Source organism: Erpetoichthys calabaricus, chromosome 4, assembly GCF_900747795.2.
Source record: "Erpetoichthys calabaricus chromosome 4, fErpCal1.3, whole genome shotgun sequence".
Taxonomy (NCBI): domain Eukaryota; kingdom Metazoa; phylum Chordata; class Cladistia; order Polypteriformes; family Polypteridae; genus Erpetoichthys; species Erpetoichthys calabaricus.
In genome coordinates, this window is record NC_041397.2 from 254799152 (window position 1) to 254871240 (window position 72089).

A 72089-nucleotide genomic window follows, 5' to 3' on the forward strand; every position below is an offset into this window, starting at 1 on the left:
TGGTCGATAGTTTATCCCGGCCAATACCCCTAAGCCACCAGATGGAGCCATCCCTGCAACATGGAGGGGCCCCCAAATTCCAGCAGGGCATCATGGAACTTGGAGTCTTTCATCACAGCCCTGCTGGATACCGTGGGGGCCACCAGGGGATGCTGCAGGGAGGCTCAAGGACTTGTATTTTCCATATAACCCGGAAGTACTTCGCAGTCACAGGGTCAGAAGAAATGACGTACTTCCTGGTTGAAGAAAAGAAGGAGTTTGCGTCTGACCCGGAAGTGCTGGGAACTCACACGGACTGAGGGAAAGAAGCACTTCCGGGTCAAGAGATATAAAAGGACTATGGGAAACCCCAGAAAGTTGAGCCAAGTTGGGAGGAAGGGTGACTGAGCTGCTGTGTGGAGTGGATGAATTGTTATTATTGATTATCGATTGTTTATTGAGTATTGTGAAGTGGAGGGTGCTTTGTGCACATTATTATTATAATAAATATAATCTTTGGACTTTTATCTGTGTCTGACGCATTGTCTGAGGGTTCAAGGGGACGACAGCGCCCCCTATCTGTAACAGTATATGTATGAAGAAGTTATCTTGGCACTGTTCCGTCAGTCTACCTTTTTAGAACAAATTTATGGCATAATGTTGTTCATTGGTGTGGGCTGTCTAGGGTGCCTCCTGCCTTGCTCCTGATGCTGCCAGGACTGGCTCTGGCCCCCAAGGCAGAGTTTGATTTTAGTATTTTTTGGCAATCTATTTATGTATTGAAAAAATATGGGTGTTGGTAGCATTAGAAGCACTTAAAGCCACAAAGAGGTTAGTATTGCAAGTGCCAAAACCCTATTAATATCACTTTATTTTTCTTTGTTTCTTCTATTCAGATTTTTAAGGCTATGGCCTTCCACATCACCAGTTATTTAAAGTTATTGGTAGCTTATTAAAAGTTTGAAAAGCATATTACACTGACCTATTTACAGTTACACAGTAGTCTGGGGTGCCAAATCATAGCAACAGAAAACCTGTTTTTTGAATTTCTAGCCCAGTCACTTGTATATGTAGGCTTTATATGGGTACTTCAGTGTCCTACTATATCCTAAAGATGTGTGTCAAGCTAACTGATGAATGTACATTGAGTTATTCTGTAGGTCCAGTTGGTTTCTTGCACCCAGTTATACCAGGACAAGGCCCAGCATCTTTGATAGTGTATAATAAATGAATGATTACTGCTTAGTTATCTGTTTCTTTTGCTATAGACCAAATTAGGTGCAGTTGTGTCAGCCCCTTGGTTTGTACCAAGTATTCGTCTGTGCTAATTTTTGCTTTGCACCCTCCCCCTCCATAACCTATCTTCTATGGTGGAGGAGCAAAAGCCTTAGATTCGTTTTAGGTTCCCCTGATACGGAAAACATTGATATCTTGATGATGGGTGTGTGTCTGTCTGTGTGTGTGTGTCTGTGTGCCACAGTTTCTTAAGTATGGTCTAGAGATAAAATGGCTGGATTACCAAACTCAAAACTTAAGCCTGTTATGAGACAACAATGTGTTGATTAGTTTTTGAGCCAAATCATGCAAGAGAAAAAGGCGCGGACCCTCAAATACCATAATTCTGCAATTAATTATGAATTCTTCTCATCAGCTGCTATTGTAATGACCTATTTTATGATCAGAAAGATCAGCATCAGAGCGGTAAATACAGTAATTACTGAAATGTTACATAATGGTTTGGGTAACTTGGTTCCGAGGGCGCAAAGCCTACTGATGCTCACATCCAATTTTTTTTACCTCTCTTCAAATGTGTATAAAGTTGTAGTGAATATAAGATACCACATGCATTAAGAAAATGCAAGACTAACAAAAAACGTTTCTAAGTCTGATTCCCTTTGAATGTGAAGTTTATATTAAAACATAATTCATAATTTTATAACACGACTAAAAGAAAATTAAGCTTTCATCAATACATGCCTTTTTTTCTTTTTGCAGTGTACGTTTGTCATGCAAATAGTGTACCATGTGGTTCTGTTTTCTTTTTTTATTTTACTGTGTTCAGAATTTCTTTATAATGTACTTTTTATAATGTACTAATTTACAGTACATTTTACTGTCCTGGTTACAGTGAGAGACCAATAAATGGAAGATTTATTATGAGCCCATTGTTTAAAGTTACTGAAATACATAAAAGGTTAGCAACTGTTTAGCATGACTGTTTCATTTTTGATAACTATTAATTTGAAAATTAATTAATTTGAACATTGTTTTTTGATTTTCACTTTCTGAGTCATATTACAGTGGGTGAACAGTTCAATCAAAAATAAAATCAATGCTACATAACATATAAATTTGTTTCAAATTAAATCCAAGCCAACACCCCATCCAGTTCACATACTGATATGAACTATTTCCTCTTAAATACTGAGCCATCAAAATATTTAAATGCAGGCCCAGTCTGTTTATTTTAAAAGTACATTAATACATTTGTGCTACATTTTGAAAAAGCTTCAGACTATTCTTCACAGAAAAAAAAACTTTTCTAAAATTCTAGTTAAAATAAAATGGCAATCAAGGAGTGTCATGCAAGATATGCTGTAGACTTTTTGTGACGTAATGTCCCAGTTGGTGTTACTGTGAATAATGCTACCAGAGTCTTCCAAAACTATCAAATAAATAAGCAAAAAATTTAGATAGGTCATTCCAAAACATATCATCTATTGAGGCAGATGCCTGATGACATTGTTCATAATTTGATACTTGTCCCAGATATATTTTATATAATTTTATTTCAGGTAGGTGTTGGTGATGTGCAATTTGTAATTGAATTATACCACAATGTGTACATTTTGATGACAAATGCACTGTATCTTGGTGATGACTCAGTTCCATTCCTTAACTGAATTTCTAATCGGACAGTCCCATACTAAAGGTGATTTAAATCATTAAGATATGCACACTTGGAAATAAATTGACACAGTCTGGAAACATATTGTATTCGTCCATCTTTCATATTGAGTGAATAGATTTGTGTGTTTTTTTAAATATAAAGATTGTAATTTGCAAATCCAAAAATGAGTAGAAATTTAATTTTTTTCTAACCCTTCAAGCCTGGGTCATATGGGGTGCAGGAGCCTAGCCCAGCCAGCATAGGGTGCAAGGCAGGAACAAACCCTGGCCAAGGCGCCAGTCCATTGCTGGACGAACACACACCCACACCCCAAACACATTAGGACCAATTTAGAATTGCCAAATCACCTAAATTGATGGTGTTTGGACAGTGTGAGAAAACTGGAACACAGTGTGAGGATACCCACACAGACACAGAGATAATTTAATTTTCATTAATTTAAAGCAAAATTTTGAACTAGGATGCAAGGATTGTCATGTGAGTAGTGTAGTATTTTTAATAAAATGAAAAAGTAGTACATTAAATATTGCAACACCTCTCTAACCACTTCATTCTGAAACATCAGTAGAAGGGATGTAACAAACCACAAAAGGAGCAAGTGTGCCTAAAAGCGACCCCCAACCAGCTCTTGACTAAGTGCTCACTATGAAGCCAAGATTGCATGGTACAGCTACAAGAGTTGATTCAGGACACTGATAGCTCACAGAGAACAAGATTATACAATTAAGGCTACCAGATAGCAGGGAGGTCAATGCTAAGGTGATTTCCTGTGGGAGACTAAGAGCAACATAGATGTAAAGACAGCAATCATTAAAAACCTCCACTGGATGGGGGGGGGGGGGGGGGGGGGTTAGAGAGAGAGCTGACTTCAGGAAACAGAACAAATAGATAAGAAAGGAAAGAACCGTGGAGGGGAATTTGGTTACAGTGTGCCAGAAGCTATAGCCAAAGGGCATTCCCAGAACATGTGAAGGAAGATGCCAGTGACTTTAAGGTGGTGCTTTTTAAATTTTGTGATTTTATCCACTGCCTTCTGTGTTATCTTTTGCATTTTTTGTGCTTTGCAACTCTTCCTGCTATAATTTAATATGGTCTTCAGGTGTTAACTAGGGAGACCTATTTAAACCACCTTGAGACATTAACTCACGCACATGTTGTTTATCTTACATCTTTGATATCCCAATCTATGTTGTTAATTTGTCTGGTTTTGAGTCTCTGTTCTAGTTTTTGGTTATGCTTTTTGACCTCAATTTGGACATTTTTGTAGCATTTCTTGGTTGTTTTGTTTTGCATTCTATTTCTTAATAAAATGTGTTATTCTAGCTGCGTATGACAAATGTTTCCAAATAGTTCAAAATAGTTCAAATGCAGGTATCAGACAGGCATTCCAGCACTGTGACTCGCTGTACAAAAAGTCTCCACGGTCCAAGTGTCTTCGTTTTAAAGATTTTAATGAAATTCAAAGCAAACAGTTGACAGAAAAAAATAGAGAAAAAACTTGACAAAACATGCAAAAAAGAAAGTGTAAAAAGGGAAACATGATATTCTACTTAAATATCTAGGTTACATTTCTTAAGGTTTCTATGCATTGTTCTATGCAATGGGCAGAAAACTATATGCCCTTAATAACTATCCGTCTAAATATTTATGTTTCTTTCTAGCTGTCTAGCTTTAAACTATGGGCTACCAGGGATGTGCAAAGTCATTCCTGGAGGGCCGCAGTGGCTGCAGGCTTTTGTTCCAACCCAATTGCTTAATAAGAAGCACTAATTGCTCTAGAAACACTTCTGCTTCATTTTAGTTATCTCCCTCGTTAAGATTTTGAACCCTTATTGCTTATTTAAGTCTTAAACAGCTGCATTCTTGGTTTTTAATTGCTCCTTATTAGCAATAAGATGCAAATGACAAAAGAAACCAGCAGTTATCCATTTTGCTTGTTACCCTTTACGCCTGTGTGTATTTATCATGCACTATTTGGTTTAATTAAATACTTGGAAGGAAAGAGAAGACAAAAAAGTCAAGGATTGAGAATTACCCATCCGTTTTACACTTCAAAATATTTGGATATCTTTAGAATGGAAAAAAAAATCTAGGATTTGAGAATGACTTGACATAGCAGAGTTAAAGCACTAAAAAGCCATGAAATGTAATTATTGGCAAGGATTGTTTTCTAATTAAACAACTGGGTTGGAATAAAAACCCGCGGCCACTGCGGCCCTCCAGGAATGGCTTTGCACACCCCTGGGCTACACTATTGTCACACAGAGCTAAAATTACAAACATTCCATTTTCTACAATTTATAGAAGATTAAACTGAATCTTCCATTATCTATGTTAAGCTATATTATACTCAAATTCAAGCTAAGCAGACTAAGGAAAATTTACCATTAACATTAACTTAAAGAATACAGCTCTTACAGTTATTGTTATTTGTGCTTCACATAATTCTTTTCAAATTTTGTGCAGGCCATAAGCCTGTTTCTGACTTTTGGGGTTAGGCCTGCTTTATATTTCTAGACCTTACTGGAGTTTTAAGGCCTAGTTTTGACTTTAAAGCCTGTTTTTAAGTTTGTGGGTCCTTGCTTCATAAGAATAAGTAAGATCAACAGGGGTATTACTGAGATAAAGTAGAATATTTTCAGTGTTTAAAACTTTAGGGGGGTATCTTTTTAACACTAGAATCCCCGAAGCCTGTGGAAATATTCGTAATACCGGGCCACCTTAATTTAACTCACACCTCCTCATCACTGAGTTAATTGCACGGTGATAGCACCTTTGTTTTGCAAATGTGTCACACATAAATAAATCTCACAAGTTATAGTCTTGTGTAAAGTTTTGGTATTTGTAAAAGTTTAGTGTTATTTTTTTATTCAGTTTTATTGTCTCAGCCACGTTCCCCTCGATCTGACACTGTTAGTTTCCAAATAAAGATGTTGTATAACAAAACAAGTGTGCTTTTATGTGAGATTTTTTTTTTATTTGGCTTTTTATTCAGTTTTATTCTTGAATAAAAGCACACTTGTTTTGTTGATTTGTTAGAGACTCAAATCAAGTGTATGCTTTTATTATATAATAGTAACAATAAAAGCAGCCTACCACTCAAAGCACTAAATGCAGGAAGTCACCGGCTAGGATGTAACCGGCAAAGTCTTGATTACGATATAGCAGTCCTTACCCTGGCATTAGTGAAGCAGATGTCTGTGAAAGACATAAACACACACATACATGTAAATGTCTTTACTTCATATCAATTAATATTTGGGTTTCAGTTTTCACAAATTGACAGCAACATGTAAACTGAACAATTTCTTTTTTTCGGTTTTACTCTTGAATAAATACACACGTTTTGTTATACCTTTTGTGAAAGTGCTTATTTGATATTTGGACTTCACCCTAAACACATTACACACTTCACATCAATGTTTTGTCATGATTACTGTAACATATGAAAAAAATAATTCTGTTTTAGTTATGTGTTCAACATTTCTTGCCTCTACATCAACACAGATTGCGTTATTTCAAATAACGATATATAATTTTCCTATACAATTCCAGATACCTCACTCCCAGATAAACAGATTTAGCTGTGAGAATTTTATGTCTGACTTCAGCCTCCTCGGTGGGGGATGGGATAGCAGGCTTCCTGCCTATGGCCAACTGACAAAGGCACTATCAGTGCACAATTAACACAATGATGAGGTGCGAGTAAAGTTAAGGTGGCCCGGCATTACAAATATTTTTGTAGGCTTCAGGGATTCTAGTGTTAACCAATATTGGAGTGTTTTTGCCAGAAATGTGTATAGAAACTCATAAGGCTCTAACAAGAGAAAAAAGAGAAACAAAGAACGAGAACAGCCTTGCTTGGCTTCTTGAAATACAAGAAGAAATAATTGCATTAGTGACAAGACAGGGCAGAAGTCCATTCTAGTTAGCACCTTCCACAAAAAAAGACTAATTCATCCTGTCAAATGCTCTTATTGTGTCTAGGGAAAAGACAGCACCAGGAAGAAAGAGGCAGAGAGAATACGCAGGACACGCAACAAGCAGCATACATTGTTGGACACAAACCAGTGTTCTTTCTTGTTTGCAGAAGATAGTATTTTTTAAAGGAATGACCAGGAAACATGACATGCAAGGATCACAAACTGGGAAATAAAGCTATTCTTATCTTTAAACCTAAAGAATCAAGGTCAAAGTCATAGCCAAAGGGCATTGCAAGGAAAGTCTTTTAAGTATATATAAATGTCAAACATGGAGAGAAAACAGCTACCTTGAGTGTCATAATAATGAGACAATACAATGGCGACTTCCATAGCTGGGACAAAATGGCATCAGAAACATCATAAAATTATTTTAACATCATTAATTACACTTCTAACCTCAAAATAAATGTGAGAAATTGATTCATTGCTATCCAAAACTGGGCTAAAATATCTCAAGTACAATTTAAATGCATGTTATTTTTGAATAAAAAACACCAATGTTATGAGATTCGGTCATTTTAAAAGAAGGACTGTGTATACACCATCTCAGCTTTTGCCCTCTTCTGCAATAATCTTTCATCTCATCCGGGGAGTTATTTCCTTTTGAAAGAACCAATCACAGTAAACTTTTCACACCATGTAGCTAGTTTTGTATTTATTTATTTCCATATTTATGTGAGAACTCAAGCAAGCGAATAAAAAAGGTCCTTACCACAAGAAAAAAAGTACCAGGAATATGTGAAAAGTCATTATTTCCATGTCCCTTTTCTTGTCACAAATACGTATTGGAAAGACAGAAGGCATGTTTTCTTATTGCTGCTTAATCATTAGATTTTTAGACTTTTACTTTCAGGTGATGTCCTATTCCCCATTAGCCACTACTGTAAAGCACCAATGAGTACAAGATATTTATTAAGATATTTCTTAAAATTTATAAAAAATGCTTTATTTTAGAGGACAATTTTGTGTGGCAAATGCATATATACCATGTTTGAGAAAAAAAAACTATGACTTCAGAAATACTAATAATCCTACATATTTTTTTTTTGAATACCTGATTGTATGGCAATCATAGTTTCTTTGCCTTTGCATCTTATGTTCCTCAAAGGAAACATTATTTGGGTCTGATTTCACTATTATGCTTGACAAATCTCAACTCAGGAATTCTTTATGCTATGTATAATATAGACATTCAGTAAATTATGCTGTGTAAGCTTTCTGGCATCTCACATATTTTGTTATGTGGAAATAAATATTTAATATGTACTTTGTATGTTCTGCCTAGTTACTATAACCATTAATTTTTCTGTAAGATGGATTTTTGTGTGGCTTGATTGTAGATACTCATGACATTCATCCTCTGTAAAAGGGTAATAGCAACTTGTCTGTTATTTATGCAAGTGGCAAAATGTGTGATGACATCAAGCATGAAGTAGATATACAGTAGCTGTCCATTATCTGAATGGGAAATAAAAAATGCTGTCTACAATTTCTTTTATTTCCACATTTTACAACACTGAGTCTTTAACTTTTAAAAGTTACCAATTTATTTTTTATGCTTCAATATTTAAAATTAAAAAAGCTTTCACTTTTGTATTGTTTTATTGTGATGATTCAATTTGTATGTGTCATCTTCTTAAAGCAGGCAAATTTTTTATCATAGGAACTGCAAAATTATTAAATTGAAGAAAAGCAGAGATGAAAGGTTAAAAAGATTAAGGAATACAATACTAGGTGGTTCTGTATGTTACAAAAGTAATTTCTTCAGATTTTTGTGAGTATAAAAAGAAAAAAATGATTGCATCTGTCAGTTAGGGAGGTAAAAGAGAAATTTCTCTTTATTCTATCAGTAGTAGAAGCTTAATATAATTAAAACCATAATTTCTTTTCACTAGCTATATATTTTTAGATACCCTTATTTTATTGTGTGAAAAATACGACTTTCATTGCAGATTCAAGGTGAAAAAAACTTCTCCTTTTGTTGATTGAGAATACTTACTGAAAAAGGAAACATGCCTTAGGGGATCTGAATATAATAATACATTGATCATACTGTATATAAAGATTATAATGTAAAAACATTTCCCTATGGATCTTATGAGATTCTCATTTTGTTATTTAAAATGTATCTGTATTATATATATTTTATGAAATGCAATATTAATATAATCTTTTTTTAACTAACTGGGACTATCTAGTAGTAGGCAATGAATGACTTAATGTGCATTTGTTACGATGTGTGATAAAGTTACATACAGTTCTAAACAATCTGCATTGAGCCCTGATTGATTTAAACTGTTGCATAGACAGTGGCTAAATATATGAAACCATGGGTAAAGGCTGTGACATGGCTACATATGCATTTACAATGAATGTTAAATAATGTTTCCTAATTTTAGAGTTTTCTTGTTACAATGTCTAACACAGAGTAAATGTCTATGATCTTCAACTAATAATTATGTAAGTCAAAGTAAAATCTTTTAAACTTGAAAGAAATATTTGTGACAAAAATACAGTTTAAATTCTAAAGGTTTTCTTTTCTTTACAAATATTTTAAGTCAGATTTCTGCTGAGATAATCTATGTAATTATTCATTTCACTCTGGCAGAATTCAGTAATTCTGTTCAATGATAGTATTTTCTAACCATTAGTGAATATTTCCCTTTTATTTTGTTGGAGTCATAAATCTGCCACATTGTAAGAACTACCTAATCCTATACTTTTCTTTTTTAAACTTAATTTACTTCCATTCTTGAACTTTAACAAATAATATATTTTTTTAATGATTGATTTTTGGCTATTGTTCTAATGATTGATTTCTGGCCATTGTTGTAACTATATACATTTTTAATAAATACAAAAGTGATTCAAATGTTGGACCATTCAGTAGTATAATGCAGAATTCATAGGCTCCCCCTGCAATAATGGAGGTGTTGACCCCTCTGTGACAAAAAGTATTTGCAATAGAACCCGGATTTTACATTCCCATAGTTAGCACTTTCACACATTTGATGTTTTTTGGATGCTGACATTGATATACTAAAGAGCTTGTCTGATGAAGTGTGAGTTTTTTAAGGCTTTTTCCATACTATAGCTAAAAATGACTCCATTATGATTTTCTCTGTCCTGATTTTTGCCTCACAGTTGTTTTGTTTTTTGTTGTTTTGACTGCTCAGATAAACTTTGCAATTGATCCAAGTAAGTCTATCTTGAATGTGCCCCCTTGCATGCATAAAATTAATAAAGCTATTTTGTTAGACAAATGTGAACTAAAAGATGCTGGGTGCAGCTGTACTTCACATTATTTCAGTGTGGCATGCAAGTGAATTTGTCAGCTTATGAAAAGAAGGCAAGGAAAAGAATCAAAAAATTAAAGATCAGAGTTGATGATTTGAATCCATTGATCCCTGTTAGTATTCTGTGTATAGAAACAAGTGGCCCAATTGACAGGAGACATGAGCGTTTTTGATACAAATTACTTGTTACAAAAGAAGACTAAATACTTTCTGAAAAGTTTTGATTCCATTATGTTTTTTGCTAATCATATTTCTCTAAAAAAATCAGATCTTTGTCACATATGAGTGAAAAAATGAGAATTAAGCTGCAGTGTGAATGTAGCTTAATTTTTGGTTCCAAACATCAAATGCAAGGTTGTACAAGGTGGTTTATAAGAATGGCGCAGTTACACAGTGGCGGACATGAAATGGAATAACAATCTTAAACAACAAAAATGACATTAATAATTCAACAGATTAAATAGACCAAATCAGGACATTTCAAACTGGATGATAAGTATTAATCCTTAAAAAGACTATAAAAAAAACCCTGAACACAATGAAACCAGACCTGTATTAATGAGATCCTAAGAAATAATTGACAACTTCCTGCATTTAACACAGTTTTTCCCATTGGTCCTTAGAAAAACGCTACATGAGTGATGTACTCTATTTAAAACAAGTATGCCTTTTTGATGAAGTCTGAAAATATTTAAACAAATATTCAGGTACTAAATTAAACCTGTGCTGTTCCTGCTCAATCTATTGCAGTTTAGAGAAAAACTGCTGTGGCATTAATATCTCTCTATTATAAAAGAAAATCTTGAGACAAGACTAATGCCAAGAGATTTTTTCAAGTTCCGCGAGACGAGACCGCCCTCCTCTTAACCATTTTCAACCATGCCTATGGTCCTCTCACCTCTCATTCGTGTGAATGCATTTGTCAGACACAGTTCCTGTGCTTTCAGCTCTTATAAATTTTTACGTTTTACTCACTTTAAGTTCCCAATAAAAAAAAAGACTTATTATGTCCAAATCTTATTGAAGAATTTCATCCCGAAGGGTTATCAACAGAAGAAATGAGTACTTGGGCAATCCTAGCACCAAGAAACGATGGAGTCAAACAAATTAACGTGAAAATTGTTGATCAGTCACACGGCAATGACATGTAAAATTTTAACAGGCGACAAGAAAGGTAATGTAGTACATCTTCCGCGGATAACATTAGACACCAAAGGAGATCTTGATATGCCATTCGTATTAAAACATTTACAGTTTCCCATTACAATAGCTTTTGCTATGACAATGAACAAATCACAGGGACAAACTTTAAAAAAATTCGGTTTATTAGAGAGAAAGAAACGATATTCACTCATGGACAGTTATACGTTGCGTTGTCATAATGTAAGTCCAAACACGGAATCAAAATTCAATGCGATACTGATGAAAAGTTAATTGTTTTTACTGAAGTTTTACAGTAAAAGTGTAAGTTTAAAAAGTATTTGCGTGTTACTTTCAAAGCCAAACAGAATGAAAATGTACAATGCAACAAATGCCTCTAACGCAACATGAAACATAATCAATTTATTACGTTTTACTATTTTTTGCTATGGTTAATTACTTGCTGTAATGTAAAATAGCTAGTTATATTATGCATATGTAACAATTCCCATGAAAATAACAATCTGTTGTGGACCAAGCCCCGGACACAGACAGGCAGACATGTTGTTACTCACCATCACACGTTTATTTTACAATTAATATTTACAGTCTTAAAGTGCCACACAACCCCAAACTCCCCCAAAGTCCAGGTCTCACACTCTTGCCTTGTCTCTCTTCAGGCCGCCTCCACTCCTCGCATTCCAGCTTCTTCCTTCTTCCACCCGACTCAAGCACTGAATGAAGGGAGGTGGCCCCTTTTATAATCACCCAGATGTGATCCAGGTGATTTCCGACAACCTTCCACCGACACGCCCCAGTGTGGCGGAAGTGCCGGCTGCATTCCCGGAAGCACTCCGGGTGTCCCTGCTCTTCTTCCCCCCAGCACTTCCTTGTGTGGCGGAAGTGCTGAGGTCCAGGGCTCTCCTGGCATCCAGGCACCCCCTGGTTGTGACCATGGGCCCCTACAGGGATGAGCTTCCATGCTCTGTACCCGTGGCCCCCAAAGAAACCAGGGCGGTCGTCCCCATGTGATCTGAGGAGGGTGTAAGTCCTCTTACGGTCCTCCGGGGCGTCCCGGCCGGGTCGCCCCCCAAGCCACCTGCGACACTGTTTAATTTGTACATCCGCTTCCTCGTATATGAGTGGCAAATCCGCAAATTGGCTAGCACATAGCCCCTGCCCGGGGGTTGGCAAGCGAAGCGAGCAGGGGGCAGAGTCCCCTAGTATAACTAACAATGAAAAATTCTGAGAACCCAATGTTATTATTGACTTATTTCTTTTCAAATACTGCATATCCTTATTTCCAGCGGGGTCTGGGGCTGTCAGGTTGCTCACTACATTGTTATAAATAGGCTCATGGATATCTGTAATGGGTAGAGGTGAACAAAGAGGACAAGCAGAACAAGCTTTTTTTCTTGTTTGCTCGATTTGCCTGACATACAAGGTGTGTACAAGGTACAAAGTATGGATTTCACCAATTCTTTCTTCCTCTGATGCTTTAAGCATAGATCTGACGTTTGGTAGTTTGGCGGTGGCCTGTTGTGCCAATTCCTGGATTTGGACAGTGCTTAGTTATTTTCTTTTTTATTCGGATGGCTGCCTTTGTTGTCTAGATAACTTATACAGATTTTCTTGCCTTCACTTGCCTGTTGTCAGAAATTTCACATGATGCACCACACCAGTTTTTCACTGTTCTGTTTAGTCTAAAATGCACCACAGATTTTTTTTTCTTTTTGCAAGAATTTAATCATTTTTTTGTGGCTGACTTTGTAGAAAACTGGTATAGAGTCCCCTGCCTCCCTGTGGGACTATTGCATTTCTAAAGTCTGTTTAGTTTTCCTTCATGAATTAAAACTTTCCTTTTTGTTTTCAGTGATCTTTTACCCATTTTAATGTATTTGTCTTCTTTCATTACTGCCTTGCTTTGAATTTGGTTATAGCTCTGTTGGGCTTGAAAGCAAAGTTAAACAGGAGTACTCCTTATCATAGGAAATATGAAGAAGCAATTTACAATCTCAATAAAAAATAAAAAAAATTTTGTTTTCCAAAAAAAGTCATTATTTTAATCAATATATGACATATGACTGAGTGCCAGGACTTGTATTGATGTACTCTGGCACACATTATTTAATCATTCCTGTTCTTTTAATAAAATGCTGCAGGGGGTTAACATTTTGAACACAAAATTAGTTAAGTCAGATCTCAATGAGCCTGTCAAGATGTGACATACAAGAGAACTCATACCTCAGTATACAGTCACTGTACTCGCGGCCAGCTTGCTGGCGAGCTTTGCTGCTGAGTCTCAGTTCCTACTATAGTGCTGCCATCTAGTGGACAGAGAGAGACAGAGAGGTTGGGAGCATGCACTGATTCAGCATGTTGCTGCACCCATTACACATGAGGAACCACCTCACGATCCCAAATTAGGGCCTAAGCACAGCTGTGCAATGGGTGAAACCTCAGCACCACACTAGTTAAGATGGATTGGAACAGTGTGAGGTTTTTTTTACAGTGGCTGGAGTGCCAATCCTGCCACCAACACCTAAGTTTTCCCTGCAGGTTGGAGAACGTGCTTGCAGGGCTGGATGCAGGATAACATCATACCCAGGGCAGAGAAATTGCAGGTTAAGGGCCTTGCTCAGGAGCCCTAACAGAGTATGATCCCTGCTGGCATTTGGAATTCGAACTGGCAACCTTCTGATTGCTGGCACAGATCCTTAGCCACAGAGCAACCAACCTCTCCATGCTATGTAGTGGATAGCAATAGAATTTTTTTTTTGGTGGCAACACCTTGCGGAAAATAGTGATATAAAATAGACAGTCTGTAGTTAAAGTATGTCATCGCAAAAAGGTAAAAAGCTGCTAAAGTTATGCAAAACCCAGATTTGTTGCAAGATGAATATTTTGATGATCATGACACTGATTGAGATAGTGACAGTCAGTTGAATAATGTGGAACCTGTTGACTCTGTTATTGATGTGGATAGTTGCCCCAAAGGAGTTTCTTCATCATAAGGCATACAACTTGTCACGAGTGTCAAGACAGCCCATTCATGGACATTCTGCCACCCAATGTGCACGAACAGTCACCAGCTACCAAATGTGTTGTGTGCAAGAAACATGTTATATTTGCAGCACATGTTCTTCTAATCCTGCACTCTTCCAGATGCCATGCTTCTAGACCTCTCATTCAAATGGAGAATTTTAATCATGTTACTGGCTAAAATAAAGTAATTAACAGTTTGTTTACATTATTGTTGATAAAGAATTGTTGCTTTCTAATACATTTCTTTACCTTTTTTTACAAATTTTCATGGCGTTCATTATATATCCTATACTTCAGTGCCCTGGTAATAAATGGTCCAGCAGTCGGTGTGTTAATGTTATACTGCATAAAGCCAAAAAAGGCTCTGATGATAGGTTCATTAATTACCTGGTAGTTCACACTTAATTTTTCTCAAGAGAGGCTATACAATATAAGTTCTATCTTATATTTTGACATTTACAGAACATACCATCTTAAGAAGCACTGATAAAAAGAAAGAAATGCAAACAATAATAAATCCATTCATCCATTTTCCAAAACCGCTTATGCAGAGCAGGATCATAGCAGCTTATCCCAGAAAGCATCAGCACCAACCCATCAAAGGGTAAACACACACACTCATCAGGGGCCAGTTTACCTTCACCTGTCCACATAACTGGGAGGAAACCCACATGGACAAGGGAAGAATATGCAAACTCCATGAAGGGAGCACCCAGAGCTTGAACACTTAACTTTATTGCAAGGGGTAGCATTACCACTGCACCACTCTGCCATCTAATAAATATAAGCTTAATTTAATAAAAGATTATACAAAATAGGACACGTTATAAGAAACCAACATAAGCAATGTTGAACTGGGACTTGACTGACTGTGTCTTTATGTAGCATAATTAGAATAATGTGTAATGACTACAATTAAAAACTTATAAAAGTCAAAAAGTAGTCACTTCAAAAGGATTTGGTAGCTATTCTAACATAAAAATTTGCATTGTTTTAATCAGACAATTATGTACAATACTTTTGATTGCATTATAGAGCTATTTTGAATTTGATAATCTTTAAAAAATGATGAAAATTATTTTTCATTTAAGAGTTTATACATTCACAATGTTTTTTCTGAAAGGAATATATTCTACTTATGTTTGTATAAATGTGTTTGTTTTAAATGTTTGTGCAGGTTTATATGCTGTATTTTTGTACATACAGTATTAACCTATAAGTGTATCTTCCATTTGCACATACAAGTACATTGTGTGTGTGTCTGTCTGTCTCTAATATTGATCTGCATTACAGATTTCAATCCAGCCTTTGAACATCTTTTTCCAAAAAATGTCAGAAGGACACTGCAGAAAGGCAAAGCACATAGAAAGAATATGAAAGTCCAGGTTTTGCACATGTTTGACAGAGAACTATTAAATTTTCACTTATATATATTGTGACAGTAGTGGGCGCTGTCGCACCTCCAAACCCGCAGACAATACGCCAAAACACCAGGTAAAAGTACCAATATTAAATGTATTATAATAATAATGTGCACAAAGCACCTCCACCTCCATTACACAATAGTAAATCAATAATAAACAATAATTCTCAATATTCAAATCCTCCACTCCACCCAGCAGCTCTGTCGCACTTCCTCCCAACTCCAGCTCCATCTGCTGGGTTTCCCACAGTCCTTTTTACAGTCCTTGACCCGGAAGTGCTTCTGTCCTTCAGTCCATGTGATTCCATAGCACTTCCGGATCAGATCACAAATTATATTTTTTTTCAGCCCGGAAGTCCTTCAGTTCTTCCGTCCCCGTGGCGAGGTAGTACTTCCGGGCTATAATAGAAACACTTGTGCCTCCCTGCAGCGTCCCCTGGAGGCCCCCATGGTATCCAGCAGGGCTGTGCAGCCGAACTCCATAGTCCATAATGCCCTTTTGGGAATTTGGGGCACCTCCATGTTGCAGGGAGGACTCCCTCTAGCAGCCTGGGAGTGTTGGCCGGGATAAACTGCCAGTCATCTCTCACAATATATATATATATATATATATATATATATATATATATATATATATATATATATATATATATATATAATACACTATTATTGCTGCATTCCACAGCTTCTGTCTGTAATATTTTGATATTATACCAGTAGGCAGCACCTCAGTTTTTCTTCAAAAATAGTTTTTCTTGTTAGATATTTCTGTGAAATTTGCCCCAGCCCATCATTTCACATGTCACCCATCCTAACCTTTGATATGCTGCTTGATAACATCTGTTATAAGGCAGTCCATTCTTAAAAGAAATAGGGGGATAAAAATACAGCAAAGTCTGTTTTTCTATATTTTTCTTTCTGTGTGTAGAAGTTTTGATGTTTTTGTCCATCCATCCATCCATTTTCCAACCCGCTGAATCCGAACACAGGGTCACGGGGGTCTGCTGGAGCCAATCCCAGCCAACACAGGGCACAAGGCAGGAACCAATGCCGGGCAGGGTGCCAACCCACCGCAGGACACACATAAACACACCAAGCACACACTAGGGCCAATTTAGAATTGCCAATCCACCTAACCTGCATGTCTTTGGATTGTGGGAGGATGATGTTTTTGTCTCTTATAATTTTTGCCTTTTTCTAATGTTCCTTACCATTGCACTTGTCTCTCTTCCTGCCAAAATTAATTAACCTGTCCATTAAATATGCTCTGCTTTGAAAAATTTCTAAGGTGTTTGATTGTTGGAGTGGTAACACACTTTATAGGCTCAGCTAGCCAGCAGAGTTATGTTCTTTCTTTCTTTCTTTCTTTCTTTCTTTCTTTCTTTCTTTCTTTCTTTCTTTCTTTCTTTCTTTCTTTCTTTCTATCAATTCCATACACAAGATAATGAAATCATTTCTCTTTCCTGGATATGCTTAGTTCTTGTTATATTAGCAACCAAGATTGGGCAATCTTTTAACAGATGTGTAGACAGCCTACACAAATTACACATAGTCTGCTGAATATGTTCTCTTATTAAGAGATTGAATCACAGTTTCTTTAACTATGTACTTTGCACTAAGCTGTTAAATGGCTTTCTTAACTGCACCTTAGGCTGCCCTACATAAAATAAATGTTTCTTGCCAATCCATTTTATATAACTGAAGGTAAATGTCTGATGTTCCCAGTAAAATGTCTCCCTAACTGCGCATTTAGTTAATTTCATTTCAGTTTATTTTATGTACCTTTGTTCTTTGAAGAGATCTTACAGAGGTACAAATGTACCACTACCAAACAAAATAATGCAAGAATTACATTTTGTAAGTATGCCCACATTTAAATGGACAGTAAAAGACAAATCGATAAACTTTAAATAACATTGCATGAATTAAAGTAAAGAAATAAACACATTAAGCAAATGTAAAGAGACTTTGCTCTTAAAAAAGGAAATGGAAACAAAAATCTTTGGTCTCCAGAAAAAATAAACCATGGAATGATCCATGCTCATTTGGAAAAAATAAAATTATAGAAGACATCTAAGACAGACATATATAGGCTAGCTTTTCGAGCCATTTAGAATAGTTTTCCTACTCTGAGACACTTGATGAATATGGAACATAATTTCAGTCATAGACAGCTTGGGTCAAAAACAGAAGTTTTTGTGTCGCCATCTGAATGGTGCTGCATGCTGTAGATATAAACAGGGACAGTTCTACTGTACTCCTCCTCCCAGAACTAGAATCTAAATTCAATTGTGCCACAACCAAAATCCTTGAATAGCCACTTGAGTTGTCCCATAGCCTGCAAATATTGACTGAAAGTTGGCTACTGCATCAAAGACATTTCTGCTTTATTGGTTTCATAAGACTGTGTTGGTAACTGTGTAGCTTTGTAAACCACTATATACGTTGGGAACCTGAACAGTGTGCAAACATAGGACTCATTCAGATACAGACCATGGCAGAGGTACACCCCATGCCACCAAAACGGATACAAAATCCTAAAATAGAAAGCACTGATCCACACAATTCACAGTCACAGCATAACTAATGCATAACAAAAAACTGATTTAACTGCTGCCCACCACACAGGCACTTTCGGGAATAGTTACGCTGGTTCCTCAAGAGCCAAAACTTCAGTGGCATTCATTGGTCACAAGACACTGTCCACCATGCAGGGAGTATTAAATCAGTACACACTGCAAGTGAAGCAGCCCTTGGGCAAAACAGACACAGCATAAAGTGCTCTGTTTTAGTGCCTCTCTAGATTTAGCTCCATTTTCCTGGGCTAAAGGCACAACCTCTTCAGTGTTGTCCTTATTCATTCTTTTCTACACCTCCTCCTCCCAAATGCATTCCTACCTCCTCTGACAAGTCTGTTAGTTCTGACTTGGAGAAACAAATTAGGAGCCATTAACATAAATTCACACATGTGAATATTCTGTCTTATACAAAAGAAGAACCATATCTGAATGTCAGGGGCAACCAGTGGTTAATATATTTGTTTAGTGATGTATTGTATGCATACTTTTATGCATATTTATATGTTATTTATGTACTTTATATTATTAAATTGACTTATTGTCTTATTATTTTATCCTCATTGTAGATTTTCCAACCCTTTCTAAAGACAGCTAATTTTTCTACAAGTAAGTTATTTGTGATATAGTCAGCAACTAAATAAGCAATAATATATGTAAACAAGGACTTAAATAATAGGTACCAAGGTATTCCAAATTAGCTAATGACACAATTAGAAATGCGTTACAATAAAATAAAGCTTTTGGTATTTCACTTAAAGTAATGTTTCTTAGAAAATATAGCAAGAATATTGCTAAACAATTACTATTAGCCACTTACAGTTCCAAATAGCAATTGATATCTGCAGGAAATTCTTGAACATCATCAATAATGTAAATTTTTCTGATGAGATATTTATCAAAATGACACCTTTTATTGGCTAACTAGAAAGATTACAATATGCAAGCCTTCAAAGAAACTCAGGCCCCTTCTTCAGGCAAGAAGCTTAAGGCAACTCAGGTTCCTTCTTCAAGCAAGATTACTCTAGCCTGAAGAAGGGGCCTGAGTTGCCTCAAAAGCTTGCATATTGTTATCTTTCTAGTTAGCCAATAAAAGGTGTCACTTTTGCTTAACTTTTCACTACATCCATAATGGCTAACACGGTACAACATCTAGTACTACCAAAATGGCATAAAGTTAGAAATCAAATCTGCACCAAAGCTAACCTACTCCAGTTAATAATAACACAACAAAGACTTACCCCACTCCAAATCTAGCACTATAAATTCATGAACTACTAAACTATGTTTTAGAGGAAAAGACCTGAATAGCCTGACAAGTAGGGGCACAGCCAGCCCCTTCAAAGATTAAGGAGTAGCCTACTCTAAATAGATAGGTGGATTTTTGTTAATAATGTCTTACTATGGTCATGAAAAACAACTAGTAACATTTAGCTTAACAGATACAATCTAACTGACATTGGATTGCAATTACAAAGATAAAAAATAAGGTTGAAGTTAAATTTAGCAACAACAAAAAATAACATATTTCAAGAATAATAAGACTTTATACAGATCAGTATGTAACAAAGGTAAGACTCGCTTTGATAGAACAGAAATGCATAAGTTTGATACACTGTGTACAGGAGCTGGACAAACCATTGTAGTCTCTTCAGACTTCAATATGTTTTAAATTCCCTACAATATCATGGCAGCTTCTTAACACAATTGTAAAATTAACACTGTTCATTTAGTTATATTTAAGGAAGCTTGATAAAATCCTTTTGCTGAACACAGTTACAGTTTTCCCAAAAAACAATAAAGACTTCTTTGAGAATTTATCTGATACACCAATTTCACTTCTGAATAATAATGTTAAAATTTTGAAGTCTACCTGATAGACATCTTTATCAAACTTTCAACTATTGTTTTCCATAACATGTACCCCTGCAGTATTGGAGTTTCCAGAGGTCCTGATGTCTTCTTGCAGAGAAATTAGTCAAGAATATTTAAAACAAAAGACCATGAAACAAAAGGACACAGTTGTAGTTCTGTTTACTGCTTATAGGCAAATGTTAGCTCCACACCACAAATTTTTGAAAGTTCTCATAATTATAAAATAAAGCATACAAGAATACTGGTCACTTTATACTACAGGAGATGAGAGCAAATTGAAATCTGTTACCTATGATATTGTTTTGTTTAACATTGAATATTTATACCTTTTTCCTAAACTTTAAACTTTTTCTTCCCCACCGCTACCACAGCTGTTCTTCCATAAAATGTAAAAGCAAAAAGATTTATTTGAAAGGGGATTTGAGATGAAATGGGGCAAGTTCATCATCTTAAGATCTAGAGTTAAAGTACCAGAACACTAACTAAACATAAGAAGAATGCACATAGAATTTCAGTAAACAGAAAAGCTAAGAGAAAGAACTAAGAAGTCATTTTTGAAATCTGGAAATACATGACACTGACCTTTACACTGTCTCGCATCTCCAGCTATCCTAACCTCAGAAATATGGTAGCATCTGCTAACAAAATACTTACAGAATGGTGACACCCATTAAAATTCAAAATGGTATTGCAGAAAGATATAAATGTTTTTTAACAGTGCCGCTGCTGTGGAAAACATTCTGCGTTATTCCTATTCCAAAGAAGGCAGGTGCCTCATCACCTAATGACTACAGTCCAGTGGCACTTACACCTCACATCATGAAGACCTTCGAGAGACTAGTCCTGCACTATATGAGTTCTCTTGTGGTAGACCACCTGGACCCACTGCAGTTTGCCTATTGGACAAAGACTGGTGTGTAGGATGCAATTGTAATAGATAGATAGATAGATCGATAGATAGATAGATAGATAGATAGATAGATAGATAGATAGATAGATAGATAGATAGATAGATAGATAGATAGATAGATAGATAGATCTTTATTGTCATTGTCACTTTTACAAAGGAACAACGAAATTGAAGGTGCAGTCGACTCAGTGTGAGGCATATGAGTTAAAAAGACAAGAAGAGTGAAAATAATAACAAACCGAATAGTAATAAAAGTACTTTACAAAATATATAAATTGCACTTGTTGACTTAAGGTCTATATTGCACATTGGGAGAATGATATGGAGCAGTTTTATTCTGCGTTCAGGGCCATGATTGCTTTTGGATAAAAGCTGTTTTTAAGGCGGTTTGTCCTGGTTTTCATTGCTCTGTATCTCTTGCCCGATGGCAAAAGCTGGAAGAGGCAATGACCGGGATGTGATGAATCCTGTGAAATGTCTATTGCTTTTTTACGGCATCGGGAGGTGTAGATTTGTTCCAGAGTGGGGAGGGTACAACCAATTGTTCTCTCCGCTGTCCTGACGACCCTGTGGAGCGCTTTCCTTTCTGAGGAAGTGCAGCTGCCGTACCACACACACAGTCCGTACATTAGCACACTCTCGATGGAACAGTGATAAAAGGCAAGAAACAGATTTTTGGGGAGATGGTTCTTTCTGAGGATTCTCAGAAAATACAGTCTCTGCTGCGCCTTCTTCAGCAGGTCCTTGGTGTTGGCACTCCAGGTCAGGTTATCCTCCAGCTCAATGCCCAGAAACCCGAACACCGGGACCCTCTCCACACAGGCCCCACCGATGATGAGTGGCTGGATGTCAGTTTTGTTTTTCTAAAGTCAATAACAAGCTCCTTCGTTTTTGTATTTTTGAGGAGCAGGTTATTGACTGTGCACCACTCTGACAGCCACTCCACCTCGTCCCTGTATGCCAGCTCACCCTCCTTGCCCGAGATGAGTCGGACCACCTTTGTGTCATCCGCGAACTTTATAATCTTGTTGCTATGGTGAGTGGGGACACAGTCATATGTGTAGAGGGTGTAGAGGAGCGGGCTGAGCACACAACCCTGCGGCGTCCCGGTGTTGAGTCTGAGAGCAGTGGATGTGTGGAGACCCAGCCTGACCCTCTGGGAGCGACCAGACAGGAAGTCCAGTATCCAACTGCAGGTGAGTGATGGAAGTCCCAGATCTGCCAGTTTGGACACCAGTCGTTGTGGGAGGATGGTGTTAAACGCGGAGCTAAAGTCTACAAAGAGACAGTCTGGCGTAACTCCCCTATTATCTCTCTGCTCCACAAAGCTTATTCTCACCTGGACAAAGCTGGCAGCAGTGTGGGGATTGTGTTTTTGATTTCTCCTGCACCTTTAATACTACCCAGCTATCCCTGTTAAGGAGTAAACTCACAGATATGAAGGTGGATGTCAGTCAGTCATTGTCCCACCTGCTATATCCTGACACAGGGTCACAGGGGGTCTGCGGGAGCCAATCCCAACCAGCACAGGGCGCAAGGCAAGAACAGACCTCGGGCAGGGCACTAGCCCACCGCAGGTTACAGCCACACACCAAGCAGACACTAGGGACAATTTAGGATCACCAATGCACCTAACCTGCATGTCTTTGGACTGTGGGAGGAAACCAGAGCACCCAGAGGAAACCCACGCAGACATGAGAACATGCAAACTCCACGCAGAGAATCGAATCCAGGTCTCCTTACTGCAAGGAAGCAGCGCTACCACTGTGCCACTGTGGAAGGTGGATGTTTGCTGGATAATGGACTATCTGTTGGGAAAACTGCAGTTTGTGAGATTCAATGATTCAAATGAAACTGCATTTATTAAGTGTTTCGATAACAGGGATGAGTCAGAGTAAAAGAGTCAGTTGGAGAACTTTGCTTCTTGGTGCAGAGAGAATTGTCTGCATCTTAACATGAGCAAAACCAAGAAACTGGTTATTGACTTTTGCTGCACCAAAAAGCCTCTATGTCCAGTCACTATTTGGGTAATGGATGTTGAGTTGGTGCACTCCTACAAGTTCTTGGGGCTCCAAATCAATAACTGGTTGGTCTGGTCTCGTAAAACTTAGGAACTATTTAGGAAAGGGCAGAGCAGGCTCTTTTTTCAATGGAGACCGTGTTCCTTTATTTTTAGTAGTAACATCCTACACATCTTCTAAAACTTTTTGATAGCCAGTGCAATTTTCAATGCTGTGGTGTGCTGGGCTACTAACATCATTTCAAGAGTGGCCCACCAAATCAACAAGCTAATTAAAAGGGCAGGCTCAGTTATGGGACACTCTTCAGACCTCCTGAAATGTCGTAGCAAAGGAGAGAATTAAAACTGAGTGCCATTTTGAACAACACTATACATCTTCTCTCTGACAATCTAAAACTGAGGACTTACAACCAACAAATTATTGAGGAGAAGTGTGCCAAGAACAATTACTGGGGCTTCTTCATATCAACAGCAATATGTCTGCATAATGTCTATGTGATTGTCAGAAGATTTCCTTCTTTTTAAATTTTCTTTCTCTTTAGTCATCGTTGTGTGTATTCAGACAATAGTCTATCTATCTATCTATCTATCTATCTATCTATCTATCTATCTATCTATCTATCTATCTATCTAAGTACTTTTGTAAAAAGCCAAATTTCCCTCTGGGGACAAATAAAGATCTATGTATCAATAAATCGCTAATTTTCTTATATTGGAGTGATTTATTTTTTCATTTACTTTTTCAGCTCCCCATTTCCAGTTCTTGAAGATATTGTCTCTTTTTTTCATCTCATCTGTGTGTCCTGCTTCAGTTGTTTGCTAAACTACTTGGATACTTAGGTGAGGGCAGTGGGAGACTTCCTGGGAGATATTAGGATTATGCAATTGAAGGAATGCATTTGTTTTTTACGCTTTGAATACATTTTTTCTGAGATGTTCTTTGGCATTTTTGGAAGTTTGGAATATCAGAGATTGTATTTGCATAATTATTTTTTGCAACATTTTTTGCAACTGGAATTATGTAAATAAAATTATCATTGTGGATAAAATGAAAAAAAAGCTTCATGTGTGATTTTGGTGTTCCCTTTGGTTTAAGAATATTATCAATCCTCACTTTGACTACAAATTGGGATTAGCATTTTGGGTTTGGCAACATATACTGTATTTATAGACTTTCCAGTTTTCATGTCACCTTTAACTCTGACTGCCCAGATCAGCAGTGCTGGCACTGCACCATTGATAATGCACTGCGTGTCACTCACATTCTCTTTCTTTTTCTCATTTGCTTGCTCTGTCACACAGCTTGTAGCCTGACACCATGGTCCAAAGAGAAAGCTGCCCAATGGGAATTGTCCTGGTAGTCCAATCCCATCTTAAATGATAAAAATAAATTCTTTAAAATAAAAAAGGAAGTATGCAATACTCACACTTCACTGTTTTGCAGCAATAACACCTAATCCTTTCCTTTAAGTTTCATTCTTTGTTCAAAAAATATCATTAGTTTGTCAAACAAAACATCAAAATAATTACTTCTAATTGCTCCTTATAAAAGTGAAAGTGCAGTTTAAAATGAATGATAAGGACTATACGCACTCAGTCTAACTAGAGTAAAAAATATATTTTCAAAATAGCTTATTGACTTGGCACAAGGGACACATCTATGCAGCCATTGGCAAATATATGAAGATAATAGAGTGAAGAGCTGTTAAAAGCACTGAGTGAACAAATAACTTGTATTTTAAACTATGCTCCCAACCTCCTCTTCCTTAGACTGTTGTATTAATCTAATGAAGAAAGTTATCCAACTTCAAGTAAAACATTGTTTTAATGGCTTTAAACTGGCATTGACAGTAGTCCTTAATTTCCCATCCTTTCATATTTTTTGCTTCCTTATATTACTGTACAATACCTATGTTCTGAATTTTTTTTTGTTTGACTACTATGATCGAGCAAATACATGCTTTATAAATAATGGTGAAGATATTTCAGTTGATAATTTTACAGTGATTTCTGTGAAATATATGTACATTAAATATTGATGAAACTTCCAACACTTGCTTTTTCCATTTCAGCAATATGGGCAACTGGAGACCTAATGTCAACAGATGCCAAGCATTGGACGATACACACCCACGCTTACTTAAATAAAACATGACTACACATACTTGATATTCTAACATGCATATTGCTAGGATGTTAGAGACATCACAAATGTCACAATTCCTGTGTAAAATACAAATCTATCTTATCACTGAGCTTACATATTCCAGTGCAATGTTGCAGGCACAGGATGCCACATTGGAACAAACACTGCAAAGCATAATAGTCCATAGCAGGGCACACATAGAGACACAGTCAGGCCACTTTAGGGACACCAGATATTCTAGCAAGAAATCCAAATACATCTTTCTCAAACACTTTAAATAAAACATCCAATTAGTGTGCTGATCTCCTTTAAAATGTTTACCAGCCAAAATTTGAGGGTAACACCACTTGGAATATAACATTTCTCTTTTAAGGTATCAGTAATGATTACTATGATTCTGAATATTTTGAAACAGTAGAATTAATATGAAAATTACAAATTTTATATCCGAATTCTGTAGGCAGGAAATTAATCATTATTTGATATATTTCTTTTATATTACCATCTAGGTGTAACCATCGTAAGGCTGGCTGAATAATACAGTAAACATTAAAACTTTCTTCTCCCAAGCTTTTAGTAATTAATTTAACAAAAAATATATGTTTTAAATATGACATTGTTAAATACATCACTTGGGCAAGGACTATTGCGGCACTAACTACTTTGTCTGGGGCTTAGGGCAGATTATTAGTATGTGTCTACTGTGCCCTGGAGCTTTACATTGTTATTTTTCACCCACGCCCCTTTACGCAAATAAGATAAAAACTATGTTAATCGAGTTGCTAACATGCAAAAACCCACATATCTAAAATACAATATCCGAACAAACTATAAAGACATACAAATGTTCCACCACCTGCTGTTATTTGCATTACTAGTTTGTAAATATAGAAACAGCGAAGAATTCAAACATGGCTCATTTTCCCAACAGACTGCAAATATCAGGTCATAAATATGTGAGAAAAATGGAAAGGTGTCAGAGGAAAATATTTTCTAGTAGTAAACAAGTTTTTTAAAGAACTATGCCATAAATGCAAGATTGTACTTTTAAGACAGAAATGACGAGGCACAGAAAACGAAACTGTAGAAGGATTTTAGGAAGACACTTAGGTTTAACTCATTCAGTTTAGTATTTTAGCTTAAAACAGAGGATGGCTTTGCAACCCTGATCCTGAAGGGGTGCACTGACTGTAGAATTTTCTTTCCATTCACAAATAAATCAACTACTTTGAATAAAATTTGAGATCCATTTTGGCACTCCTGGACCAGTTTCATGGCTGGCGATGAACCTGCAATTAAAATCAAGGATTACAGAAGAATGCTTTTATCAGACAGATAACATCCAAATTAAAAAAAAAGTAAAAATTCTAGGGTCAGTCTGATATGAGTCCCAAGAAGCACATTTAAAAATCTCAAATCAGCTAAAAATTGCAAATGTGCTTGTTTGAAAATTACAAACTTTATAAATACCACAAACAATTAAAGTAACCATTTTGGTTTTAGATGTGCCACAAATGGAAATGCTCCCAATATGAGGGTCAGTCTAATAAATTCTGCATGTTATGAAGATGCGTATTTATTTTTGAACTGTTTACGTTTTTGTAAAACCTCAGTTTGAAAAACATGTCTTAACTAACAGGTCCAGGGTGTGAGACAAACTGATAAGTATCATAAAAAGCCTTGCAGAAGTATTACTAAACAGGTTGGACATTATGAGCTTCAGAGCTTTTGAGGGTAGTTATAAAGTCTTAAGGAATTTACTTTTAATATTTATTAATCTTCAAATACTTTTCTGAATAATATGCCATAAACAAAACTCAGAAGTGAGGTGAAAGAGGCTTGATCTCACCAATATGAAAGCACCCATTTATTTTCAGGCACGGTTTGTCTTGGAGAGAGAAAGTACTGCACCAGTGCATTAGAGCACATTGGCTCACGTATTGGATGGTCGTTACTCTTGGCAGGTCAGGTTATATTTTTGTATGACATATAGATTGGGCTGCGGTGGGTTGGCACCCTGCCCAGGATTGGTTCCTGCCTTGTGCCCTGTGTTGGCTGGGATTGGCTCCAGCAGACCCCCGTGACCCTGTGTTCGGTTTCAGCGGGTTGGAAAATGGATGGATATAGATTGGGTGCCAGGAAAATGACAAACTCCTATGCTAGAATTTCAAATGTAATCTCCTGGTTAACATGAAATTCCACAGTGGGAATCCATAAAAATATAAAACAATACAGTGTCTTATTTTTACCTGTTCTTTTCTGATGACTCTGTATGAGTGTTGAGATCAAAAGCCATTCCTAACTCAAGTCACGAGTGGGCCATTCTGTTGCAGGAAGTGTGGCCTGTGTAGAGCTGTTACGGCAAAAAAGCCATAACATGTATAAGTACTGAGTGCTGATCTTAAATTAATTAATTATTACCCTGAACAAAAAACAAAATATATTTTTACTCTGAAATATGAGTTCCTCAATTGTATCCTTAAGTAAACCCCACACACAGATGTGAAATACAGGTGTAAGTGCAAAATAATGTCTTCATAACAGATCAGCTTGCTTGTCTAGAGCAGCTATTTAGTTTAAAAAGTTTTAAAAATAATAAAAACAAATTTATAACTGTTATTTCCATTTACTAATCCATTAATGTTTCTGTTACTTACAATCTTTTAAAGCAGAAAATTAAACCACACAGAAATCTTTTCAATAATGGCAGGAAAATGCTTTGAGTAGTTACACTTTTTTTTGTAACTTAACATTTACAAAGTTGCTTATTTCACTTCCGGGTTGTGGGAGTTCATTGCTTGTCTTGGCAGCACTGAGCAGAACAAAGAAAACAGATGTGGACCAGATGTCAGTCCATTTCATGCACTCAGCCCCACTCACTAACAAACACTTATAAACTAGAATCATAAGTTAGCTTAACACATGCATCTTTGGGTATTTTCAGAGATAATCAGAGTACCCGATGGAAAACCCTTGCAGATACAAGAAGAACCTGCAAACTTCACATGCACAATGACTAGCCAGGATGCTGGCTTCGTGAGGCAGCATTGCTAACTACTGTTCCACCATGCTGCCCACTTCTATAGTTGAACGATCAAAAAGTTAGTTACCTCCTTAAATTATAAAATATATATAAAAAAATCATCAAATTCATTTAACAATAGTAACAATATTTCCCCAAACCTACAATATCTTAGGATTTTGAAAGTGCTATCAACTATTCCTACAGGTTTTATTATCAATGGTGCAAAAAAAATTTCACATTAACTGACCATAGAAACATGCAAAAAGGTAAAAACTTCCCTTAAATGATGTGCTTTACTTGTCTCATGTGAAAAAAGTGTAGTATTTACAGAATATTTTTTTCCAATGGAAATTATACACACAATTAGAATATGATATAAATTAATTCGCTTAGTATACCTTTTGTCTATAAATTTTACATAAGGTTTTATTTTTTACCCTAAAGCGCTCTGTGTATAATATAATATCAGTAAAATTAGCACCAAAGAAAACATGTATTTTATAGAAAGAAGTGAAGCTGGTTAATGGTATATGATTAACATTACTTGTATTAAATGCTGTTGACTGTGCGTCCAATAAGAGTGAAGTACTTTTCACTGCATGGCTTGTATTAGTAAAAATAAAAATGGCAAATTGTTATGAGCTCTGACACTTTTATGAGGATTTATGCTGCCATTAATATCTATTCATGCAATGCTGGCAGATAAATAAAACTGTCAAACAAATCAAATCTCTCCTGTTAAAGCAAATGTCTCAAGTTACATAAATGTCAACTTCTTTGGAGAGCTCCCCTGAAAACTTTTCAACCTACAGTGTGTGGGTTAGATTTGTCATTAAATACATACATTGCTGAATTATAAATGACACACTCACATACATAATGGGAGATCAGAACGGGATTTATTCTTACAGTTACAGCATTTCATGAAGTCTTTATTTTTGAAGCAATTATGACTCAGCATTATGCCATGGTTTAATAATAAGGAATACATTTCAGCTTGTCTGTTCACGGAGTGAACTCTAGTTAATTTTCCATCTGGTCTCATTAGCTCTTCAGGGGCTTGGCATGGTATTTACTATGAAACATGCAGTATACCGTGTTATTCGTTATACACTAGTACTAATTAAGGCTTGCATTGTTTTTCCCTTGGAATGGTAACAGTTAATGTGATTGTATATATAGGAACAGAGACATTTATAGAATACTAATGACTTATTTATGAGCTGGAATGATAATTTTACGCTCTCAGCTAAATAATTGTGTAGGAGCAAGTCAGATACGTGGCATAGTCTTGAACAATTTAGGATAGATACAGACAAATGATAGTTCTGATTCCTTAAGGGAGATTAGCATTGCACAATGCAGGATATATTAATGGAAAATTCAAAGGAAATCAAAAGATGTTATTATTCTTCCATATAATAAATACTGTATTATAATATAATAGGACATATCTTATTGTATAAGAAAGGAACTAAGTTGTCGTATGAAAAGGTAAGTTTCAGTATTGTGTAATTTTTTTTTTATAAAATGATAACAATTCTTTAAAAATACAAAATTCTAATCAGTGGCCCAAAGTTCAATGGCATTTTTTTAAATGAATGTTGTCTCTAAATAGCCAAGAAATCTTAAACTCTGAGTCCCAAATACTCCAGGAACAATGACACCAACACAATCCAGTTTTCAAAAGAAAAACTTTTATTTACAAAGTATCTTGTAACAGGTTCTTTCCAGCCAAAACAATACAAATCAACAGAATTTCCTTTCTTCTTTCACCCTCCCCCTAACCCCCACATGCAAGCCTTCTCCACCTCCTCCTGACTCTAGCTCCTGAAGTGAGGTGGGATGGCTCCTTTTATGTTGTACTCGGGAGTACTTGGCATTGCATGGTGAAAGAACTTCCAGGTCATACAGAAGCTAAACAAAACTGGGCGGTCCTCTCCCGGTAGTACCTTCTGGTGGTACCCAAGGACATAAAAGGGCTTCCCTTCGGAACTACATGGAGCGTGCACTGATCAAGGGAGAGGTATAGAGGGTTGTTGGGGCCACCTTGGAGATCTACATGCATGCTGAAGCATCCAGGCTCATCAAAAGTGGAACATCCATTGTGAGAAGTGCTGATACGTACCTCTACGCATACATTAACTGCCAGTTAATATACATGTATTCAGTGCTTGAAATGCATACTGGCCCACTTCAAGCACTGCTTACCTGTATGTTTATTTAAAAATTAGGCATTTTAAAGACAGTCTTTAAAATTGTAATTGATTTAATAATGTCATCCTTCATAAGGCTATGGTCTCAAGTTTGAAAACCATTAACTTAGATAAGAAAGGGTGTCAATTAACATAATTAAGGAAAAATAATATATTATACCTTGGAAAATTTATTGCAGGTAACACTATGGGAGTCCAAACTGGGACCAAGTCAGAGGAGTGCTGCCACCTCTCGTACTGAGGAATGGATTGCTCTTGACAGAGTGTCACATCAAGTCCCTCCATTATCTTTTCACCCTAACTGGAATAAAAACCAAAAACTATCCCCACTGGGTTGAGTCTCCATCCATGTTGTCCTCCCATTATGGCCTCCCAGCACCAAGAGGATCTTTAATTTCTTTTCTCCATCTTATAGTGCCCTCTAAGCACCACAGCCACAATAAACAGGCAAGAAACGCAATAATAAACACAATTCTCTCTCTCTCTCTCTATCTATCTCCTCCACACCTCCCAGCAAGCTTTGTCCACCATTCACCCGACTTTGACCTGACCCAGAAGTGCTTCTGCTCTTCCATCCACGTGACCTGTCAGTACTTCTGGGTCAGATGAAGAATTCAAGTTTTTATTCACCCCGAAAATACTTTGGGGCTTCCGTCCTCGTGATCTACCAGTACCTCGTCTCCCACCATCTTCCCACAGCATCACCTGGTGGCACCCACGGTACCCAGCAGGGCTGTGATGCCGAACTCCATATCCCAGGATACCCTGCAGGGAATCTGCCATCTAGCGTCTTGGGGGAGGCAGTGTCCCAAGGTAGCTGCCTTTCCCTATCCTTCATATAAATCCTTGACACAAGACACATTTCTTCCATGTGCAGGTATTGTGTAAGAATTATCAGACCTACATGAATGATGTGTGTCAGCCCTGTATTTTTAGCTGTACTTGTAAGTTTGTAGTCTGATGCAATCTATTTTACAATAAATAGTGGTAGTTAATGCTTTAAGTTTTGCTTCATTTATTGACATAAGTTGAGATGTACATTCTTTGAGTCAGCTGCAGATTTTGCTGCCTGACAGTACAGTTTTTAACAGTGGAATCATGCATGTTTTGCTCTTAAGTGAGGATGTTGTACTTCTGTGATATTTAAACTTGCCCACACTAAGTTTACAACAGTGGCGGGCCGTCAGGGCCTGCAAGGCCTTCTCTGCTGGCCTAAAAAAATATCTGAATCACAAACTGATGTTAATTATATTTTGTCCATGAATACTTATTAAATAATTCCAAATAGTCTGTCCACTTCCTTTCATAGCTTTTCCGATGGTTGTGCTGCGCCTGCTTCCAGACATGTATTTTTGTATTAAAGCATTTAACCAATCACATTTCAGCCATCATTTGTTGCCAGGCAGGGTCAAAGTCAAAGAAGTATTCACAATCCGTTCTGCAGGCCCTCTAACACAAAATAAATGTCGATTAAACTGTTGCTTCAACCAATCAGATTTTGAGTTGGTTTCACTAGGGCCCTCTAGCAGGCGTATGGCAACGTCACCGTATTCAGACCCGTTGATTGGATAGGATGGTGTAATAGAAAAATCTGAATGAGGGCAGCTGTACACATTGGTATGTTTGGCGGTGACCATTCCCGTGTCCACTGCTTCTGTCGAGCGGACATTTTCAGCCCTAAAGCGAATTAAAACTTATGCCAGAAATACGACAGGGCAGGTTCAACTTTCAGCATTAGCTCTGATGGCGATAGAAAGGGACTTCATGATGGAACTGAAGCGCATGGATAATCTGTACGACAGAGTAATTGAACTGCTTTTGAGGAAAGAGAGGAGGATGGATTTTGTTTACAAATAATCCAAATTTTTGGTGAGTAAAATGTTGCGATTTTCCTAAATAATATTGCAAGTTTATGAGTTATTATTGATGTTTTTTATGTGTGTCGCGGGCTGTAGCTGCAGTAGAAAGGAACTTGTTCACCCCTGGTTTGTCTATTCAATAAAGGCATTTCTTGTGGCTACAGGAGTTATCTATCTGCGATGCAATGGCTCTTTATACTGTATTTCTGCATATTAAGATGGTTTTTATAACTGTAGCTGTGTTTTCCCAAAGTTTCCAAAATTCTGCAGCTCTAACTCAAAAAATGGGATTCAACAAAGGCCCGACACGCAGAAATGATTCCACAGACAAAATATCTTCGTTTTTAAGAGTTTAGTTAAGTTTCAAAGTAAAACAGTTCACACAAAAAGGAAAATTAAAATAGCAAAAAAAGGGAAAAATTATAATAAGAAAAATTTAGTTCCAAGCTTAATCTTGTTACATCTTAAATCGTTACTAGTCACTTATAATTTCTGAACCATTTCAAAACGTTTCTGAACCATTTCAAAGTGTTTCTGAACCATTTCAAAGCGGTCAGAAAACTGTATGCTTATCCCATTTCTAACTTGAAAATGGGTCTTTCAAGGCCCTGTTTACTGGGACCTGTTCTAAACACAACAGAGCCTAATATCACACTGTTTCTCAGTTATAGCAAGAAGGTTCTATCTTTTACTAACTTATAGGGGGAAAAGACTATACCATTGTCTATGACTATGGAAGAAATTATATTCTATTCAAATAAAGCAAACATTAATATGAGTTTAACTCAAAACTTTAACTTTCTAAGATTGGCTCTTACAATAACCATAAATTAGTTTTTGAGGGGCGGGTTGATTCAGACGGAGCACTACTGAAGGCCTAGGTGTGAAATGCACGGTCCGCCACTGGTTTACAAGTATTGACATCTGGGACAGCTTTAAATCAAAAAGAAACATCATGATACAGTAGAACCTCGGGTCACAATGGTAATTCGTTCCAAAACCCTGGTCGCAACCCGATTTGGTCGTGACCCAAAGTAATTTCCCCCATAGGATTGTATGTAAATACAATTAATCTGTTCCGGGCCGTACGAACTGTATGTAAATATATTTTTTTAAAGATTTTTAAGCACACAAATAGTTAATTATACCACAGAATGCACAGTGTAATAGTAAACTAAATGTAAAAACATTGAATAACACTGAGAAAACCTTTAACAGAGAAAATTAACATTGCAAGAGTTCACGCTACAGCCTTACGAACCGCTCTCTGTAAACACTTTTTTAATGAGTTTTAAGCATAGGGAAAAACATGAACATTTGAAAAATCCGTAATTTATACAAAAACTAATCAGAAACAACCAAGAAAAGAAACATTGCAGGAGTTCACGCTATAGCCTTACGAACCGATCTCTGTAAACACTTTTTTAATGAGTTTTAAGCACAAGGAAAAAATGAACAAATGAAAAATCCTTAATTTATACAAAAACTAACCATAAACAATGAAGAAAACTAACCTTGCATGAGTCGAGTTCTGGCATGAATGAAGTGAAGAGGAAGTGGGTGGAGAGGAGATTACAGTTTTGAGGTAAAGTCTGTGACAATGCGGGTTCGCTGCATGCTCCCATCTCGCTTCCGGGAGCCCTTAAACCCGTCACTGTCGGTAATGTTACCGATGAGCACGGCAGTGAGGCACTACAATGGAGCAAGGAGATGGTGTAAAAAGTGGCAAGTTCTTTTATTAAAATCAACAAAACAACAATCAAAAACAAAGTACAAATTAAATAAAGTGCAGTGCTTTCAGAATCCTTCAATAAATAAATAATCCCATAAAAACAGAAGTAAAGTGGAGGTTAAAATCCAATAGAAAAAAAGTCTTCATTAAATACAACGAGGTTAAAACAATGCTAGAAGCAGTCTCTTTAAAAACAAGCCCGGTGCATTCTTTAACTGGTGACCCCCCTGCTTCTTCCTATCCAGGCTTTGCAACAGGGGAGCCGCTCTACCTGCAGCTGTCCTTCCTTCTGGCCAAACACCCTTGCTTGGGCTCACTGTCCAGCTGCCTGCCTGCGAGGATGCGCTCGCTCACACCGGTTCTTTCCACACTGCTTCCTGCTTACTTCCACACTCCGCAACCTCCGTCTTTATTTTCTTTTTCCTCCCTTTAGCCGCCTTGCGCTTCTATTTATGAAGAGGATGTGGCAGCTGTAGCAACCAGATCGTCTGGATGACTTTGATTTATGTGGGGACGGCGCAAAGACGATTCTTCATGTCATCAGTTCGCACAGTTCTCAATGGTCCGGGATTTTTCTGGTGATTTTCTATGTCATAAACTTAATAAGTTATAGCATAATGAAAATTGCATACTTAGATCTGGACCACCCTATACTGTACAGGGAGAGACTGAATACGTGCGTAAATCACCGGCGTATACAAACCGGAAGAGAAACTGGCTTGTTCATCACCGACTGTGTGGTAGTGAATAGATGCAAAAGTTTGGCAAACTTTTTGGTCGTAACCCGATTTGTACGTGTTCCGAGACGTTCGTGACCCGAGGTTCCACTGTATTTTTCTTTCTCAGCCTCTGTTAACAGAATATACTTAGATCAAGGGTTCCCAAATATGAAGTCAAAGGCCCCCAATATATTGTACCATCTGGTCGCACAGTGTAAATTAGTAGGACTATGGATCAAAGCAAATTCTTAACTACAACAGGCACATATATGATAAAATGTTACATGATATCTCCCTAGGCAAGGGGTTTTCACCCATTTTTCTTAGCGTACCACTTTCAGGATTGATTTTTTTTTTTTGGTTTAATGTAACCCCATTTTCTTTCAGGCTTACTAAACCCCTAATAATAACAACTAGAAGTGAGATTTTTTAACTCCCATTGCATATAGGGATGTTAACAAGTGATTATAGAGAGTTATTTTTGTGCATAGTGTCAGCCTCCCTGGAGCCATGGTCCCCTGTGTAAAAACCATTGGCTTAGAGAGGAAGAGTGGTCAATTTACCTGATTAAGGAAAAAAAAAACATGTTATACCTAGTAAAATGGTATATATTGTACACATCAGGGCTATTTTGCATTAATGTATTAACTTTTATAGCCCAAATATGTGTGTATATACTGTACTGGATACCTATTCTGCCCCCTTTTTCTAATGGCATAAAATTCTTCTTATGAGAAGAAAATCTTTTTAGATGATTAGCAGAAATCTCATTTATGGAAGATATAACTCTTTCAGTATGTATACCCTTTACTCCAAGACTTATAATTGTTACCTTGATAATCATTTGTGAACATTTTCTTGTAAGATGTCATGAGTTCACAATGAATTTAAATGCTTTTTCATCTAGTATTCTTTGTAAGTAAAACTATACATTTTCATTAAAATTTCACTTTTTGCATATAGAAACTGTAAGCAAGTTTGAGAAAGGCCACATGAACTATTTAAGAGAAATACGTTCGTTCAGGGACATTCATTTACCAAAGACAGTTCAAGTTTCCACTTAGCAGATGCCTTTATTCATTATCATTGACCTTAACAGCTCTTTCACAGCTTGGCAGAAGGATGAAATGGAGGCTGTGGTAGGAATATTGCAAATTTTAATTGACAGTGTTCACATCTTGAGCTTGTAAGCTGTTTCAAATACTTACAGATCTTTCCTGCTCCCACACTGAAGCAAAAAACCCATCAGTTTAGTGTCAGAATGAGAAGTTAAGATATTTTATAGAGCAAGGTATATCTATCTTTTCACAGTATCATGCAGATTTCTCTTTGCTTTTGGACATCATTAGAAAGGACTAAGATCATCATACATTGCTGATGTACTGTACCCATTATTCCGGTGTATTGTATATGTCTAGTCTTTAGAGATATATTGTTAGACACAGAACATTTCTGATGTGTACTTTCAATGTATCATTTGATGCTTTACTTGAAAGCTGACAAAACTATATACTGTACATTCATTCTTGCCATTCCATTTTCCCTTGCAGAATTGCTAGTACAAAATACAATAGATCCAAATTAAGAATAAATGTAAGTGGTGCCCGAAAGGACAAATGCATGTGGAACTTGTAAAATTGTAAACTATAAAATTGATACCATTAAGCTCTTTATTTTGTAATACTTTTATCTCATATATCCCCCCTCACTGTCAAGCATGTGTGCCCTTCAGTAGCAGCACAAATGGTGCCCTTTGTGTATATACCGTGGACTTTAAGGAGTATGCACTCCTTGTTGTACAGAGTATACACGCTTTTACTTTTATAAATGGTGCCCAGTGGGTAACAATGCCCACTCAGTATCATCAGAGTTCCATGACAACCCATTTATCTCGGTGTCCGGACTGCATGTCCCTTAACTTTCACCAATGACCACCTTTGTTGCCTAATGGACGTGATTTTTTATAAATTTCAGGAGAACCATATGAGATAAATCTTTAATAGAAGTGAGTTGCCCTGCTTAAAGACTGGTTTTCCAAAAGAAAAGTACTTGAATAATTGAATAATACTTTTAAAATGTAGTGCAATTCAGAAGTCAGAGAGGACTTGGGAATGTACTATGTAAACGAGAGGCATGTTAATTAACAAGAATGCTCTTAAACAGGTGTATTAGACTGTGTGCAGTATGTGTGTATTTGAAAAGAAAGAAAGAGAGCATGAGTGTCAGAAGCATTGCACTAATTAAAAGTTCCCATGTATCATTCGAGTGGCTTTGCTTTATGAGAATTAACATCGATTCTCAGGAAGACTACATTTCTATGGAAGCTCTACAGTGTATGAAAAACTGAGACAGGGAGAGAAAGCCTGTGTTAACATAAGTGAAATGATTTTATGAGCAGAAATGTAAGTCAGAAGGCAGGAAGTGGGAGGTGATGGACAGGGAAAGTTTAAGAGAATATCTGAGCTAAAAAAGAGATACTGCAGAATATTTATATACATTCTTTTCAAGTAGCCATATTTATATATGTCATTTTAGAATGTTTTATGTGTATGTAATATTTTAGGTATGGTTTTTTTCATATTTTAATTCACAAAGTCTCCACAAATAGTACAATACAACATATATATCTTATGACTCAGGCGCCGCCGAGAGTGGCAGCCTTTTCAGCAGCTGTATCTATCTATCTATCTATCTATCTATCTATCTATCTATCTATCTATCTATCTATCTATCTATCTATCTATCTAATTCAGCATTAAACATATACTCTCAGCATTGGAAAATTAGCTCGAAAGCAAAAAGTGTTGATTTTGTTGGCCACTTTTATTTGGTAAGCCATAAACATATGAAAATATTTATAACCAAAAGTTTTTATTCCTACAATGAACACTGAACTATTAATTTTAACATCATTCAGGGTTCAATTGCACCTTCTACAACTGTGCTCATTTTCAGTATATTGAACTATTATGTTCCATAGCACTATTCCACAGAATGTTCAATAGCTCTCTTCTGTTAGCCAAGTGCTTTCTATATCTAATGACACTAATGAAATGATTACTCCTTATGTTACCATACTCCCAGTTAAAAAGATTACACATATCATTAAAAAAAACACTTTAACATTTTCTTAGCAGTTCATCAAGCAATTACACATATTTTCCAAATCATGCACAGTAGCATTGTCTTATATTTTTAAATGGATCTTCTCTTTTTCTAATAACGTTAAACTTTGCTGCACATTTACAAAAATTTAACCTCATACTATGACACCTCTTTAATCCATGCAAGGCTTTCAGTGGAAAAAATAATACTGTACTATTACTATCACTATTGCTATTATTAGTAGTAGAAGTAGTATTGGTATTTACATTATTTTATTACTCAGAAGCATTAGTATTAACTTGAGTATTACTTACAGTGTTGTCATTTACTCAAATATTCACTGTTTATATTGGTGATTACTATTTTATTCACTGTTTTATTAAGTGTTTTAAAATAGATTAATCTACACTTCTCTATCATTTCTAATAATAATAATAATAATAATGCATTTTATTTATAGGGGCACTTTACATTAGCAGTAAATCTCAAAGTGCAACATAAAAAGATTAAACAAAGGCAAGACAAGATAAAAACAGAGATAAAACAACAATAATTATAGCATTCTTGTTAATAAGCTTTCCTAAATAGAAAAATCTTTAGCTGTTTTTTTAAAACAGCCCACAATCTGCTGTGTTCTCAGGCTCTCTGGTAGGGCATTCCAGAGCCGTGGAGCAGCGGCTGCAAAGGCTTGGTCTCCCATTGTATGAAGTTTGGTCAAAGGGGGGCGAAGGCGGTAGGTATTTGTAAAATGGAGGTTTCTTGTAGTGGATTGTAATATAAGAAGTTCTTTAAGATATTGTGGAGCATTTCCATGGATACACTGGTGAGTAAACAAACAGAGTTTGTATTCGATACAGAGATGGGTAGGGAGCCAATGAAGTGACCGATACAACATTTCTGTAGTTTTCTGTAGCATTTGATTACTTTTGCTGTGGGATATACAGTACAAGTCATGTCAATGGACTGAGACCATGAAAAGTTTGATCTTAGCCTTGCTTGAGCAAACAAGATGGAAACAGATTTTTTCCTCAATTGGGAAGGCAAGATTGCATTGAGTGGGACAAGAGAGAGAACGAATGGGAAGCTGTATACATGACCATCTGTGTTCTTATTGCAGGTGTCATAGTGCAGTTAGCAGAACATTACAATCAATGGTGGAGTTAGACATTCCCAAATTTAAAATCTGTAAAATCTCACTGAAAGTTAAATTATCAAAAAATATATTATTTTTTGTCCTCACATAGGAAGCTGAACTCTAGGAAACAAAAACAACAGAATATTGGCTGTTTATTAAAGTTAATTAGTTGGAATGTCAAAGGTCTCAACCCAGAGCTCAAAGGAAAATGTCCTGACTTGGCAGGAAAATAGATAACTAATCTGTTTAGTTTAACCAGGAGATGTGGGCAAAAGGCAAAACAAACAAAAATAAAATAAAGCAAAGTGACTGAAACCCAGACAAGAGGCAAAAATCACAGTCGAAATTCAAGCCAGAAGTCAAAAACCAGGCAAGACACAAAAATAATTCACAAACAGAATCCAATAAAGGTTTAGAAGGATTTATCTGCAGATTGGTTAAAGGTCAGTGGAAAAGCTGAACTTTTAGTCCTGTCTGCTGATGAAATCAAGGTCACGAGGAAAAAAATTTGTAACCAGTTCTAGCAGTAATTCCTAATATAAACCTCACATAAGCTAATGGAAAGAGATCTGCATTATCCAAAATAATAATCTTATACTTGTAATAATCTTATACTTCATGAAAGATCATAACTTCTTAAACCCATGGCGCTTTCTCTATCCTTACTTGAGGCAATATCCTGTCTTTTCTATAGAACATCATAGTTACTTGTTATTTGTCTGTTTCTTTATTGACAACAACCTTTTGCCCTTCTTAAATGTTGTAAATATAATGCAATCACTATCTCTGCTTCCATTATTTTAGAATTTAAATCACTAATAATAATAATAATAATAATTCATTACATTTATATAGCGCTTTTCTCAGTATTCAAAGCGCTATCCACACAGGGAGGAACCGGGAAGCGAACCCACAATCTTCCACAGTCTCCTTACTGCAAAGCAGCAGCACTACCACTGCACCACTAGATTCGACTGATACAACAATTCTAGGGGATGATGTGTTTATTAAATTTCTTACCTCTCAAATGATCTTTTTATAAAAACCAATGAAAATTAAGATATATCTGCAAAAGTAGAGGCCTTCGGGAGGTGTTGAAATCATGTCTGATGGGCCAAATTATATTAGCCATGTCAAGTAAAAATTCCTGAAAACCAGACAGACATCAGAATTAACTACTGTGATTTCCAAAGTTGAAAAGTAATATTCATGCTCACCTAATGACACATTATATAAAAAGGGGCTGTCACTACAGAGTACAGGAAAACTAGACCATATTCAACATGAACCACACTTTTAGAAAAACCATAATATAGACCCCCTTTTTCCATACCTAATAATGAAAAATTCGGCATCTTTAGACCGGGAATGACCTAACCCTGGTCAAGGCACAGTGTGAGAGCCAACCTTGAGCAAATAATCAGCCAATGTGAAAAGCCTTCCATTGGTTTTCTGCAATGTAAAATCTTTGATTTGCAATGGTTTCCTTTTCATTATATCTATTCTGATGAAGTTGGCTATTATGAGTGGCCAAAGTGCAAGATCAAAAAATCATTCATATCACAGTTATCTCTGCTTCATGGCACTGAATTCTCTGCTTTTACCACTTTGGGTTCAGTTGCTTTTGCAAGACTGTTGCCGTAATCACCATGTTTGGTGGATATACTGCATAAGCAGGTGCTACCATGGGAATTATTGTCTGCTCACTGATTTTGGCACTTGATGGTATGTGCTACTGCAACATGGGGAAACCTTGTGTTCCTAACTGTAATTTCGTTTTTTGTTCTTCTCATTACCCAAAACTTTTGCATCATCTTCACCAAATGTGACACACTAGCAAGCATACAATAACTACAAACTAAGGTTGTCTGTTATTCAGTCTTACAAGGGCACAGGTCGCACAATGATGTAATCACAAGCAGTTACCTAGTTTGGATTGATTGTGCCAACTGAAAAGTCATTGGCACATCAGTGGTTTTCAATAGATCACTGCATTTTATGTTATAAATATATTAATATGCCTATTGGATAAAATGCACCCCAATATACAATGTTAAGGTTATTTATTCTATAGCTGACCCAAGCCTCTTTCCCTCCCTCACTCACTCTCAGAAAAAAAAAAAACTTTGGCTGCTGCTGAGCACTCTAAGATCATAATTATCATAATAATGCTAGTGTCTGACTTTCTGAAGAAAAAGTAGAAGTCTTAAAAATGTCCTTTTCATTATAAACACTTGGATGGCTAACATGTTGAAAGTAAAGGTTTTTGTTAAATGGAAAATTTCAGGCGATGATCGGCATTTTTTGTGGGAAAACAATTATATGGTCGGGGGACACATGGTGGTTCAAGAACCAAAGAAGACAACCTAAACGAAGAGACCAAAACAGGAGTGCAAAAACTGAAATCCAAGTCAAAAACTAAGATTTTTAGGCCATAAAACACTACATTGTGTTCTTTTTTTTAAATCACATTTACATGATGCTTTTTTTTACTTCAGAACTGATCTGACACTAGCTTACTAAAAGGTGACAGGGAGGCAGGAAAAGATGACTCAGTATGACTTTAGAATCTGATGGGTGTCATATGATAAAGGACTTTGTAACCACAAACATTTAGAACATTTAGCCATTTAAAAAATACAGAACACAAATGGTGACATTACCGTAACAACAACAAATTATCAATAAGAAATACACATAAAAATTCCAAAAATTAAACAAATTAACTCCTTAACATAGGTTCATGACACTTTCATAGAGAAAAGGACTGTGACTTTAGAACCTGATGGGTGTGTTTTTATTTGCTTGTCTAGCTGTTGACCATCAATCTAATTGGAGGCTGCTTGGCTTCTGTTTTCTCTGCACAGCTAGCCAAGAGCAGCCATGCCTCCTGTTAACACTTTCGATTAGGCGCATTGTTATAAAATGTTATAAAATGTCTTTCTGTATATCTGTCTATCCATTTGTTTGTCCACATGAAAAAACTCGGCTCCCAATGGGCAAATCTTTTGGAAATCTGGCACATTTGTTCATGAAATTTATCAGAAAAGTTCCATTTTTGAATAGAGCAGTTGTACAAATTTTAGAAATTTTCAGTTTCCTATTATAAAGGATTGATGAATTTACAAACTCATCTACCTTAAAACAGAGAAGATTCTGTGCAACTTCAATTATGGATTAGTCTACTGTTTCAAATCGAATTTTCATGAGAGAGATCACTTCAACTTGTATAGTTTGTATTTTTCCTATTTTACTCATTCAACAGCATCTCCTGAAGTTCTTCAAAAGGTGGAACAGGAATGTGTACAAAGCACCGATGCAAAAACTCACAGATTAAAGGAAGTTGACTATCAGTAAAAAAAGTGACTTTACTAGAAATGAACATAAGAGGAAATGAATTGTGTACAGTAAGTGTCATTCTATAAGCATTGAGTGAAGAAATATATAGTCAATATTTATGTTACAATAAAACCAACCAACCTCACAGCTGCATTATTGTGCATGTTATAATAACTCAATGTTTCTCTGATACTATAATTTCTTTGCAAAGTTCTACACCTGCTATGCATCATGGTTTGCTACAGCCAACTATTTTACCTTGCTATTTCAAGAAACATTTTACCTCTGCATTTGGTACTTGTTTCAAAGACGTTATATGCAGGAAATGTGCACTCCACAACCAACAACCGACAATATGACATCAATCAATGCCATTTTTACATCATTTCAGTAGAAATGGGTCTGTCTGCTGTCTGAGAAAGCTATTGAGTCACCACAAGCCTTGTTTGGTCTACATTTTAATGACATGACAAGTATGTGTTTAATGTCATCTATTAACACTTTTAAATATATTGTATTATTGCTGCTACAAAACTATTTAATGAACAAAAATGTGAAAACTCTTTGATGAACTAAAAAATTAAAAATGTTTTAGGTTTTAAATCAGTTAACTGATCCATTGAAATGCATCTGAATGTTATGCGATGCATACATTTTCTACCTTGTTTTTTGTTCATTTGTTCTTTGCAACCGTGTTTAGGGAGCTGCACAACAAAGAACTTTGCATGAACTACTGGTTTTAGTTTTGTTTTTATTTACACTCCTTTTATTGTGTTTAACCAAAGAATTATTTGCTTAATTTCTGATCAAAGCTTCCTTTCACACTCAGATACTCAATCTCACATGCAAAAATAATGTCAAAGATCCATAGGGCACAGAAGAGAATTTTTTCTTTTTCTTTCTTCAGTTGAATTGTAGCAGGTAAATATTCTCAGGTTTACTCAGCCACCACTTCAGTTCTCTGAAGTGTCTTACGATATCTCAGCACATGCCAGTAAACATCCATCCATCCATCCATCCATTGTCTCCCGCTTATCCGAGGTCGGGTCGCGGGGGCAGCAGCTTGAGCAGAGATGCCCAGACTTCCCTCTCCCCGGCCACTTCTTCTAGCTCTTCCAGGAGAATCCCAAGTGTTCATAACATATGGCCTCAGCTTAGAACACAACACTGCTTTGGTCAAGTGTCCTCTGGTACAAAAAATACATGAATGAACGTAGGATAGTCCATGAATAAAAAGAATAATTAATAATTTACAACTTGAATTAAAGTTATTCTTACTATCTATCTATTCATCTTCCAAACCTGCTTTATACTGAGGAGGATCAAGGGGAAGATGGAACCTATCCCAGCAAGTATACAGTGCAGAGTGGCTCCCATTAAGATTAAACTGTTATTAGAATTTGCTTTCTAAAACCTGGAAGCAACTGTACAATGAAGAGAAAGAGAAAGCTGCATCGGGAAATACTTTTCTTCATAACTGTGTGGACCTCCTTGAGGCCTGGTGCCTGCTGATTATGACAGGAAGATGATAAAAAGTGGGTACTTTGCCCTGAGTTCTGGTCCAAAAAAAATTCAAAAGACTTCAAGGAGAAGAGAGATGAAAACCAGATAGACGATGACTTGAGGTGATGGCTAACATAAGTCACAAAGAATCTGACAGTAGGAGGAGGCAGAAGACACCTGCAGCAGAGCTTGAAAGTCTAATAAAAATGTTGAGAGACGTCAGAAATGTATGTGGTGCCTCCATGGTTCTGGAGCAGTTTTGCTGTATTACAGTAATACAGTGTATCACATGCAATTAGGTATCAGAGAGAAATGATTTAAAGAGACTATTTATTCTCACAGTTTACTTTCTTTCTTGCTCCTTTACTGAAAGGTTACTTGGTGATTACAACACCATTTTTAAAATCAAGGGAATCTAATATTTTTTACCAGATGAGAAGATATAGCTAATAGACTACTTAAAATTAAATTATAAGGATATACAGAAGAACACTGACTCACCTCATGTTCATTTTTTAATATAGAGTAATATTGAGCAGGCTTCAATTTAACACCTAACTACAACTGTTAATAAACTTACATAATAGTACAGTATGATGTAAATAAGATAATTGTTTTAGGTATAATTAAACTAATATACACTTCACAGGTGTAATACATATCAGTTGTAGGTCAAACAAAAAATGCACTGAAGATAAACATTGAATTATCATCCAAGACAAAAGTTTTATATTAAGAATTAATATAACAACAAAGTATTGTTCATTGCATTCATTGTAATTTGGTTTTGCATACAGTTAATAATAATTTATTTTGTATGTTATTTTGAAACTTTAAATCCCAAAATTCTCTAATATGAGATTTTGTTGGTTCTTATTTGAAGGAAAATAAGAAATATTGCTCCCAAAGGGTTATATTAAAATGAAACCATTATCAGCTGCCCATCATCAACCAATGTTCCATGGCCCCTGCCATGTGGCTGCAGGCACTCTCATCAGAACGTCCTGCCTGCACATTCGCACTGCCAGTTCCAAGAGGTACTGGCAGCCACATACTCGGGCTTAAAGGATTTTATAGTGTTTGCAGGTAATTCAACTCCTGCCATGACCCTCTTTCCATGCTGCGCCCCATAATAAATTTTGCCAGGCTTTTGCACATGAAGAAAAACATTGTAGAAGACACAAAAATGAATATGAATTACATAAAAAAGAAAAACAAGGTAATTCTTAGTAATTTACTGAGGGATGTCCTTCATGTGCAAAACAATAGTCTGGGCTGTCATGTTCTTGTTGTGACTTTTTAAAAAATGTTTTCTAAAAATGATATCATTACTGTGGTGATTTGCACAAATGATGAGTTATTTATTAAATTGTACAGTGTTCGAAAACATAGTTTTTTTCCCAGTGGTCAAATCTGTCAAAAAAGGAGTAGTTTATTTTTAAATTCTTCTGTTTTTCCATAAGATCTCCTCGATTAAAGTAATGGCCTGTGTCTATTGTGACAATTCCATTCATAATTTTAAAACTTCTATCAAGTCACCTCAACTCACCTCAATCTTAAACTGAAAATGTTAAAACTGCTTTAATTTCATAACTGATAAATTGCAGTCATAGAATTAACCTAGTAGTTCTTCTCTGGACTTTTTTTTTTGTACCCCGAAGGTAAAAACTATATACCATACTCCAGGTGAGCCAACGTATTATAAAGCCTAATTCAAACCTCCTTTGACTTCTTGTAATTCAACTGAGCGTCTTCTTATAATTCCAAGAGCTAAACTTAAAAGAAGTGGTGAGGCAGCCTTCTGCCTGTTATGCATCTAAAATCTGGAATAGTTTACCGACAGAAATTTGCCAGACTAATACAATGGAGCACTTTAAAAAACTGCTAAAAAACCATTATTTTAACATGGCTTTCTCATAGCTACATTTTAGTGTAACCCTCATATTTTGTGTATGCATTTAATTATCATTTTTATCATGGCTCTGCAATCCATACTAAACCCTACTTTCTCTGCTGTTCTTTTTCTGGTTTTCTGTGGCGGTCATCTGTGCCACCACCACCACCTGATCAAGGCACCCTGATGATTTTGTTTTTTTTTTCTGGAGTTTTTTGTTTGTTTTCGGGCATCGGACCTTATTTTATTCTTTGTTATTTTGTATTGCCTAATCTTATTTTTATTTTTATATTTTTTTATACATTTTTCTTTTTTCATCTTGTAAAGCACTTTGAGCTATATAATTTCTATGAAAATGTGCTATATAAATAAATGTTGTTCCCACACTGTGCTATATAATCTAACATGTTAGCCTTCTTAATGTCTTTTGAACACTGTCTGGAAGTTGATAGTGATGAATCCACTTAGATGCCTAAGTACTTCCCATAATGAGAACTATCAAGTTTCAGACCTCACACTGTGTACTCAAATGTAACATTTCTTCTTCCTACATGCAACACCTTACATTTATTTACATTAAGTTTTATTGGCCACAAATGTGTCCAAGGCTATATTCTGATTCTGCTGATGCTAGATATTCTGCCATTTCACTTAGCTTTGCATTATATGCATATTTAATCAGCTTGTTGCTTATATTCCTTTCCAGATATTTATATATATTAAAAATAAAAGTAGCCTTACCACTAATCCCTGAAGGACACAACTTAATATTAACTAATTCTAATAAGGCTCCTCACACCATAATCCTTTGCTTTATGTGTTTTAGCAAGTTCTGCGCTCATCTACGCACTATACTCTAAGCTCCCTCTTATTTTAGTGCTATTGCGTTCATGTGAGACCTTTTCAAATGCCTTTTATAGTTTTAGTTTTTCTAATTAGGATAAATGCACCACTTTCCTTTTGTTACTTCCTCGTAGGATTTCAGCAAATTAGTAAAACATGACTTTCCCCAAATGAACCCATGCTGACTGTTCAGTAAAACTCATGTTATGGCATGTGTTGCCCAGTATTTTCCTTAATAATTCTGTCCATTAACCTACCTTTGATGCATTTTAATCTTACCAGCCTATAGTTACTTCAATCTGTCCAATCACATTTTTATATAATGGCATAATATTTGCCATTTTCCAGTCCTTAGGAATTTCACCAGTGTGCAACGACTTTTTAAAAATATGTGCCAAGGTTTTATATATGTACTCAGTAATCTTGTTAAGCATTCAATTCATCTTATTTAATCTAAGCAGTACTTCTAACTCTACAATTTCCAAATAACTAAATATCTTCTTAGTAAAACTTGTTACTCATGGGAGGTTACTCACTTCTTCAACGTATGAAAACATAAGAAAAATGCAAGAGTATTCACTATTTTACTGTCAGTATATTTTCAATCACCCTTACTATTCCCGATACATTTCACTTCCTCCTTGACTTTTCTTTTAGTATTAAAACATTGAAAGAATCTCTGTGTCACTTTTTGCCTTTTCTGCAACATTTGTTACAAGCAGGTTTACTTCTTGCAAATCTGTTCCATCCTTGTTGAAATAAGTAATGAGGGAACCTTGAGATTTTTTTTTCTTGGATGTTATTAAATTGCTTGTTGTTGTTCATTGTTTCCCCCTTGGAAGCCCACTGCATCAGTAACTTTGTTTTCTCTGTTTTACATGAAAACATGAAATTAGAACATTTTCTCAGTCATTGCTACAAATAAAATGGGATATGTAACAGTCAAATAATCATAATGTTTGGGTGAAGTAATCCTTTAATGTATAAAATCAGTCAAATTTAATATAAAATATTTATGGCCCAGGCTAAACTTGTGAGTCATCATTTAACCCCTTAGTGCTTTAGGTACAAAACAGTACTCCTGCATGAGTAAGTATAGATACTGTATGTGTGGGAATTATGTACAGTGATGGATTGGTGCCCAGTCCAGGGATGGCTCCTGTCTTTCTCCCAATACTGCCTGCATTAGTTCTCGTCCTGATGACCCTGACCTTGAATACTTGGTTTTGATAATGAATATATTAAAAACAAAGAGTAATTCATTTTACAAAAAAAGTAATGTGACACAAACTAGTGTTTTCTTAATAATTAATGTAACATAACCACATCTCTTAATCTTCAGAAGAATATCACTAAATGTATAGGTTGATAGTTATACTAGACACAAAATCTGTACAGTAGGTATAGGTGAATAAAAGATGTTAAAAAAATTAAGATTTAAGAATACATAATGTAGTACAGTACTATAAATTAATAAATTAAAAATAAATTAAATATGTTATGCAAAATTCAGCTCAGTTAAATTTTGTTATATTGCAGATCTTGATTTAAAATTTATAAGTAAAGTTAAAATAAATCACAAAACAACATATAATAATAAACAAAAGGAATATGCTAAAATGATAATTTAATTGGTGAATTTAAATTGACATAATATGAGTATATGTGAGTGTGCCCTGTGATAGATGACATGGATTACTTCCCTGTCCATCAAATGTAAAAAAGATATGATTATTAATGAAGGTCCATCCATTCTAAAGTTCTACAGCACAATTAGGAGGAATACTTTATTCAAAATGGTATTGCACTAAGTATCAACATAGAATACAAAGTAGAGAATGACAACAGGAAAAAAATTAGAAGTGGAAAAAGTAAAGTAAAAAAGAACAATAGAAATAGCCTCATAGCTGGCTGTAACTTGAGTATGCAATGCTGATATACCCTCTCTGATATTTTTGATAGATTATTGTAGAATTTGCAGACTCTAAAGCTAAAGTCTCTTTAAAGCAGCCCTGCTTCTTGTGACCGCAGTGCTATGGAATGCTGGCACTAGGAAAATCTTGATAGGTAAGCCATTCATATTTTAGAAGGAAATGATTTACAGGTTTTGGTGTTGAAACAAAAATTTGTTTTGAATTAAACTAGCATATGCAAAATGTAACTCCACTACTATGGCAGCCATTTATAAATGTATATTCCTTATTTTTCCACCTGCCTGCTATGGAATATTTTTACCAAAATGAAAATTTTCTGGAAATTCAGTTAGATGAACTTTTTTTTTCCAAGTGCCCCATGATGTTTTGTGAGGTTAGTCTGATATCATAGAGCTGTAGCAGCCATGCACAGAACTTTCATGCATGCTTACCGTAAGACTGCTGACTGATCTGCCTCATACATGTATGATGTCACAACTATATCCAGACAGTTTTGCACCTGTGTATGTTTTTAAAAAAATTGTATTATTTTCATTTGAGGAGAACATTACCTGATTATAATGAGAATATTATGAGTACTGCCACTGAATATATAACACTGATCCCTGTGAGCCTTCTCAGGCTCTTGAACAGCACCAAATGCTAATTTGCATGCATAATTAGCCATGTGCTCCCCTCACTAATCCAAACAAACCTTAAAGGACCCCCCACTCCAAGTCACAATCTGACATTGTGAAATGATGATATTACCAAAAGATTTATTACTATTTACAAGGAGTTTTTATCTTCTTGATGGAAGAAAAACATGCAAAAGTATCTGCACAGATAAATGAAAAAAAAAAAACATTCCATCTGTGTCCAGAGGCTGACTTTATACAATGGAATGAGCCAGTCCTACACTGCCACTTAATGACAGGACCAATGTGCGCCCCAAGATTTGAAATTCATCAGTGCAATATATTTAATTTGTATTTTATTGCTAGTTTGTGGTCATTTCTTGTATTTTGCCTGTGCTTATTGTTTCATCTTTGTCTTTTATTGTATGAGGAATGGTGGTGCAGTCATTAACACCGATGCATTATAGCTCAGCTAACATTGCAGGCCACAATAATCAGTCCAATATAGCTGATTAACATTTCCCTAGTCCTCTGGGAAACTTAAAAGAACATTGCACCATTACAATCCACTCAAAGCTAGTTCATTCCTCCATCCCCATGGACTTCAATGCATTTTGCAAATTCAGCGAAGCTCCTGAACATTTCTGTGATTTTGTCAAACTTATGGCGAAGCTAATTATAATGTGTATTGAGCAATAAGCATGTTAACTGAATAAAAATAAATTGTATAAGAAGAAAAGGTAAATTGCACTTTAAATGCCTAGACCTAGTTACACTTTCGCATTTGTACAATCAATGAGAAACACCTCGTAAAACAACAAATACACACCCAGCACAAGATGCTAGTCTTGCACTCTTACCTTCATAATTGTAATGGTTCTGGTATATCCAATCTCTCCTTCTCACCATCACATTCTATGTTTATGTCTCTGTTTCCCACTCCATGATCCACCAACAACAACTTCTGAATGGGGCTGCTATTTATCTACTCTCTGAAAGATTCATCTGTCTACTTGAATGTTCTCGAGGATTGCTGAATGAAGGAGAGGCCTAATCCTGTCTAATGGTTCACTTTCCCTAAGGCCTTTAGCCCCGTCTATCTGAAGATCAGTCTGACACCCCCAATATGATGATTTTAGGATGAATTAATGATATACTGGGAATACTCACTTGGGTAAATTCTTTTCAAAATGTTCATATTAAATGTTCATGTTAAAGAGGTTTTCAGTAGTTTAACACAGATTGAGCACTGTCTGCAATGTTTAGAAGGTCACTTGAAATTTCCAAACACAAGCATTCAACATTAATATGTGTCTAAATCATTTCATCATAGGCAGACACGTTGCTAAGTCAGTCTTAAATTACTAATGACTTCTTCATTTGTGTTAACATTTTGAAAAGTACCAAACCATCTAAACATTTCCAGCATATAGTCAATGTGTCCCAAAACAGCATCATACGCTAAATTATATTTTTCTATTTTATCTGCTAAACTAACTATACCAACTCTAAACTACTAGTTTGAGTACAAGGAGAACTAAAGATCCTTGGTAATCAATTGCATATAATCTGGAAAAACTAATCAACAACACAATATTTTCCAATTGGAACAGGTTCAGCTTATTGGTCTTTGTCTTGCTTGACAAGTGATGAAACCATAAAGAAAAGAAGTATTTGAAAGAAATGGTAGCATTTGGAAAGGCGCTACAAGGCAAAGTCCAATTATTAAAATACAAACAATCTTTAAAAATAAGGCCATTTTGAAATAAAACCTGTAACAAATAAATGAAAGGCTTCAAACTGCTTTACTGAACCAATACAAAATAATGAAATTTTATTTCTTAATAATTAGATGACCTTTAAATTGTAATTTTTTTCACAATTTAATGATAGATTTAGGTATGGTGTCTCATGCTTTTTTAGGTGATTATTTATTTCATAGTTGCCCATTTATTTATTTAATCTTGGAATAAATTATATTCAACAGGCTGCATGTTGACATGTAGAGGTATTTTTGTTTAAATCTAAAGATAAATCAATTCTTCATTAAAACAAGAAAAATATAGAAGAACCAAGTTGACAGCAGTATACATCTGAATATAAGCTACATTTCTTTAATGTGTAATATGATAGAAAAATTCTTGTTTTAGTACCATATTAAACACTTTATGATACATTTACCTATATCAACATGTTATGAATACATTTAACTCTGTGAATATACAGTAGCTAACCAGCAAGAAAAAATACAGGAGTCTCATTATGAGTTATTTATTTTCTGAAACCCTTCATTTACAAAACACAGTTGGTGAGGCTGGAGTCTCAGCTGGTTTAGGTACAAAGCGGGGAAAGCCATGCATGGATGATGTCCCAGTCCATTGCAAAGCACATTTATTTACAAAAAGCCAATGAGGAGTCACTGGTCAACTTCGACTGCGTTGCTTTGAAAAATGGGATGACGTGGACAACATGCAAACATGGACAAAAATGTTTACTAAATAATTAATAATTTAAGACTAGAACTCATGAGATGACCACACCTCCTTTTATTTATGTTATGAAGTGTATTATTCAGTGAAAAGCAGGAGAATTAATATCAGTGTTCTAACCACATCCTAGTGACCTACTTATGTGTACCAAATATGTGCTTCAAAGAAAGCATCACACCACAAAAAAGTTGCCAGATTATATGGCTGTATAGTAAATGATTAACAATTCTGTGAAACAATACACATACAATCCAATAACATGGCAAATAAAAGCCTATGCATTTGGTAGAAAAAATGTGTGTGGCAAAACCAGACAACCTCTTGTTGAGAAAATGCTAAGAAAGCCTAACTTGTAACTTGTTCTGTAAGATTATAATTATTATTACTACTCTGCTTAGACACGTAACTGAGCAGATTACTACCTGATTGTCTAACATGTTACATTCTAATATAATAACATGTTATCAGCATATAATTTATAACTGCTCCGTGTTGTTTTCAATAAACTCCTTGATTACCATCTGTGAACCTAAACAGTGGTTAGGCTGCCCTTGTTGTGATGTAATTTATTGAACTGGCATGAAGCAAATATAAGATGAACTGATCAGTTACAATGTAAATGTCAAAAATATATTTTACTTTTTCATCTTCTTTGATGACTGGAGAACAAAACCCAAATAAATATTTTAAATACTAAAGAGACATTCATTAATATTGCACATGCAATGTATTTTTATTACATTAAAATGCACACTGTTTACTTATCTTACAAACTGGTTAGTTGATTGCCTTGGGCCACACAGCACCCAAGGTGTACAATTATCTTAGCATAAGTGCACACCTTGTCATTATTTATGGCTTAATTAGTAATGTGTTTAATTAAGCCTACATTAATTAAAGAGGGTGATCACACATTATTTCATGTATATTGGTACTATTACATTTCTAATGCTTCTTGTAGATACGGTAAGTGCTTTTATTGAGGAGAAAAACGCTCTACATGTCATTTATAATATATTGCACCTTCAGTGAAGGATCTTACTGATCAGTTGAATAAAACAATGGAAATTAATTTAAAATTCTACGTTACTTTGTATTGAACTACAAGAAATAAAGAATTATCTCATATGACATGGTCAGTTTACTCTTTCTTCTTTTATTTTTATGCTGCTATAAAACTGATAGAAATGCATTTGTTGATTGAAATTAATGTGCCTATCAACAGTTTCAATCACTGCATATTTCACATTTTACTCATTTCGCAATCTATCTATCTTTACCGTCAAATATGCTATTTCTTATAAATTATGTGAAGTAAAGGTATAAACATTCTTTGTAAAGAGTCTTGTCTACATCCTTACTGAAGCAAAGAAGTAAGAAAATATTTTCTTATACAGCACTGTAAGCTATACAGCTCTGGTTTTACAAATGAGGCACTATTTAAAGCATTACAAAGTATGAAAAATAAGCAAACTTTTGAACTATAGCATTCCAAATAATTCCACTATAAATCAAGCTGAATGGTTAAACATTATATTCAAAAATATTATCACTACATCAGTTAATTAAAGTGCCATAACTAATAAATGCAATCTGTTTACAAAGTTGAATTCTTAGATATTTAGGTGTAATGAGGATATTATTTAAACATGTTTGGAGCATGACCTAAAAAATTTCACATTAAAGAATGTTAAAAGGATATGTGCTTATGGCAATAAGCAGAAAACAGTAGATGGTGAGAATGACCTAATAATTCAGTTCAAATAAATCTATTTAAATATCTAATCTAAATTGTGTATATTGCTTTTTGTAAATCAGTCTGAACAATCCTTCCTTTGTACACGTAAAAGCAGAAATTGCTTTGAGATCTTCATGGTGTTGAAGAAAGTGAGACAAATTGGTACAGAAAAATTTTCCTGCATAACCAACTAATAATACTTTGTGTATGAGAATAGAAATACACCGTATCAGTGTTATTTTAATAAATGCTCAAACTCACAATAATGAACTAGGAATTAAAGAACAGCGTTCATCATTAAAATTTCTTTCAGAGCGAATATGATGTGTTCGTCAAATATTTTCCAGACAGCTTAGGTGAATATTATCCCAGCTCCCCATGATGCTTTCTGAGACCAGAGTAACATAAGAGAGCTGTAGCAGCCATACACAGAGTTTTTATGCATGCCTACTGTAAGATCGTTGCCAAGCTGCTTCATGCATGTGTGTTGTCATGATCTGCCGGGTTTCGATCCCACCTGCGTTTAAAAAAAAATAACCTGCAGTATTTTTTTTTGAGGGTGTGGACACCAGGGGGCGCACAGCTCCCCAAACACCTGACAAAACAGACAGAGACACAAAACACAGACTTTATTTCAGTGGGGTAGCACTTTTGCTTCCCACCTTATACAGCACAGTACAAGGCACCAAGCACAATAAAAAAGCACACAGCACTTCTCCGTTTCTCCTTCTCCTTCCACCTCCACTCCTTCTGGCAAGCTTTGCTCACTTCCTCCCTACTCTGGCTCACAGAGTAGTGGCCACTGGCTCCTTTTATAAGGCACCCAGAAGTGCTCTAGGTGCTTGATGACCTTCTTCTAGCAGCACTTCCAGGTGTGGCATAAGTGCTGCAATAAAGGGCTCAGCAGTAGCTGCAGAAACCCCTGGCTGCGCCCACAGGACCAAACAGGACTGTGCCAAACTCCAACTCCCATGGAGTCCAGTGGGAGTCCAAGGTACTGCTGCAACCCAGGGGAGCTGTCACCTAGTGCTCCAGGGGAGATAATTCTCTGGATATGTTCTTTCCCCAATTCATTCCAGTGTAGAAGCGTCCCGGCTGGGCAAGGGCCCCGGCCATATGCCATAAGTGGTATATGAGTTGACCAAAATGAGTACAGCTATATTGATATATAACACTGACCCCTGTGCACTGGCTGTGCAATGCTACCACTTCGTAGCATACCCAATGTGTGCCCCAAGATTGCAATGCTGTCAGCACAATGATCTATATTTATTTGCATATAGCTAGTTTGTGACCATTTGTTGTGTTTTGTTTGTGGTACTTGTTCCATCTGTGTCTTTTGTTGTTTGAGGCATGATGACACAGTAGTTAGCACTGGCTACTCACAGCTCAGGTCACATTTTTGGCCACAATAATTGATCCAGCATAGTTGGCAGACGCATCCCTAACCCTCAGGAATACCTGCAAGACCATTGCACCATTATAATCCACTGAAGATTAGTCCACTTCCTTCTTCCCCATTGATTTGAATGCATATAGCAGAATTCAGAATTCAATACATATTTATGAGATTGCACTGAAATCACAGAGAAACAAACTCTGCAGGGTTCAATCATCACTATTAAACAATGTATAAAATAGGAACTTGGACTTCAAATATTTAATACAAATACAAGTTGGAACTACAAATTTTATTTCTCAGTTATCTATATTACTAAACAAAGGTTGTATGTATTCATGGATGCAGGACGCCGGACGCCGGACGCCAGATGCATCGAAGCGCACGCGCACTGCGACTCAGCGACTCAGTGCCCCAGAGTCAAACCCAGTGGCTTCCCAGACTCAGTAGGTAGCGCCCAAACAACACAACACAACCTGTAAACTAAACTTCAGGTCACAAGACAACCGCCGCCCAAACACGCACACCACCGTATATAAAACCTTCGTTTAGTAATGTTTATGAAGGTTGTATATATGCACGGATGCCAGAAGCAACCCGTGCCAAAAGCGCACGTGCACTCGCACAGCACCCAAGAGTCAAACCCAGTGGCTTCCCAAAGTCAGTAAGTGGCGCCCAAACAACACAACACAACCTGTAAACTAAACTTGAGGTAAAGCGTGCATGCCAACAAGTTGCCATGGTGACATATTTAAACATAGACATAGAATAACTAGACGCCTAATTCAGTGTTAAAAGTAAGTTCAATTATGATTCCTAACAGCAAACGACTTCTAGCTAACAACACACCCATAGAAAAACAAAAACGAGACTGCATGGATAAAAACAATGAACGAAGGCACCTACAACGTGCTTCTGAAACACCAGAACCAAAGGAGTCACGGCTCCAAAAAGAAACAGCTTAAGTACAAATAAATTTATTTAATTAAATGACAACTTTCCCAGGACGCTCCCACCCTCCATGATTTTTCATCCCTACAAAGATTGGAGGGAACAGAAAGTAATTGCCATTCTTAGATTTGCGATTCTTTAGAGAATCGGGGGTTTACTGGTAATGTCATAAAATGAACATTCATTAAACAGACAGCAATCAGGATACATGAACTATTACCTTGTTTTAAAACAAATTCTCTGTGAACTAAGATTGATTACAGTCCTATCAAACACACCATAATGCCCTACAGACTGCTGCATACTAAATCTTTTCTCACACAAACTGCTGTATTAAAATATCTCTTAAATGACTGCAATGTTTAGATTTAAACTGTATATCTTTATTGATTTGAACTTTGTACCTTTAGGTCATTCTTTTAAAATAAAAAAAAAACAGAATGTTAGACATATTTTTGGAATTTATTAGCCTGGAGTAATTAGGACCAGAAAAGACATCAGCATGGGAAGGAAAACATTGATGTAATTCAAACATGACAGTAATTTTAAGATTATTGATTATTCATGTAATTATTGTTAAATCTAGGAGAAGAAAGGTCTTTTTAAGTGGGATGCATGCTGTGCATAAAAAGGGGAACAAAGAAGAGCAAAAGTAAGAAGAGTACCCAGACAAAAAGTCTGCATTCGCAAAGATACACGACTCTGCAGACTGAAGAAAAATCTGAAGCAGCTATGCTCCCAAACTTTAAAAGATTCAACTTCACCATTATCTGTATCCTTTCAAAAAGTATCCTTAAAATAATCTTTTTAAATATATTTTGCTACTACTGGTTTTACTAATTTTGCTTTAGAGTAATATTGATTTTATATGGTTTGATTGGGTCAAGGTACAGTAATCCCTCGCTATATCGCACTTCGACTTTCACGGCTTCACTCTATCGCGGATTTTATATGTAGGCATATTTAAATATATATCATGGATTTTTTTGCTGGTTCGCGGATTTCTGCGGACAATGGGTCTTTTAATTTCTGGTACATGCTTCCTCAGTTGGTTTGCCTAGTTGATTTCATACAAGGGACGCTATTGGCAGATGGCTGAGAAGCTACCCAACCAGAGCGCATATTACGTATTAAATAAAACTCCTCAACTATATTGTGAGCACGGGGGCTGTTCGCATCCCTAGAGGATACGGCCGCTCCTCAAAAAATGCTGAAAGATTACCTTCACATTGCTCTCTTCCTTGCTGGGCTTACAGATGGCCGCTTTATCAAGTGATATGCTTTCCGCACGGTGCTTCGCATACTTAAAAGCTCGAAGGGCTCCTATTGATTTTTGATTGTTTGTTTTTCTCTCTCTCTCTCTCTCTGACATTCTCTGCTCCTGACGGAGGGGGTGTGAGCAGAGGGGCTGTTCGCACACTGGCCTAGAGGATACAGACACTCCTCTAAAAAATGCTGAAAGACTACCTTTACATTGTACATCCTTGCAGCTGCTTTGTCCGGTGGTGCTTCACATACTTAAAAGCCAAACAGCCCTATTGATTTTTGTTTGCTTTTTTCTCTCTCTCTCTCTGACATTCTCTGCTCCTGATGCGCACTCCTTTGAAGAGGAAGATATGTTTGCATTCTTTTAATTGTGAGACGGAACTGTCATCTCTGTCTTGTCATGGAGCACAGTTTAAACTTTTGAAAAAGAGACAAATGTTTATTTGCAGTCTTTGAATAAAGTTCCTGTCTCTCTACAACCTCCTGTGTTTCTGTGCAAATCTGTGACCCAAGCATGACAATATAAAAATAACCATATAAACATATGGTTTCTACTTCGCGGATTTTCACCTTCCGCGGGGGGTTCTGGAACACAGCCCCCGCGATCGAGGAGGGATTATAGCATTAAGATACCCTGATGTGGGTGCTTTCCATACTCCCACAGGGGTTAGTGGCTGAGAAAAGCCATTTTCAAAAAGAAAATAGTGTGGTGAGCGGGTATCTGCTTTGGTGATTGGCACAGATGTATTTAAGGCTTAAGAGAACTGTTTGGTCTGCTTATGTTTGCATGTAGTTAAGACTGTACATGTAAAGCAGCTATATTAAAGTACAAGTACATTTTGATGATAATACTCTATTCAGTGGCAATGAATATATAAATGTTTGAGGGATATGAAGTCAAGTTAATCAAACTCTGTCTTTTTGAAGTTTAGCAAAATAACAAATAAGTTATCAGACTCAAACTATTTCATTTTGGAGATTCAAAGAAGTCATTCAATTAAAATTATGTCCCTGATTTTTGTTGTGATCAGAGACACTTTATTTTTTTTGTATTTTATATGTTATACTCCATATACAACAATAAACCATGGCAACTCGTTTTTTTTTATTATTATCCTGTTGCTGTTATCAAAACTTTTATATGCAATCTCAGTATACCATGAAGTGGCAAGCCAAACAGAACACATCCAAATATATAGGAAATCATTTGTATTCAGTGAGAAATTAAATAGGCCCTCACTTTTCCTTGCTCATGCAGAGAGCCAATGAATTCAAATAGCAATGCATGTGAGCTTTTCACATTTCAAAGAGACTTGGCATAGTGTAATTATCGCAGTCTTATCACCACAGTCTTTACCTATCTGTCTTTCTATAAATATATCTGCGCCAACAGGAAACAATCAGGGGTAAAGAAGTGATCGCATTGGCAAAGTAATTAGCAAAAGGAAAAGGCAAAAGGCAATTGATTGCCACTGTACTGTATTCATTGGTATTGTAATGTTGCTGGATTAAGCTTTCTCTTTTTAAGACAGTTGTAATGGCAATAAATCAATAGGAAAAAAAATAAACCCATGTATTAATAGATCATTCTCCCTTTATCATTTGAAAAGATGCCATGGTGACAGCCTGTCTAGGCAGGCATTGAAAACTAGACTCTTGGATCAATAAATAAATTACAGTGATTAATCCATACATGCATTTGCAAGAATCCCTTTTGTGCCCTCATCCTTTTGTTTCACTTGCTAATGCGATCTCTTGTACTGTAAGTGACTGCAGTTCCACACTAATTATATTAAGCCTTTTAAACAATTACAGTGTATTGTAGCTCCTACTCTATTATTTCTGGCATTCTCTTGACTGTAAAACAGCAAATTGTTTGATGACATTTTTTATCACCTTCTAAGGATGTCAGCATATCACAATAAAAGGAAAGCACCAGGAAAACTGTTCTTTTTATTACAGGTGGTTTGCAGACACACACACAGTACAGCAAGTCCACTGCAGGTGTGATCAACATGGTGGCAGACTCTTGGAAATATATAAGATAGCAACAAGAAGAGCCTGAAATCATTTGTAGTATGCAGTTATATACAGCTGATGGTACTATATTTAAAGATCAGTGCTTTTATTAGTGTATAGATCTTTCTCTCTTTTATGTAACAAGAAATCAATTTTTATTTTATGAAAGTCAGTTAGTAGCACAGACCATTAAGAGGCTCTTTACAGGAACCAACAACATTACAACACATTATTAACTCAAGAGCAGGGTAAACAGTGCAAGAGTACAGCAAGTACAAAATCAATGAAGTACTGGTCGAAAATAGGTGGAACTTCTAGATCATCTCCAGTTTTTTTCTAAGACCACTAAGCAAAGGCATGCATACACATTATTTTTTAGGGTTTTATTTAAATTACCTTTGATTCCTATCATCTTAGACGCTCACCGAGTTCCTAGAGGATTCAAAGAACCAACTTCCCAATACCCATATCCTAACTATTCAACACCCTACGAATCCAAAAGCAGTTAAGTGTAAAACAAATGGGGTGCAGACAACATGGGCTGCTGCTTTACCTCATAGTGTAACTCAGACTGTCCTTGTACCCCAGATTAGAAAGGAGGACCTCGAGAAGATGGCCGATTCTCCTGTCAGTCCAGTAAGAAAGCTCTTTGAACCAAGTGCCATGATTAGTCCAGCCAAGAGGATTCGAAGGGTCGAATCAAACCTCATAGAGCCAAGAAAGGGACCAGAATTTCCCTCCTGCTTCGTTGCTTGCAGGCTATGAAGGCCATTACATGAGACGTGGGTGGAGACATTGCCCGTATGCCACACATAACGCGGCCAGAAGGTAATGTCAGAATGATGTATCCTCCTGTTGTTTTTCTATTTCAGACTAGAGTCATGGACTGAACAGTATATCCCTCATGGGACATATCGCCCCACCCTACAGGAAACAGCTGAGGGAGGGGCTATATGAGGGACATCCATAACATGGAAGGACAGGGGAGAATATATATAGTTTATTGTCTTCCTCCTTGCACCAGGTGGCAGCATCACTGGGTCTCAGTGTCAATAATTGTAGTCAGGTAGTGCAACCCTGCTGGGGTCTGTGGGTTCCATTAGGGGTGCTGCAGGGAATTACACTCCCTATTCTTTGCTACTTCCATATGACATGGAAATGCTTCCACTGGGTGAAACTCTAGCAAATACTCCCGGGTCCTCAATAAAAGAGACCACACTGTCTTTCCCAGGCGAGACAGAGATGGAAACGGAGACAGGCAACACTCATCTTGGAGGAATAGCAGTGTTGGAGAACAGTGAGAAGAATAGAGAGCAGAGACGGCATGTATAATTATTACAATGACGTATTTTTGTATACATCTTCATTGTTTTGTACCCTGGACTTTATTGTGTATTGTGTGTGGGGTTTGGGGCACTGTGCCCCCCATAGCTTTCACACTGGGAGCAACTTTGATTTTATGTTATTCCAAACATGGGTGGCATCTATAGGTGCTTTCTATCAAAACCATTAACCCTTCTCTTTTGCTCTTCTACTCCTGAACCTGTTGAATAATTTCAATTTCTTTATTCTTACCTGTAAACTATGTTACATGTCTTACATTTTGGAAATGCTCTTCTCATTCCTCAGTGTGTTTTTACAGAAATTCCACCCAGTCTCCTAAAGCACTTCCCTTTGGGGTGTATGTAATTGTCCCTTTTATTTTCACTAACCTTTAAGAAAATCTCATCAGCTCCTTCTCCTGTTATATGGAACTTTGTTGCCCGTTTTACAACTTTTTGTACTTTGTATTAGTTTCATTCTCTTTGCACATTGTAGCTCATCCAGTTCTTCAAATTGCCCCTTAGTTTTTTCTTTTATTTGTAGTCCAGATTGGAGGATTTTCCTTCCATAACTCCAGTTTACAAACAGACAAACAAATTACCATACTTGCTAAACAAGAACAACACATGCTCAGGCAACTAATGTTGCTGTTATCTGTTGGAGTACGGCTTTTACTGCACATTTAATGGCTGTTCACTTTTTCATGCTATAGACACCGCTGGCACATTCATGAGTTTGAACTGGACCTTATCATTTGGGCCATCAGTCCCATGAGTTGAACAAAAAGCAACGTAAACAGTTGAGCTAAAAATGTTATACGGTATATCTTAGGTGGCAAGTGTTGCTGTTATTTGTGAGGTCACTGAACATTGTTACAGTATATTGTACAGCACACAAACTGTACTCTTTAAATATATACATTAACAAAGAATATGTAGCACTGTATCTGGAATTTATTGAAGGGTGGAAAAATAGTTTGTGTGGTTAAGAGAATAAAGTAACACTACACAAAATTAAGTCAAGTTCAATCCCATTCAGAGTTAAGCATAAAAATGTTAAATTATCATTCTTGTAAAAGACAGCACTAGGGAATGATTAGATAATTATAATTAAATATATTTTACTTTTTAAATAATTTATAAATAAGAAACTTATCTTCTGAAACAAATGTGTGTGTCAAACACCTTTAATATGTTTAACTAATTTGGTACCTTTAGATTATACTTAATACATTAGGGATATTATTAAAATATATACAATTTATCTGTGTATGGATTGGTGTAAATTTAAATATAATTGAATGTTATGTAAATGAACCTAAATGATAAGAGATTGCTCTGTTAATTTTACAAATGGAGCTTGACAGCTCACTTGTTGAAATTCCACCACTTGGTGTAGATAAAGGACATCCATCTTAAATTTTATTTGTAGTGATGTCTCAAGGCTTTTCTTTATTTACAGAATATTTTCTCTGACATTACATCCTCAAAACATCCTGCTTTAAAGAGAAAATACTGTAGAGTAGCATATTCTGAGTGGAGAGATGTGTCACCACAAAAACCTTACAGCATCTCCAACTGAATTTACAACTTAATATGACTGTTATGAAATTTGGTCTATATAAGACAGTCAAAATCTACAAATTAAGCTTGTAACTATTTTGCTAATTTTTCTTTAAAATATTTATGGTTTAGGAAACTGGGCCATTGGGAAAATTATGTCTAAAATCCAAAGTAATCTGGTCGATTAATGGTCTACTCTTGTTTGTTTAAACTTAAGTTCTTATTTTCCAGTTCAGTTAGTTTGTTTAACATGTCTGTTATTGTACAAATGTGCTTTCTGTGTTTCTATGTCCTGTTTATTAATTGTAAATAAAGAAATTAGAACAAAGATTTCATGTAAAAGGAGCTCCCTTCTTCTCTAGTTTCATGGGAAAAAATGTTTTGTTAACTTTAATATTCTGTCTTTTGTACTATGCTCAATACTGTAAGTGGAAATATAGATGAGATATGTAAATTGATCAATAATGGTGACATTCATCCCTTTTGCTGCAACTTGCCATCTCCTGTGGTCCCGGCCTGGACACCCCTTTGACACTAGATCCGGGGGAGCAGCCACATCCCCTGGAACACTTGGATCGGGGCCACAATTTTGGAACACCGGAGCTCATTCCTTTTGGGCTCCATGGCTACTGCCAGGTGGAGTTGCACGGCTTAACGAGCCCGTCTGGGCGGGAGCGCATCCACACCCGGAAGTAGGTCAGCGAGTACCTGCAGCACTTCCAGGTGTGCTATAAAAGGAGCCAACAGTCACCACTCTGGGCGCCAGAGTCGGGAGGAGGAGAAAGAAGAGTGTTTTGTGGTGTTGTTTTTCTTTTGTGTGTGGTTTTGGGGACTGTGTTGTGCCTGTGGGACACGGGGAAGACATGGCCCACAGGTGAAGAAAATAAATCTTTTTGTTAATTTTTACGTGCCTCTTGTGTCAGTCTATGTCGGGTCAGTGCCAACAGAGCGCTTATTCCACAATCCGTAAATCTTATATGGGTGCACTCCGTGATATTGTACAATCCTTGCTACTGACAATAATTTGCATTATTTAGATGTATTAATTAATTGTTGTATAATATTGAGTTCAAATGACAGACAGATAAATAGATAGATGGATAGTACTTGTCCCGAGGGTGAAATTTTGCTTTTATAGAACCTCAAGAAATATATAAATATTATAACAAACAACAATAACAATCATCCTCAAATCTCAAATACATACAAAAAATATAAAAAAGAAGAAAACCTCTGACTTGGCTAAAGAGAAGAATGCTGTCACAGTAATAAAGTATTCAGTGATAATGTGTCACATGTGTTGTTCATAATGTCCATCATCATACAGAAAACAACAATACATGCCATAAAAGGAGTGGTTTTTTTTCTTGCAAAGTTAAGCTGGCACAGTAAATGAAACTGAGAAATCATTAATTTTATCAGGTTGCAGATTAGTTTTGAAGTTCACGATTCAGATTCTTAATTGAATGCCAATAAACCAAACTGACATTTTAAGTTATAAGCATTAGGGTTCAAGTAGTAGTGCTGATTTTCTACAATTCTGGGATTTTAGGGTACCACCTGATGCTGATAAACTATAACGCAATCCTACCTGCATATTATTATTTATTATTTTTAATTTAAATCAAACAACCTTTATTTTATGTCATGCCTTTCTGTAGTCAACATCATCCCAAAATACAACTCTATAATTCACTTGTCTATATTCATCTTTTATCTGGAGCACATGCAGTTTAAGACACTTGCTAAGGCTGATCTAGTAACTAAGAGGTATGGATCAAAGTGGTGACTTTGTACTTAACAGTTTAATGTTTCAGCTTTTAGACAACAATCCCTGACATACAATGGAATTATAGATCAGTATCGGCTTCAAAGACACACCTGAGAATGAACAGTACAAGCAAACCATTCAACAAGTATTTTGAGTTTGTTTCTTGGTTATCTTAAAAGTATGTACTCGGAGGATGAGAAACTAAGCATGTATTAATAGGTCTGACTGAACTTGTTTGAATTGAATTGTAATATTCAGAACTTAAGTTTGATTAAAGTACTCAACTGTTAACTACAAGAATTGCCTTCTCAGTACCTCTGTAGAATAACTGATGCTGTGCTCTGATTCTAGAAGAATAGAAGGAATCATACTGCTTTGATATTAAGTATTCTAAAAACATTCATTAAAAAAAAAATGAGATAATTCATATGAGAAGTTTCAGCAGGTTTGCTCTGCAGCAGACTCCTGCTACTGCCACTTTGTTTATTTTTACATTGTAATATCTTCTCATGCAACAATATGGATGTGATGAGCCGTGGGTTGCTTTTACATATGCCACCTTAAGCTTCCTTCCCTGGGTTTCAATTCTGGCCTGTTCACCACCTGTGTGGATGTTTTGCTGGGTACCTTTTTTTTCTCTCACAATTAAACAAACTGCAGGTTAGTTTAACTGGCAACGCTAACATGTGACACCATGAGTGAATGTGTGACTGTGCCCTGCAATTAATTCTTGTCTTGCACTCAGTGGATAGTCTCTAGCGCCCTCCATCATTGAATGGATTAACATAGTCTTGCTTTGAAACTGTGACATACACACATTAATATTATAAAGCATTTATCACATTTTTGTAAATATAAAACATAAAATATAATAGTTTAAATATTTTCTGCATGTTACAGTCCACAAGAGCATAATGATAAATAAAATGAAGAAAATACTAATAATGTTGCTTTCTCAGAATTACAATCATAAAGGAGACAGTAATGTAGTTTACATAACAAAATGTTAAACACAGTGAAGCAGCAAATGTCGGAATTCAAACTTAATCTTCTCAGTGGAGGGTAATTTTAAGCAGAAGAATATGCAGCAAGGCAAAAACTAAATAGGTACGTGAACATATTTAGAGGTTCCCATTTGATCTGGTTGAGGTCAAAATATTTACGATACAGTATACTTGTAGTGGATACACTCGGATGAAAACTGTTCTTGGTGTTAAAAATAAAGCTGTCCTTTTACAACCATGCTTTAGCAAATGAGCTGTAATACAATAAGGCAGACATTATTTACATATATGTAATGTAAAGCTCACATATACAGTGGGTATGTTCTTTTATGAAGTGTGCTCCTTTTTAAACTTTTTTGTGCAGTGTGGTGCCATATGTAAGGAACTTGCCACAGAAAGCATAAGCCTTACTGCATGCATGGGAAACACCATACAAACTAATACTTTTTTCTTTTGGATTTAAAAAGCATCACCTAGTCTATTTTTAAAATGTACCATCCTGACGGATAAGAATGAGTGATTAAAATTTCAATTGTTTTGGAGAAGGAGGCAGGATAAGTGACAGCAGATATTCAGTAGAATCACGATACCTGCATAGCGCAACACTCTCTCTGTAAACTGTGTAAATTAATGATAATGTGCTCAGCCCCAAAAGAGTTGACAGTCAAAGAACTGGTGCCACTCGTGTTAGTGTAATGTTATACAAATTCGGGAGCCCTATCAAGAATTGTATTTTGTATCCATGAAACATTGTAATGAAATTTAAATATCTGTTTTTCAAGAATATAGTCATATCATCAACCAAGGAACTTATCCAGGAGCTAAAAAATAAAAAGTGACAAGTAATTGTAACACACTTTAAAACATCTCATTGAATTCCCCAGATAAAAGCATTAATTGATGGGTTGCGTATTGCTGTACTGCACCACTCCAATACCCTTCTCTGGCACTTATGGCAGATCAAAGACATGAACTACGCTAAGAACACAGGTATTTTAATAATGCAATTGAAATAAAAATTTTATGTGTCAATTTTCATCAGTATCACTTCAGTATCATTTCAATGAAACCATTCATTCCAATTGAACCTTTATTTAGATTTATGTCAATCTGAGGAGCATAGGGATCCATCTACCAGAAGCTGTGGCACATGATGCCATCACTGCAACTTTATTTAAGATGCCATCAGCTTTTTTTCTGTGTCCAACATTCATTCTGATTTTATAAAACTAATTTGTGGTTAAAGTGGGTTTTGATTCAAAGATTTCAAGATCTTTTGATCAGTGTTAGGGTATTTCAAGTTTTTTTAGTAATTTACGGTGGATAGTTGATTGATTTAGATTTCCTGGTTTTTCACTTTTGGCTTATTTTTTGATTAGCTTTTCTGATCCTTTTCCTAGTCCAGTCTCTGCTAAAATTCTGCTGCATAGTTTTTATCAGTAATGTTGACATGCAGTAATAAGATGAATACTCCATCTCATTGAAAATAGAGTCAAATTTAGCCTCAACTGCAGGTACTCTGGTTCCAAGGAGGCATCTTGATTTTACTGCTAAGGTCATGAAGTTTGGACTTGCATCTTTTGCCATTATGACATTCCCGAGTGATAAGCAGCTTATTGTCTGCACAAACAGATGTGCCTCTGTGTGCGGAGTGCCTGTTCTAGGTCTGAACTGTTGACCTGGATATTAACTGTTACTTAATCACAATGTACTGGAACTGGACCTGCTGATTTTGGTCACACACTGACTGCAATGGGTTGTCATTGCCATTAGACAGGAAAAAAAAATGTTTTTGTATGAAAAGTTTTTAGTAGCAAAAGGAGAAAAAAATATGAAAACAGTGTATTATACAAAAACTTTATCTATAGCCCAAAATAATTGGAAAAAATTCAAAGCTTTCTTCAACTCCTGGCTCAGCACAGTTGGCATAGCCACCTGCTTACATTATTTGCTCCTATAAGAGTATAACACTAATACTGAAAAGGCAATGCAATGAACATATTAAAGAAACAGGAAAAGAAGATAAAAAACACACTTAAAAATATACTGAAAGTATAGGCACAATAAAGTGTTTTAAAGATATTGAACAACTGAAAATCAAAGAAGTTTGTTTTTTAAAAATTAAATCCAAAGAGTTGGTGATCTGACCATGTTTCCACACCTGCTTACATACTGCTCCCAAAATATCTGCTATGCCTACTGCAACATGTATCCCTGGCTTCTGATATCATATCACCTTGGATCCTTGGAAAAATTTGAGATCAGCATGCAAATTAACTAAAAAGAAAATAATAAAAATACATCATAGGCAAATTATTTAAATAAACCTAATTCAGTTTTGGTTTGCCTAATCACTATTGTGTATCTAATGTGGTCCTCCAATCCATGTTTTTTTTTCTCACAATCTCTATTTTAGCTAAACATCTATGACAATCAAAACTATCTTATTGTTGGCTTGAGATGCAAAATGTACACATCAAATCACACAACATGAAAAAGTGCCCTCAAAAGGGTGAGAAAAAACATTCTGGCCACGTATGAATATCAACTACTCTGATAAATGTATTAGTTAATTCTGTTAATTTTATTTAAAACAATGTTTTAAACAGAATTAACTACCTAGTGATTTTCATTTCACTATGTTAACATTATTGTTTTCTAAGAGGATCCGTCTTCCTTCTTTTCCAAATGTTCCATGATATTTAAAAAGTCAGACGGGGCATAATAACACATTTGCTGTGGTCATGGCAGTTGGAATGCAATATTACACTTGCCATTATCCTCTCCGTAAAAGTAGGATAGCACTGGAGCCTGTGGAAGGATTTGTCCAAAAAATGTTGACATTTCTGTTGCAGTCTTCTTGTCATCACTTTGGTGACTCAGTGTCAGATATTCTGCAGCTAACTATATCTGGTGTTATTTTTTCTTTATGTGGTCAGATAGCAAAACAACAATTTCTACTTTCAAAGTCTAAGTTTGATGAGAATAGGATATTCATTACAACATACCTCATTTTTTTCTGTTCAATTAATTTATGAATGATATTGCTGAGATGTGAAGGCTTCCAAAGTGGTACTATCACCAAACTACTCAGTGATTTGTTTCATGTATCTGCTTACAGTTGTCATATGGAAAAAAATAACACTTTAAAAGCAAAATTTACATTTCATCAACATGCATATGTTCTCTTGCCTTCTTGTCGAAGAATGGATTTTAAAGTAATGGTGCTTTTACTTGTGTTTCTATGAACCATACTTTTAAATGCAGTGCAACTGAACTGTCTCCACATCTAGAAGGTTGTCCAAGGTTACTTCTCTAAGGTTTTCTTTACGTTTGTCTTTCTTAAAATTTAAATTTACAAGCTTTTACAGATTCACTCAGCCAAAACCGTATGAAACTTGTTTTATTATGATCAATGGGTCCTAATGGTTCATTAATCTCTATATTCTGGATTCTGCCTTGATTATTAGAAAATATTATGGCTAGGCAGCTTTTCTCTCTTGTCATGCCATTACATACTAATTTAAAAACAGTCACTTATTAGATCTTTGAATTCAAACTCTTGGGTTCCACTATTTTGTTAGGTTATTTCAGTTTATATTTGGGTAATTAAAGTCAGCATTTCTGAGCTTATACGCAATTTAACAAATAAATTATAAAAACTTATAAGGAAAAGTGGACATAATTTATGTGGAAACCACTAGTTATGCATGCCTATGTTTACCATCTGTACATGTTCAGTGAGAAGACCCATACTGGCAGTAGTGTTTAAGCATGTGTTGTTCACTTTGAAAAAAAAGTATAAAATTTCGCAAGAAGGAAAAGAGGTTAATTATGCTGTTAATCACATGGTTTGTGTTTAATATCAAAAAAAGGATGGTGTGGTAACCCATTAGTTAGAACTTTGACTTAATATCTTCAATGCATTTATTCCTGGTTTGATAGTTTTTTGTTACTTTTTGCAGCTATATTAGATTCCTATCACAACATAGCATATGTAGGTTGCCAGTGTTAGAGCTCCCAGCAGTGCCTAGCCTGTATAAAAACATGTGTATGTGGTATTTCAGTTTGTGAAGATATCTAGCAGTAACATTATGGCGTGTAGAATGAACACCTGGATAAAAACCTATGCAGACATGAAAAGTTTGTGCAGAATGTACACAAAAATTTAATTGGGTTGTGATTCAAAGCCACTGTCTTAGAGCTGTGTGGCAGTAGCACTACCTGTTGTGCCATAATGCCATACATTTCTGAGACTTTAAAACATAGTATATTCATTGGAAAAATAATAGTACTATGAGTGTCACTTCATTACTTTCCTAGATTTCTTACTAATGTTTATGTCAGAGAATGTGTGTGCATTTGACAAAAAAGGAAAAGTGGTTAACTGTAAGGCAAGAAGGATCAACTAAAACTTCAAGATGGATACTTTTTAGAGGACATTTTAAAAAAATTACAAATGACTTTTAGTTACTGGGCTGTGTTTAAAGTGTGGCCGTTGGAAAATGGATTCCTTATCCTATTAGAGGATGTATTGAGTGATACTGTAGAGTATCTGTAGTCAAAAGGATATCATAGATAAACCTAGCATAACTAGTCTAGTTGTACTTGTTCTTCCTTCAGCTGTTAGAATTCATGTAAATAGTTAACTTGTTCTTAAAGCTTAGTCACAAAACAGAACATTTACAAACAAATATTTTTTTGTGACATACTCTGATGGAAATTACACTAAAATGAAGAGCAATCACAACTAAGGTGACAAAACAGTTTTTGCTGATGCTGTGATGAGATGCAGCTGAATTCATGGAGACATACAGTATAATGCTTAGTCTGTTTGAATATCAAATTTGCAAAATCTGCAGCCGTGTTATAAGCACAACACAATAATCCTCATTAACTCTTAAGAAAATATGCATTTCAGTAAATGGACTCCATTTCATTCATGATGTTCACCACAGACCTGGAGACATGATTACTTTAAGTTTAATGCACTGTCTTTTGAAAATAATAATAATTACTTACATTTACAGTATATAGCACATTTCTCACTACTCAAAGTGCTGTCCATGCAGGGAGGACCCAGGAAGCGAACCCACAATCTCCATACTGCAAAGCAGCAGTGCTACCACTGCACCACCTGTGTGGATGTACATATTCATCATCTTACTATTACAGTAACTACTGCATCTCTCCTCACTGATAATCCTCTTGACAGGTTTAACAGAGATTTTTTAATGTCAGTTTTGAGAACCTACTGTGGCCTCTGGGTTTTATGTAAACACTTTTCATAACTAGACACAAAAACTAACCTAAAAATGGTACAGAGTGTAGGCAGGTAGCAATACATGTTTTCATTCAGTTCAATAGTTGACTTTTATTTGGTTTATTTGTTTTTATTTGCTAGGTACCTGATGTCCATTTTATGACTAAGCAATAATTAGGCTGACGTAATTTTCCTTTGCTGGAAATTGGTGTTGTATTGCTATAGTTTGCATTATGCTAAAAACAGAAGTTCTTAGACTATAATTGTACCATAAATGTGCCAGATGACATTTTCCAAGATGATGTACAAGATCAGAATGCAGTACAATTTATGACATGTATCTTTTTATAATTTGACAAGCCCAGCCACAGGGGATGCACAAACCAGTGTGTTTCTTCGTGCTGGTCCCAAGCCCAGAAAAATGGGGAGGGTTACGTCAGGAAGGGCATCCGGTGTAAAATTTTGCCAAATCAATATGCAGACAACAATACAAATTTCCATCTTTTTATAATTTGACTATAGGCTTATGACATGAAGAGGGTCACACAGTCCAATGCCTTTCCCACTATACTATACTATTGGCCTCCCTCTGTCAAACTTTTTTTTTTTTTTTAACTACATCTTAAGCTATTTTTTATGTTAAAATGGCTGCTTCAAACTTTGTGACTCTGCTAGCTTTTTCTATAGCAAATTGCACAGCTTAGTCATAGCAGTGACTCAGTGCCTGAGGTGCAAGAACCCTCTCTGTAAAGTGCTTTAGGTGAAAAGCCACACATCCACAGGTGAATTGCGGAACATCCCAGTGCTGGCATTACACACCACTCAGTAAGACAGCTTTTTTCTGCTCTCATTCTATGTTATCAGGCATTTTTTCCAGTGTATATTTACTTTTCCGATAAAAAGTTGAATTTTTGTAAATCAAATTAGATAGCACCTGTGTTTTTCTGCAGTTTGTTTATTTAATTCTTTTTTTTTTGTAGATTTTATTTAAAGAATTTAACATTCCATACAATCAAGAGTTACTTTAACAACAAAGAAAGTAGCATTACATACAATCAAGTCAGACTTAACAAACCAAAAATCGACCCCCTATTTAATTCTGTTATCCTAAAAGGTGCTCTGTTGTGGTGCATGCTGTTAATAGCACTATAACATAAGCATTGTTTGTTATATGAGTAAAATTGATATTTTATGATTAGCATAGTTCCAAATGATATTAGTTTAGCTTCTCCAGTACTGATTATTTTTTTATTTTAACCTTATTGTGAAAAAGGAATGTAAATCTTAATATTCAAGAATTCCCTCTCTGAGACAATAAACCGTGAATAAAAGGTGCAATAAGAATCTTTCTGGAATTTTGAAAGCTATTGTAGGTTAATGGCAAATATATATATTCTTGCTAAATTATGTGATTGAACGACAACATTTATTGTCTTCATAATAAAAATATAGTTGGAATGAATATCAGCAGCCTCAGTGAGACCTCACAAATGAGATCTTGAACTGTTCCAAGTTACTAATATTAAATGTTATTTGGTGTTTCTTTCAGATTCATGATACTTAACAAAGGTCTAGGCTGATGACTGTAACTCCCCTGGTATCTTTGTGACTCTAAACAGTATAGCTATTTGGGGACTCTCACCTTTCTCAACTGTGTGAGTGGATGGCCTCCCACTTGCCAGTGGGCCCTAGCAGTCACTTAGCTTGCTTATGCCATGAAACAGTCCTGCCATATACTATAGTTCATAGAACCATCTTCATGATATAAAGATGAACACACTTAGCCTACATTGCTTACTACAGATTAAAAAAACATTCTTTGTTATAATAAAGTACTGAGGTAATAATAATAATAAATTTTATTTATATTGCACTTTATATTTTAGCAATCCCAAAGTGCTACAGAGTAAAAATAGAATAATAAAAAAAACAGAAGAATCTATAAAATACTTTAACAAAATGTCTTTCTAAAAAGATGAGTTTTTAGGTTTCGCTTAAAGGCCTCAGTCGACTGTGGGGCTCTCAGGTAATCAGGGAGGGCATTCCACAGCCTCGGCACCACAGATGAAAACGCCCTGT